The following is a 72,089-nucleotide window of genomic DNA, read 5'->3' on the forward strand; positions in this document are numbered from 1 at the left end:
CGACCCCGGCGCTGTCCACCAGTCAGTGTTTAACGGTGACGGGAAGGTACAGAATTATCGCGCCGCTGGTCCTTCCCCGGGGACCGGTGGATCGTAACACTGGATGTCCCGGACTGGGACTGTTGTTGGGGAACGGCTCAGACTCAATGGGCCGGAGAACAGAAAGATCCCACATTAAACCCAGCGGGTCCAAGATCATTACAGCGCGGTGGTGAGATGTATGAAACATCGACAGGATTTATTTCAGTTAGTTACACTCTGCAGCCCAAACAGTACTGTACTTGCGTTTATTGTTTAAATGTCGCCACTTTATATTACAACAATTCCCATCTCCACTTTCAGCCGCTCTAACACTGAGGGTGCATCAGGACAGAGTGAATGGAACCGCCGGCCAGTCCGTGCTCCTGCCCGTCTCTTACACAGACCCGGACCCACACGGGTATCTGCGGATCACATGGACCAGAGGCGGGAACGCTAGTGTATGTGTGGAATATACCTGCTTCTCGGGGCAAGAATGTCACCTCAATGACGGTAGATCGCTCATCACTGTCTCCGAACCGTATAAACACCGGGCGCTGCTTTTCCCGGAGAACGCTTCACTGTTACTGAGAGACCTGCAGATCAACGACAGTGGGATTTATGAATTATCCATCAGCGACTCTACGGGGACAGAGAAGGGAAGCTTGGTGTTAACAGGTCGATCTGATGGAACAACTTCCCAGGGTCAGATCGTTCGTTCGTTCGTTATGTGCCGTGCTCTCTCGCGGCCTTGTTTATTCGACCATGTTTGTTCATGGCAATATTTTCAACAGAAGGGGTTTGCCATTGCCATCTTCTGGGCAGTGTCTTTACAAGAGGGTGACCCCAGCCATTATCAGTACTCTTCAGAGATTGTCTGCCTGGCGTCAGTGGTCGCATAACCAGGGCTTGTGATATGCACCGTCTGCTCGTACGACCACCCACCACCTGCTCCCGTGGCTCCACATGTCCCTGATCCGGGGTGAAGCAGGTGCTACACTTTGCCCAAGGGTGACCTGCAGGCGAGCGGGGGTAAGGAGCGCCTTACACCTCCTCTGGTAGAGACGTATCTCCACCCCGCCACCCTCAGGTTTTTAAAACTCCGGGTAACATCCCTCCTATTGCATCAACATTTCTATCAAAATCAGCAATTTTGAGCTGAAACTTCAGAACAGTTTAATGACCCTGACTGAGCTCTTCTCCTTGTGCACAAGTAAATAAAGTGTGATTGACAATCGAGTGTAAGTTGTAAAATAACTGTCCAATAGCCCGTGTGCGGATGTCTGAATGAATTTGACATGGGATGTGTAATCATACAATCATTCATTATTTTTTACTCCTCACTGTGAATATTACATGCTATTTGTAAATCAATGAGATATTTTATCATTGTGTTTATTTCCTGTTTCACTGTTTATCTTTTTGCCAAAATAAATGTAATGCTTCTGGCCAATTCAATCAAAACATTGCACTTTTGTAGCAAGACCACCCTAATTTTGTATTCCATCCTTCTTTCTTATGAAACAGGTAGCAATAGTTTTGCTTTTCTAATTGTTGTATTTGAAAATTCGCCTTGTGTTTTATTTCTGAGGGGGTCTGATCTCCCTAATCCTGAATATTCATCAGCCTCACTCTGTTATAAATTCCAGTGTGACTATTCAATGGTTCAAAGGTTGAACCATTCCATTTAATACCAGAGAATGTGTAACAATATATGTACAACCTGAAATTCTTACTCTCCACAGACATCCTCGAAACAGAAGAGAAATCCCAAAGAATGAATGACAGAAATAACATAAGAACCCCAAAGCCCCCACCCCTCCTGTGCACAAGAAGCAGAGTCAGCCCACCCCCTCCCCTCACTTATTCTAGAAAAGCATCAGCATTCACACCACCCAGCATGCAAGCAACAGGAAAGCCCCAGAGAGAGACCATGGTCTACAGTCCATCAGAAATTACTATTCATCCCAAAAGTTTTGCATCCCTCAGGCTAGCTCTCTCTTTCACTAACAAGGAGAGAGAGATATCACTCCTTCCACAGTGACATGGTCACTGTTTCCATGTTACACTCTGTCTGTCATGCTGCTTTTATTTTGACTTCCCCCCAACTCGAGAATCGTCAGCAAACTCTCACTCACCATCCAGAGAGAGAGCATGATCACTCGAGTGCAGGAGCCTCCGACAGCCGTACTTGCTGTCTTGATGTTCTGACTCCCTGTGACATTTCAGTTCACAACACCAGTGAGGAATAAGGTCCACAGGGCCATGCTAGGCTGCACCCCAAACACGCCCATCTTCAGGCTGCACATGGAGATACTGAAAACATGAACCATCGGCGAGCTCCAAAACCAGGAACTTGCTGCCACGCAGAACCACAGTTTTGGTGCAGCTGTAGGTCACGAACTGTGACAGGACCCCTGCCCTTTGAAAAGGAAAACAGAGACATTAGAAGAACATAAACTGTTTCGCTGATGGTCTGGGAGAGGTTGCCTCACACTATTGTTGACCGTTCATCAACCGAACAAGGTTAGGGAACTCACTACACAACTTGTAATTAATCGAAGCTCGCAGCTTATTGTCTCTCACAAAGCAGCAATGTAACTATATTGACCCCAGGCTAAAACATGAATTCTACTGTTTCCTCTGCACCAATTCTCACTCAAACAACCTTTCCAATTTTATAACACCGAAATAAGGGATCTCTGTTGTCTAGATATTTGATCCTTCCTTCTCCTAGGCCTGGTATGGAGATTCTTCCTCATGATAGTTATTCTTTGGAGTTATTGCTGATAGCGCAGTTGAAGTGTCCATTTTCATATTCATTCCTTATCAATTCAAATGCAGCATTCCAGTATCATTGGGCTATGGCCACACAGGACCGGATAAATCCATAACCGAAGCTTTTTCTCTTTGTTTTGACCCTCCGTCCACACTGAAATGGCGTTTTCCTCCCCAGAAAATGGAGCTTTTCTAAAACGCTCTCCAGAGTGTGTAAATCTGAAAACGCCGGCTGGGCGGTGTAGTGTGTATGGGGTAACCAGAGGTTTTTAAAAACACTGTCGTGACGTGCCGGAACAGATGGGGGCAGCAGCGCGGCATTTCATTGTTTTCTTGAATGCAACCTCCAACACCACAGCAACAATGGGGGACGGATTCACGTTGTCCACTGATTTGCTGACTTTGTAGTTGTTTGCAACTTGCAGAAGGAGCTCAACTTCATCGTTTGTCCAAACGAAGAAGTCCGGTCTGCTTTTTCCAGCGGAGGTTTTCGTTGTATTCCTCGAAGACATTGTTGAAAACTTTCTTTCGCTGTGGTTGTAGGTACTCTAGTTTCTGACCAATGGAAATAGCACAACGCCACCACAGTAATGGAAATAGTATACCGTTTCCTCTTTGCTTGTTTTATGTAGATGTGTCCTGTGCATGCCCAGTAGGAGCAGATTCACCCAAATACCTGTTTTAATGTGGACAGAGGTATTTTCAAAAATGCCTGGTGTGGACATCTATCATTTTTACGCGAAACCGGCGTTTTCAAAATTATCTGGTCTAGTGTGGACATAGCCTCAGTCATGTCTAACCTTTTTATTGGCTCTGCTCCAGGCCAGCATCAATTAATGCCCTCTTCCCAGCAAGTGACAATGGTAATTCGTGGCTCTTCGTTCTCAATCAGCAGGGAGCTTGATTCACGCAAAATAGAAACTGACTCCAACAGTCAAAAACCTGCATGTTGTATCCAACCAAAGAGCAACTCACAAATAACTTCTCATTTGGAAATGACCTCTAGTCCAGCAGATTTCCTGAAGCATCATGATATCTTCTTTAAAACGCTGACCAAACCAAGTGACTGCTGCAAACTGGAGGATGTAAAACAATTCCACAAAATGACAGGGTCCATCTCCAAGCACAAGGCAGGAGCAAAGACATTAGATCTGTCAGCTGCATCTGTCCCCGATGCATTCGTGTTTGATATTTCCTTCTGCATTTCAAATCCACCATGGCCAACATCTCCCCTTGTTGATCCACAGAAAACTCTGGGGATCACACTACTGTTTATATGTCTGAGTGAATACAGGACAAAAGGACACCAGCACTCATGACATCAAATAATACAGATAAAGATTTAAAAGCATGAGGAAACACAATAAAAAGTTACCCACATTCATACCATATATCAAGGCACTTAACAGCAATCAATGGTACTTAAACACGACTTCATGGTATGAAGACAAACAAAATCACCAAAAAGAGATTCAGAATGGCATGTGGAAGGCAAACACTTAGGTTATTAAAGTTGCCATTAAAAAGACTATAAGAACTTGTGAAGCAGTACGTATCCAAGGGTGCATCCAATAACATTTAAACACCAGTTCCAAACTTCACTCCCAAATGGGACAGATTCTGCTAAACATCATTAGCTAAACCCACATGATCTTTAATAGTCCTGGATAACTCATTGAATTGTTTAATAACAGCTTCATTATGGTAAATAACTCAATCCCACTCTGCGGTATAATGAAATATTTAGTTATTGACAGATTAAATAGATAGAGAATAATCATAAGAAATAAACCCACTGTCTGTAAACTCATTTTTAATTAAACTTTCCAAATAAACCCAATATTCTCCTTTTCAATAACAAGCACAAAATTTACGCTCTTTATAGGTCGGAACCTCATCGCATGAAACGATAGCAACAGTTGGCATTGTGATGGTTGTGGTATCAGTTGTTGTCATACACAGAATGGAGTGAGGTCTATATGGAAAATCTCAGAGCTCCAGATCCACTGGGATTGAGTTACCTGGGGCACATGATAATCCATAATCTTATTTCTGATTTGTGTCCACATCAGCAATACCATTATGTTCACAATAAAACATGGTGTCCCACTGTTATCCTCGTACTCTCATCTTTTCCCCACATTACCATTATTCAACCACAAATGTCAACAGACTGTCAGTCTCATTTACTTGGCAATAAGTACTCTTGTTTGAGTACTGTTGGGGGGAACAGCCTATGTGGGGGAAGCAACAGCAGTCGTGCCTCTGGCACAGAGTCCAGCACTGTGGCTCAGAAGGGTAGGGAAAGGAAGAGGAAGGCAGTAGTGATAGTGGACTCTATAGTCAGGGGGTCAGACAGGCAATTCTGTGGACACAGGAAAGAAACTCAGATGGTAGTTTACCTCCCAGTTGGCAGGGTCTGGGAACAAAGCGGATGAGCTTAGAGTGTGGATCAGTTCTTGGAGTTATGATGTGGATATCCATTACAGAGACTTGGATGGCTCAGGCACAGGAATGGTTACTTCAAGAGCCGGGTTTTAGATGTTTCAGAAAGGACAGGGAGGGAGGCAAAAGAGGTGGGGACGTGGCACAGTTGATCAGAGATAGTGTCACGGCTGCAGAAAAGGTGGATGTCATGGAGGGATTGTCTACAGAGTCTCTGTGGGTGGAGGTTAGGAACAGGAAGGGGTCAATAACTCTTCTGGGTGTTAGTTATAGGCTGCCCAATCATAACAGGGATATTGTGGAGCAGATAGGGAAACAGATCCTTGAAAAGTATAATAATAACAAAGTTGACATGATGGGAGATTTTAATTTCCCGAATATCGATTGGCCTCTCCCTAAAGCAAGGTGTTTAGATGGTGTGGAGTTTGCTAGGTGTGTTCAGGAAGGTTTTGTGACACAATATGTAGATAAGCCTACAAGAGGAGAGGCTGTATTTGATTTGCTATTGGGAAATGAACCTGGTCAGATGTCAGATCTCTCAGTGGGAGAGCATTTTGGAGGTAGTAATGATAATTCTGTCTCCTTTACAATAGCATTGGAGAGAGATAGGGACAAGTTATAAAAGCATTTAATCGGAGTAAGGGGAATTATGAGGCTATCAGGCAGGAAATTGGAAGCTTAAATTGGGAACAGATGTTCTCAAGGAAAAGTATGGAAGAAATGTGGCAAATGTTCAGTGGATATTTTTGTGGAATTCTGCATAGGTACGTTCCAATGAGACAAGCAAAGAAAAACTTACAAAACGGTCAGAGAGTTAGATAATGATAGAGATCTAGAAGATTATAAGACTAACAGGAAGGAGCTTAAAAAGGAAATTAGGAGAGCCAGAAGGGGCCATGAGAAGACCCTGGCAGGCAAGATTAAGGAAAACCCCAAGGCATTCTATAAGTCTGTGAATAGTATGAGGATAAGACGTGAAAGAATAGGACCTATTAAGTGTGACAGTTGGAAAGTGTGTATGGAACCGGAGGAAATAGCAGAGGTACTTAATAAATACTTCAGTACTCACTATAGAAAAGGATCTTGGTGATTGTAGTGATGACTTACAGTGGATTGAGAAACTTGAGCTTCTAGATATTAAGAAAGAGGATGTGCTGGAGATTTTGGAAAACATCAAGTTGGATAAGTCATCAAGACCGGACGAGATGTACCACAGACTACTGTGGGAGGCGAGGGAGGAGATTGCTGAGTCTCTGGCGATGATCTTTGCATCATCAAAGGGGATGGAAGAGGTTCTGGAGGATTGGAGGGTTGTGAATGTTCCTTTATTCAAGAAAGGGAGTAGAGACAGCCCAAGAAATTATAGACTAGTGAGTCTTACTTCAGTGGTTGGTAATTTGATGGAGAAGATCCTGAGAGGCAGGATTTATGAACATTTGGAGAGGTATAATATGATTAGGAATAGTCAGCATGGCTTTGTCAAGGTCAGGTTGTGCCTTATGAGACTGATTGGATTTTTTGAGGATGTGGTTAAACACATTGATGAAGGAAGAACAGTAGATGTAGTGTATATGGATTTCAGCAAGGCATTTGATAAGGTACCTCATGCAAGTCTTATTGAGAAAGTAAGGAGGCATGGGATCCAAGGTGACTTTGCTTTGTGGATCCAAAACTGGCTTGCCCACAGAAGGCAAAGAGTAGTTGTAGACGGGTCATATTCTGCATGGAGGTTGGTGACCAGTGGTGTGCCTCAAGAATATGTTCTGGGACCCTTACTCTTTGTGATTTTTATAAATGACCTGGATGAGTATGCGCAGGGATGGGTTAGTAAGTTTGCTGATGATACTCAGGTTGGAGGTGTTGTGGATAGTGTGGAGGGCTGTCAGAGGTTACAGCGAAACATTGATAGGATGCAAAACTAGGCTGAGAAGTGGCAGATGGAGTTGAACCCAGATTAGTGTGAAGTGGCTCATTTTGGTAGGTCAAATATGATGGCAGAATATAGTATTAATGGTAAGACTCTTGGTAGTGTGGAGTATCAGAGGGCTCTTGGGGTCCAAGTCCATAGGACGCTTAAAGCAGCTCTGCAGGTTGACTCTGTGGTTAAGAAGGCGTATGGTGTATTGGCCTTCATCAATCGTGGAATTGAATTTAGGAGCCGAGAGGTAATGTTGCATCTATATAGGACCCTGGTCAGACCCCACTTGGAGTACTGTGCTCAGTTCTGGTCACCTCACTACAGGAAGGATGTAGAAGCCATAGAAAGGGTGCAGAGGAGATTTACAAGGACGTGGCCTGGATTGGGGAGCATGCCTTATGAAAACAGACTGAGTGAACTCGGCCTTTTCTCCTTGGAGTGACAGAGGATGAGAAGTGATCTGATAGAGGTGTATAAGATGATGAGAGGTATTGATCGTGTGGATAGTCAGAGGCTTTTTCCCAGGGCTGAAATGGTTGCCACAAGAGGACACAGGTTTAAGGTGCTGGGGTGTAGGTACAGAGGAGATGTCAGGGGTAAGTTTTTTACTCAGAGAGTGGTGAGTGCATGGAATGGGCTGCTGGCAACGGTGGTGGAGGCGGATATGATAGGGTCCTTTAAGAGACTTTTGGATAGGTACATGGACCTCAGAAAAATAGAGGGCTATGGGTAAGCCTAGTAATTTCTAAGGTAGGGACATGTTCGGCACAACTTTGTGGGCCAAAGGGCCTGTATTATGCTGTAGGTTTTCTATGTTTCTAATCTCATCCCAGTCCTTCACGAATTCATTCCTAGTACCTGCAATCTTCAATAGAGCCTTCAACCATAATGAAGCCACTCATTAGTAGTATTCCAACACCAACCATTCCTGAACACCTGTAAGTAAAAACACCGAGAGTTTCTGTAGTTATGTAATTATCTGATATCTCCTTTAAATTCAAGGTTTCTAGCCCCTGTTGCATTTCCAGTGTATCTGAGGATGAACACAGTCCTCCACCTGCTTCTCTCCTCCATTGTCTTTGCTTTGGTTAAGGCGATTGTAAAGATTGCTTTGCCTTAACCTTCCCTTCTTGATACTGAGTATGAAGTGGACTACCTTAACCTCCGGGTACAAACAGAAGTGGTCGCCAAACTCACTGAGGGTGCAACTCCTCCATCCTCATCATCGTCTATTGCATGAAAAATAAACCTACGAGTATCATCATCTCTGCCCAGAGCATCCCATTGACAATCTGCCTTATGGGCCTCAGTTACTAGAGAGCATTGACCATCCTCAAGTGATTTGAATTGGTTAATATGTGTTATGTGTGAAGCCAAGCAGAGCCGCAGAACGGATGCTGCTAAATAAGAGAGAGGTAAAAGAGAGCCATCCAAAGTGCTAATGAGAAAGAGATCACGAGAGAGAGAGAGAGAGAGAGATAAGGGAGAGCCATTCAAAATGCTGATGAGAGAGAGATACCGAGAGAGAGACACATAATTCAGTATTTTGCTTCTGCAGTGATACTGATGAACTGCTCGGTGACACTCCTGCTGAGACGAAAGGAAGTGGTGAAGTTTGATGGACAGGTGATACCCCATCGGGGGGTGGGGATAAAATAGCGAGTTTGCTAAGACACAGGGAGACACGCCACGAGACCTTGAAGAGAGCATTGTGTCCCCACAAGTTGGTGGGAGTTTGGAGGACCGATTTGCGGGAATCAGCCAGAGGCTCACAGGGTGTAAAGGTACAACCGGTGGGGACTGTTGTGTGTCCACCCTTGGCTGGGTGACAGGTTCACCACGGAAGAACGGTCGCATCTGGAACGGGGGGTCACAGTCGGTGACCACAACGGGACACGAAGACAACGGAAGGTTTGCTGAAATTTCGTGTCTCTCTCTCTCTCTCTCTCTCTCTCTCTCTCTCTCTCTCTCTCTCTCTCTCTCTCTCTCTCTCTCTCTCTCTCTCTCCCTCTCTCTCTCTCTCCCCTCCCTCTCCCTCTTTTCCTCTCTCCCTCCCCAACAGTACCACAACAACTATCTCGAACTACACTAAACTGAACTGAACTCTGCTTCACTGGAAGACTGATCATTTACTCCTAGACTGCGATAGAGCTTGGCAGATTCCTATTCCCATATTTCTGTGTATACATGTATATTATCATTGTTAACCTGTTACATTTATATCCTTGCATTTAGTGTACTGTATTACTTAATTTACTAATAAACTTTATTAGTTTCTAGTAATTACAGACTCCAACGAGTGTTCAATTTCTGCTGGTTTGACAACCCAGTTACGGGGTACGTAACATATGATATCAACCTAACTTACTTGGAGCAGTCTGGATTTGATAAACTGACGGGCTCTGTCAATGACATTGTACGGTCCCACAAATCTCGAAGTTGTAAAAGGGCCTGGTTGATGTACTGAGATCATAACCTTCTGTCCCATCTCCAACTCCCTCAGTTTTGTTCACACATCAAAATAAGCTTTACTCTGCTGTTTCGTCTGTCCCATGTTATGAGCTGCAACATAATGGGCTTCCTTTATAGTGTCGGTGAATTGCTGAACCCGCTTGTCCTTTACAATACTATCACACTCAGGTTCCGATAAATCTAGCCCAACCAGGAATTCTAACCCTCTCAGTTCTCTCCCGCTCTTCAACTTCAAAGGTGTAAAACCAGTAGAAGAAGCTTCGGTGGTACGGATTACCACAAGGACTTAGGGTAGACAGTGACCCATGTGGCCCTGCGTTGCTTTGCCATTTTAGCTAACATTCTCTTTAAAGTTCTATTCATCCGTTCAACAATTCCACTGATTGGGGTTGATAAGGGATAAGAAACCTCTACTTTATCCCAAACAGTCTCATCAGATTTTGCATCACTTTTACAGTGAACTGAGTCCCTTGATCTGATTCTAAACTCCTTGGCAGTCCCCAATGAGTAAAGACTCTCTCGAACAAAATCCTAGCTGTAACTTTGTGTTATTTTTCATTGGAAAAGCCTCTACCCACTTGGTGAATGTATCTACTATCATTCGGATATATTTCAGTCCTCCAGGGGATGGAGATAAAGTTCCTACAAAATCATTCTGCAAGTTAACCCATGTCCTTCTGCATTGTTTTCAAGTGTGTCTTGAAACTGCTTTTAGCCATTTTATCTGGGTTATACTGGGCAAAATTCAAACAATTCTCACGATAATGTTCTCCATCTCCTCACATCTTCAGCCACCAACACAGATTCTCCAACTGTCCCACAGTTCTATCTAATGCCCAGAAAGTCATGGTACCAATACATCATCTAGTTTCTTTCACTTTCTGGCACCACAAATCTACCAATATCAAGTGCAATCCCATTCTTTACCTGTATTCCTGGGTATTTCCCATCCTCTTCAGAATTTTCCCCTCCCTGCACCTTTGCTAACTCCTGTTGCTGTACCTTAGCTAGGAATTCTGTTTGTTATTTCTGTGTCATCATTCCTTCTAGATCCGGATTCCATTTCACCCCACATCTTGCTCCTCTTGGCTAACTCAGCCTTCCTGTACCTCTGCTTTAAATATTCCCATTGACGTAGCCTCAGCAGCTGCCTGTAGCAATGAATTCTACAGATTCACCAATCTCTGTTTAAAGAGATTCTTCTCATCTCTGTTCTAAAGGGATGTCCTTCTATTCTGAGGCTGTGCCCTGTGGTTCTAGGTTGTCCCACCACAGAGAATGTTCTTTCCACATCCATTCTAACTTCAGGAGGACATTAGGACACAGAGGAAAAGAGAATGGGCAAATATCTAGCAGATGGAGTATAAAGTAGGTGAACGTGAAATTGTCTTTATCAGGGAGCAGAAAAAGAACATATTGTCTGTTTTGAAGGAGATTCCACTGAGCTAAGGGACAGTGTGCAAATGGTAAATAGGATGTTGAAGGATCGATCCTCAGGGAGTTTGAGTTATCATTGGGCAGGAATGGGAGGAGAGGACACTGAAGATGATTTTCCATCGATTACATAACAAATAGAATGGAACCCAGCAAGGTGAGACACTTCCATCTGGAGAACAAAGAAAATCCTAATTCAATGATTCAATAAGGTTAAAGATGCAAGTTAATCAATGAGGAAAACACTTTTGATGTAGTGTACATAGATCTTAGTGAGGAATAAAATTTGAAATCCTGATGTGGTCTGATACTGTCGTGTGGTCGGGTTGGAAAGTGATAGATTTGAACATCAGATTAAGGGAAAATTGAAAAACAATAAGGATTTTGGAGTAGAAAGAGAATGATGATGGGAGCAGAAATTTGCAAAGACAGTGGTTATCTTTTGGCTTGGTTTCATACAGTGGGGTGAAAATGGAGATTCAATAGCAGGTATGACAATACCCGAAGGAGAAACTATTAAAAATGTCAGTAAACATTGAGACAGAAAGGGAAATAGGTAGAATCAAATGAGTAGAGAGGGCAGCGGTAGGTGTATGTGTGTGTGTGTTCTGTGTTTGTAAATGATATACAGAGAGTTTTTTAATGTTGCACTTGGAAAGGAAGTAATACAGAATCCCCACCATTGACCACATCGACACAGAGCGCTGTCACAGGAAAGCAGCATCCATCATCAAGGACTTCCACCACCCAGGCCGTGCTCTCCTCTCACTGCTGTCATCAGGTAGAAGGTACAGGAGCTTCAGGACCCACACCACCAGGTTCAGGAGCATTTATTACACTTCAGCTATCAGACTCTTAAACCAGAGGGGATAACTTAACATGAAAAATTCTGCAGATGCTGGAAATTCAAGACAACACACAAAATGCTGGAGGAACCCAACAGGTCAGTGCCTTCTGCACCCACACTGAGCTCATCGACTTCATCAACTTTGCCTCCAACTTCCACCCTGTCCTCAAATGTATTTGGTCTATTTCCGACATCTCTCCCCGCTTTCGCAATCTCTCTGTCTCTATCTCTGGATACAGTCTATCCTTCAAGACCATTTATAAGTGGTGGATCCGTGGAATGCGCTGCCAGTGACAGTGGTGGAGGTGAATACAATAGGGTCCTTTAAGAGACTCTTAGAAAGGTACATGGAACTTAGAAAAGTAGAGGGCTATGCGGTAGGGAAATTCTGGGCAATTTCTAGAGTAGGTCACATGGTCGGCACAACATTGTGGGCTGAAGGGCCTGTAATGCGCTGTAAATTTCTATGTTCTATAATATCACTGATACACACAGCTCCCTGCACTATAGCTCTTCCCACTCTGTCACGTAAAAATTGTCGTCCACTTGTCTCCGTTCTTCCATCTCCACAGCATCTGCTCTCAGGATGAGGCTTTTCATTTCAGAACTAATGAGATGTCAGCCTTCTTCAAAGAAAGGGGCTTTCCTTCCTCCACCATCAATGTTGCCCTCACCCACATCACTTTCATTTTGTACACGTCTGCCCTCACCCCATCCTCCCACCACAATACCAGGGATAGGGCCTGTTGTCCTCACTTACTCTCCATCAGTACATTGTTGGCTGTTTTTTCTGGAACAACTACACCAACATGCTTTGGTTCAGTGTAGCAGTTTATGAAAGATCAGATTGTGTATTGGAACATAAAAGGCATTTGATAAATCCATTGTAAGTTCAATTTCACAAAATGGAAGACATTGATAATTGGGTCAGTGCATGAACAAACAGGTCACTCGCAGGAGGCGGAGGATAAGGATAACTTGCAAAGATGTAAGTAATAGTGTCCTGCAAGGAATTCTGGGTCTGCAACTTTTCACATGCTGACACAGCTGAGTAGATAGAGTCAAAGAAGCAAGTTTTCCAAAGATGATATTCAACAGGATGGATGGTAATGTTACATCAGAGAGACTAAAAGGTGACGTAGGCTTAGAAAATGTAGAATCCTCAAGTAGAGTTAAGAAACTTCAAAGGCAAAAAATACATAGATAGGAGATAAATACAGGCCTCTGAACAGCAGTCAGGATGTAGGGTACAAATTACAGAGGGAACGAGCAAAGACATGTAAAAAATTTCATGACCTTGGGCATGGGGAATTTCAATATCTAGATAGGTAGGGAAAGTCAGATTGGTGCTGAATCCATAGAGAAGGAATTTGGAGAATCCCTGTGAGATCCAAGTTTAAATTTAATTATCATTCAACCATACATGAACACGTATGAATACAGCCAAACAAAACAGTGTTATTCAGGGTCAATATTCAAAACACAGTACCAACAGTCACACACAGCACAAGCCACATATAGCACATAGAATATAACTGTAAGATACAGTCCATAGAACCATAGAACATTACAGCACGGAAACAGGCCTTTTGGTCCTTCTTAGCTGTGCTGAACCATTTTTCTGCCTAGTCCCACTGACCTGCACCTGGCCTATATCCCTCCATACACCTCTCATCCATGTACCTGTCCAAGTTTTTCTTAAATGTTAAAAATGAGCCTGCATTTACCATTTCATCTGGCAGCTCATTCTACACTCTCACCACTCTCTGTGTGAAGAAGCCCCCCCACTGTTCCCTTTAAACTTTTCCCCCTTCACCCTTAACCCACATGCTCTGGTTTTTTTCTTCCCTAGCCTCAGTGGAAAAAGCCTGCTTGCATTCACTCTATCTATACCCATCATAATTTTATATTAATTTTACATACCCTATCAAGTCTCCCCTCATTCTTCTACGTTCCAGGGAATAAAGTTCTAATGTATTCAACCTTTCTCTGTAACTCAGTTTGTCAAGTCCCGGCAACATACTTGTAAACCTTCTCTGCACTCTTTCAACCTTATTAATATCCTTCCTGTAATTCGGTGACCAAAACAGCACACAATACTCCATTCAACCTCACCATAACATTCCAATACTTATACATGTACTCAATACTTTGATTTATAAAGGCCAATGTACCAAAAACTTTCTTTACTACCATATCTACCTGTGACGCCACTTTTAGGGAATTTTGTATCTGTATTCCTAGATCCCTCAGTTCTACTGCACTCCACAGTGTCTTACCATTTACCTTTTATGTTCTACCTTGGTTTTTCCTTCCAAAGTGAAATTCCTCACACTTGTCTATATTAAACTCCATCTGCCATTTTTTAGCCCATTTTTCCAGCTGGTCCAAATCCCTCTGCAAGCTTTGAAAACCTCCCTCACTGTCCACTACATCTCCAATCTTTGTATCATCAGCAAATTTGCTGATCCAATTTGCCACATTATCATCCAGATCATTGATATAGATGACAAATAACAATGGACCCAGCACTGATCGCTGTGGCACACCACTGGTCACAGGCCTCCAGTCAGAGAAGCAATCCTCCACTACCACTCTCTGGCTTCTTCCATTGAGCCAATGTCTAATCCAATTTACTACCTCTTCATGTATACCTAGCGACTGAATCTTCCTAACTAACCTCCCATGCAGGACCTTGTCAAAGGCCTTACTGAAGTCCATGTATACAACATCCACTGCCTTCCCTTCATCCACTTTCCTGGTAACCTCCTCGAAAAACTCTAATAGATTTGTTAAACATGACACTCAAAAAAAAATGCATAGTACCAAGTCCCTGAGTCCATAAATGTGCAGCAGACTGCGGTTGAACACAATACAGCTTGTCTTCACCCAGCAATCACTAGAGCTGTACCATACCAATGTACCATACCAACTCCGATGCCTCTCTCCTGGATGGCTTAAGGCCTGGTTCTCACTACAACTGAGGTCACACAGCTTCCCCACAAATAAACCAGTGAACCGGACTTGCAGCAATTATGTTTATGTTTAATATATTTTCTCCTTGTGAACACTGCTTATATTATGTATCAGAGTTGACGCTGCAAGTTGAATGGGTGGGAGCTCAGAGTGTGGGTGAAGATATGAAACAGCAAATGGCTGAAAGCATTGATAAGGACATGAGAAAGCAGGAGCTGTAAAGGACAGAAAAAAAATAATAGGAACTGTAGTTGGCCATCCAGCCCGTGAAACTTACCATCATTTAATCTGACCATGGCTGATAAGCCCCAGGCTTCATCTGACATTTTGCATATTCTTTAATTCCCTAATCATCCAGAAAATCATCTATTTCCTCTTTAAAAGGCAGAGTCTCCATTACCCTTTGGGGTCAAGTATTCCAGTGAGTCTCTGCCTTCTCTGAGAGGAAATTCCTGTGTACATCAGTTTTAAATCAGTGGCCCCTAAACTGCCTGGCCTGCTGAGTTCCTCCAGCATTTTGTGTGTGTTGCTTGGATTTCCAGCATCTGCAGATTTTCTCTTGTTTGTGATTTTAACAGTGTCACTCTGAGATTCTGTCACTACAGGAAATATCTTAACATCTTCCTTGACATGCCCAGTTCTTCTACCTGCAAAGAATATATATGCTCTGTCCACAACTGGTAGGAATTCTGGATGGCCAGCCATTTTAATTCCACTCCCCATTCCCATTCTGACATGTCAGTCCGAGGCCTCCTGTACTGCCATGATGAGGTCACTCTCCGGTTGGAGGAGCAATATACCTTGGGGCAGCACGATAGAGCAGTGGCTAGCACAATGTTTTACAGTACAGGTGACACAGGTTCAATTCCTGCCACTGCCTGTAAGGAGTCTGTACATTCTACCCATGACTACATGGGGTTCCTCTGGGTCCTCTGGTTTCCTCCCACAGTCCACAGATGTGTTGGTTGGTAGATTAATTGGTCATTGTAAATTGTCCTGTGATTGGACTAGGATTAAATCAGGGGATTGCTGGGTAGTGTGCCTCGAAGAGCCAATTCCACGTTATAGCTCATTAAATAAGTAAATAAACCCTTTGGGTTTTGGTAACATGTATTAATCAGACTTCCAATATAACTCGGAGTCCTGCCATGTGCAGAAGTTCGCTGATGACACGGCCATAGTGGGGTGTGTCAGGAATGGACAGGAGGAGGAGTATAGGAAACTGATACAGGACTTTGTGATATGGTGCAACTCAAACTACCTGCGTCTCAATATCACCAAGACCAAGGAGATGGTGGTGGACTTTAGGAGATCTAGGCCCCATATGGAGCCAGTGATCATTAATGGAGAATGTGTGGAGCAGGTTAAGACCTACAAGTATCTGGGAGTACAGTTAGACGAGAAGCTAGACTGGACTGCCAACACAGATGCCTTGTGCAGGAAGGCACAGAGTCGACTGTACTTCCTTAGAAGGTTGGCGTCATTCAATGTCTGTAGTGAGATGCTGAAGATGTTCTATAGGTCAGTTGTGGAGAGCGCCCTCTTCTTTGTGGTGGCGTGTTGGGGAGGAAGCATTAAGAAGAGGGACGCCTCACGTCTTAATAAGCTGGTAAGGAAGGCGGGCTCTGTCGTGGGCAAAGTACTGGAGAGTTTAACATCGGTAGCTGAGCGAAGGGCGCTGAGTAGGCTACGGTCAATTATGGAAAACTCTGAACATCCTCTACATAGCACCATCCAGAGACAGAGAAGCAGTTTCAGCGACAGGTTACTATCGATGCAATGCTCCTCAGACAGGATGAAGAGGTCAATACTCCCCAATGCCATTAGGCTTTACAATTCTACCGCCAGGACTTAAGAACTTTTTAAAAGCTATTATTAATGCTTTTTGAGATAGTGATTTAGATGCATATCATATTTTTTACTGAGTTAAGTATTGTATGTAATTAGTTTTGCTACAACAAGTGTATGGGACATTGGAAAAAAAGTTGAATTTTCCCATGGGGATGAATAAAGTATCTATCTATCTATCTATATATCTATCTAATTATATAGAATCCTGCAGGCCAGAAGCCTTGAAAGTTTTGTAGTTCATGTCAGAGAAAGCCTGGATCACCTTTTTGGTTCAGAATGTTGGAAGTTTAAGGTTTACGGGACAAACACAGGCAAGTTGTATTAGCTTCAGATCGGCAACGTCTGGAGATGGGCCAATATGGAGGATGGGTTTTTGTTAGGTAGACAAGATTGTTTATGAACTTAAAGCATTTCCGTCAATCTTCACAGAGATTACAAGAAGCCAAGGGAGTGAATCACTGAATGGAATTTGTATTAATAAATAAAAACAGACTGGAAATGTAGAAATAGCAGTCACAGTAAAGAACTGGTACTGGCAAAACTAATGGGATTGAAACGTGATAAATCCTAAGACTCGATAACCTAAATTCAATAGTTTGAGAAAGGTAATTATGAAAAAGGTGGATTGTGTTTCTGGTTTTCCAGACTTCCATGAATTCTGGATGGCTCCTGTGGATTGGAGGGTGGCAAATGTGAACACACTAAGAAAGACGGGAGACAGAAAGCAGGAAACGATAGAGGTGTTGACATCAGGAGCAAGAAAATGTTGGAATTTGTGACAAAGGATGTGAACCATTTGGTAAAGAACAAAAACAGAGAATGTTGGTAACATATGAGACCAAGTAGGTTAATGGGACAGTTAAAGCAGATTATGCCTCTCTGTCTGTGTTATGTGTCACTAATCACAGGGCTAAGGCATATCATGACCACCTGATCAGGCTGTTCCAAAGGAGAGAAAAACAGAGCCAAATCATAGATGGATGACTGGTAGAAATGGCCAGTTCTGATACAGTCAGGAACAAGTTACCAAACGTTGGGGAATTCAATACTGAGTCCGGAAGGTCGCACTATGTAACACTGTTGATTCATTGTAACAGGGCAGGAGGCTGTATACATTGAGGTCAAAGTGGATGAAGTACTGAAGTGGCAGGCAATAGAGAATGGCTGCTCTCTGTGGATTGAACACCGGGGATCCTAAAGGGATCACACAATGTGCTTTTGATTTTCCCAGTGTCGAGCGCTGAATGCAGTCACTCGATTGGGGGAGGTGCAAGTGAATCACTGATCACCTGAAAGACTGCTTGTGCCTCTGAATGATGGGGATGGAAGTGGGGAAAATATACACTGCATACCCTGAGGGTGCAGAAGAAAATGCCACAAGATGGCAAGTGGTTGGTGAGATAAAAAAGCAGAAAATGCTTGAAATACTCAGCAAGTCAGGCAGCATCTCCAACAAGAGAAAGTTACAACTTGAAGACTGATAATTTCAAACATTTTTTAAATATTTCCAGTATCCGCAGTACTTTATTCTTGAAATGTTTAGTGTGGACAGAGATAAACCAAGGAGTCAGAGAGGGACCAATATTTCTGAACTGCTGAAAGGGGGAAGGGAGGATGTGCCTGATGGGATTTTGCTGGAGCTGGTGGGAATTGTGAAGGATGTGGAGACCAGTGGGGCAGAAGATGAGGAGCAGGATAGTTTCAGTAGCTGCTGTCTTCATGGGTCAAGTAATATTACACAAAGACCCAATTGTTTTCAGGCCAGGGATGATTATAGACAGTTAGTTACTCCATGTGTGATGGCAGAGGGATTTTGAATAGGGAAATGCTTGCAGATTTTTAAGATTAGTGTGGGATCATCCTTTACTGCTGCCAGTCCTGATAAAGGGGAGTAGTAAAAGAAACATAGAAAACCTACAGCACAGTACAGGCCCTTCGGCCCACAAAGTTGCGCCAGACATGTCCCTATCTTAGAAATTACTAGGCTTACCCATAGCCCTCTATTTTTCGAAGCTCCATGTACCTATCCAAAAGTCTCTTAAAAGACCCTATTGTATCCACCTCCACCACCGTCACCAGCTGCCCATTCCACGCACTCACCCACTCTCTGCGTAAAAAACTTACCCCTGACATCTCCTCTGTACCTACTCCCCAGCACCTTAAACCTGTGTCCTCTTGTGGCAACCATTTCAGCCCTGGGAAAAAGCCTCTGACTATCCACACAATCAATGCCTCTCATCATCTTATACATCTCTATCAGGTCACTTCTCATCCTCCATCGCTCCAAGGAGAAAAGGCCAAGTTCACTCAACCTATTCTCATAAGACATGCTCCCCAATCCAGACAACATCCTTGTAAATCTCCTCTGCACCTTTTCTATGGCTTCCACATCCTTTCTGTAGTGAGGTGACCAGAACTGAGCACAGTACTCCAAGTGGGTTCTGACCAGTGTCCTATATAGCTGCAACATTACCTCTCTGCTCCTAAATTCAATTCCACGATTGATGAAGGCCAATACACTATATGCCTGCTTAACCACAAAGTCAACCTCAGCAGCTGCTTTGAGCGTCTTATGGACTCGGACCCAAAGATCCCTCTGATCCTCCACACTACCAAGAGTCTTACCATTAATGCTATATTCTGCACACTCCTCCCTCTCTGATAGTGATTGGAAGTGTGGGGGTGGGGAAATCATGCTGTTGGTATCACAGGCTCTCCTTGGTGTTATGTTAGAGGGAAATCTTCTGAGGGAAGTTCCTCATCATAACCATATTGAGTTGTCTTATCTGCTAAATCATTCCAATCCATATCTCCACAACCTCAGGATGTGCTGGGGCAGCCCACAAGCGTCCCCACACATTCCGGAGCCAACACGGCAGGTCCACGATGTCCAGCAGAACTACACAAGCAACAACAACAACATCAAACCAAAACTACAACAACAAAACAAGCCCCTTCCCCCTTCCCACCCACTCACACTCACCGGACAGGCTGGGCCTGGGTTTCCAATCTCCAGTCCCTGTTCTGTACTCACAGACACACAGTCTATGAGTGTGTGAAAGAGAGTAAACTGTGCAAATACAAACAAAATAAATAATAATAAATAAGCAATAACCATTGAGAACCTGAGATGAAGAGTCCTTGAAAGTGAGTCTATTGGTTATGAGAGCATCTCAAAAGACAGGGCAAGTAAAGTTGAGTAAAGTTATTCCCTTGGTTCAAGAGCCTGATGGCTGAGGGATAGTAACTGTTTCTGAAACTGGAGGTGTGAGTCCTGAGGCTCCTGTGCCGCCTTTCTGATGGCATCAGCAAGAAGAGAGCCTGTCCTGGGAGGTGGAGGACCCTGATGGTGGATGCTGCTTCAGTGGTAAATTGAGCAGATGGCACTTGCCCATTAGGTGTTCAGGGTTGGGGGAACACGGGTTTGACAAAACCGCCACATCGGAGCACCAGCAACAGTTTATCATGAATCGCTCACCTTCACCTTTGGCTTTTCCAAATCAACGGTTCAGTCCTTATGGAAAATCAAGAAGCCTTTCTGTTTGATCGTTGTATCTGGCATGCTGGGAGAAAGCCAAGTCTCACTCAGACATAGAACACAACAGTCCCTCATTTCCCTCCGAGACAGCAATCTTGTCGTCAGGTTCTCAGTTTTGTTCTCCAGTGACTGCACGTTTACAAACAAGATGCTGGGTAGTGGAGACCTCACCCCTTTGTTTTTCAGCCTTGCTTGGAGACCCCCCCCCCCCACCAACCCGCCTCATTTCTGGCTGTACTGATGAACCCTCATCCGCTTAAAGGTGCCCGACCTGCCTGGTCTGCCAAGACCTTCAAATTGCACCCACGACTTTACACCCATGTCTGTGCTGCCACACACAGCTCCAATCTGTTGATCAAATGACAGGACATTGATCGGCCTTATTTCTAGGGTGACAAGACAGCCTACAGAGGAGGGGTTAACACCCTGACACAGTGGTGCCAAGAATACAACCCCTCCCTCAATGTCCAAAACACAAAAGAGCTGATTGTGGATTTCAGGAGGAATGGAGACAGGCTCTCACTGATCAACATCAATGGGACTGCAGTTGACAGGGTGAGTAGTTTCAAATTCCTCAGTGTACACATCACTGAAGATCTCACCTGGGCTGTACACACCGACTTTGTGGCAAAAAAGCACAATAGCATCTCTTCCACCTCAGGTGACTGAAGACGTTCAGCGTGAGCCCCCAAATCCTCATGATCTTCTACAGGGGCACCATTGAGAGCATCCTGACTGGCTGTATCACCGCCTGGTACAGGAACTGCACCAACCTCAATCGCTGGGCACTGCAGAGAGTTGTACAGACAGCCCAGTGCATCTGTGGATGTGAACTTCCCTCCATTGAGAAAACTTACAGCAGCAGGTGCATAAAGAAGGGCTGAAAGATCATCGTGGACACCAGTCACCACAACCATAAACTGTTCCAGCTGCTTCCATCTGGCAGATGGTACCACAGTGTTAACGCAGGACCAACAGGCTATGGGACAGCTTCTTTCTGGAAATCATTAGACATATAAATTCACATCTGTACATTACAATGGAGTCATAACACAAAGAGATCTTTGTGTTACAAAGATCTTTGTTAAAGATTTACTCCCTCATGCTGTGGGATGGGTATAAGATTTTAAATAAATTCAAATTCAAATTCAAATCTGTAGATCATTAGGTTGATTTAAATTTACATTGCTTAGAGGGAAGTTACATGTTGTAGCTTGCCATTCTGTTATAAAGTTATCAATCCATGTTGTTAACTGTTTGTTTCTATGTACAGACATTGCCTGATCTCCTGGGCGTTTCCAATATTTTCCACTACATCCCTCTCTCTTCGTCTCCCCTCTCTGTCTCTGTCTCTTCCCATCTCCCACCCCCTTATTCTTTCAGCCTTCCTCTTTCCCATTTCTTTCTGCCCCGTAATCTCCCTGTCTTGTTCCCTCTATCCCTCTCTCTCTCTCAGAATCTATCTGCACTTCTGCTGTTCCTCTCTGTGCATCTCTCTCTCTCTCTCTCTCAATCAATCTGTGTCCCCTCCATCACTCTCTGTCTCCCACCACCTCCCTCCTCACATTCCCCTCACCCTGCCATCCCCTGGAGCAGCTCAATCTCTGAGTACTGGAACTGATGTAACTGTAAGAACATCGGGAGGAACAGTGGGAGCAGGAGTAGGCCACTCGGTCTCACAAGTCTACCCCTCCATTCAATACAATCTGCCCCAGGCATCAGCTCCTCGTCTGTGTCTTTTGACACCAGTTGAACACTCAAGTCTGTCATTGATTCTGTTGTGATTATTATTCTCTGGATTTATTGGGTATGCCTACAAGAAAATAAATCCCAGGGTTGTACATGGTGACACATTGGTAATTTAATAATAAATTTACTTTGAACTTTAACTTTATAACGGAACTGGCCAGTTTAAGAGAAGTTTTGATAGGAATGTTGACAGTAAGGACATGGATTGTCATGGTCCTGGTGCAGGTCGATGGGAGCGGGCAGTTTAAATTGTGTTAACATGGACTAGATGGGCTGAAGAGCCTGTTTCTGCATTGTACTCCTCTATGACTCTAAACGTAGACAGTGTATTAGCTGAAGCTGTTGAAACTAAGCCCTGACAGTTTCAACGTGACTCAAATGGTTGGAACTCCTGTATCAGTGTGTCCGTAAGTTAAAGGCCTGATTTCTCATTGTCTGTGTGTCTGTGAGTCCAGAACAGGGACTGGGGGTAGGAAACCCAGACACAGCCTGTGCCATGTGTGTGAGTGAATGGGAAGATGGAAAGGGGAAGTTTTGTTGTTGCTGTTGTTGTTGTTGCTCGTGTTGTTCTGCTGGACATCGTGGACCTGCCGTGTTGGCTCCGGAATGTGTGGCGACGCTTGTGGGCTGCCCAGAACTTCCTGAGGTTGTGTTGGTTGTGATCGCAGCCAAATACATTTCACTAACGAGAAAATCCGAGCAACACACACAAAATGCTGGAGCAACTCAGCAGGCCAGGCAGCATCGAGGAAAAGAGTACAGTCGACGTTTCGGGCCGAAACCCTTCAGCAGGACCCTTTGGTCCGAACAGCGAAGAGCAAGAAATAGATGCCAGCTTGGACCAGAGCCAATAAGAAGGTGGTGACGGTCAGTCAGATGACCCGTAGCCAATAACACTGTAATGTAACATTAGAATTGTTCAGGAATGAATAGAAAAGCAGATGCTTCAAGCGCACTGGCAGCGAAAACTCTCCCCAGAGACCCAGGGAGAAAGTTCGTCACACTGGCGCTGAAGGGAAAACCACTGGCGAAGCACTTTTCAACGTCGCTCAGGGTAAAGTTTCGGACAGGAATTTAACTGATCACAAATGCCTGTAGCAGTTGTCTGTCTGACTGAGGATTTGATAGAAAGTCGGCACAAATGTGACGCCGAGTGAGATATATCAGAACGGGAAATCTAAAGGCTTTGTGAGGAGGTGGAAAACATTAAAGAAAAGCTGACGTAGAGATGCAGAGAGGTATGGATGGTGAGAATGAACCAGTTTCAGATGAAGTGTGAGAAACTGGTTAAAGAAAAGAGTAAACAGGAGGAAGTTGACCAGGGAGCTAAGAGCCAGGTGGAGGAATTAAAGAAACAGTGGAGTGATATAAAAGCAGCTAAAAATGTGATAGAGAAATCAGTAGGTGAAAAGAAAAGCGACAGCGGGGATCGTGCAAAGTGTTTAAAGCAAATACAAAAGCTGCAGGGCCAAATTGCTGCCCAGAGAGGAATAGTGTGTGTGTTTCGATCTGAAAGCGGGGAGCTGGATGATTATGCTACACCGCTCGGGGTACAGCAGCTTAGGGATATAACATACACTACACCGCTCAGGGTACAGCAGCTGAGGGATATTGCTGAGGATATAACATACACTACACCGCTCGGGGTACAGCAGCTGAGGGATATTGCTGAGGATATAACATACACTACACCGCTCGGGGTACAGCAGCTGAGGGATATTACTGAGGATATAACATACACTACACCGCTCGGGGTACAGCAGCTGAGGGATATTGCTGAGGATATAACAGACACTACACCGCTCGGGGTACAGCAGCTGAGGGATATTGCTGAGGATATAACATACACTACACCGCTCGGGGTACAGCAGCTGAGGGATATTGCTGAGGATATAACAGACACTACACCGCTCGGGGTACAGCAGCTGAGGGATATTGCTGAGGATATAACAGACACTACACCGCTCGGGGTACAGCAGCTGAGGGATATAACATACACTACACCGCTCGGGGTACAGCAGCTGAGGGATATTGCTGAGGATATAACAGACACTACACCGCTCGGGGTACAGCAGCTGAGGGATATTGCTGAGGATATAACAGACACTACACCGCTCGGGGTACAGCAGCTGAGGGATATAACATACACTACACCGCTCGGGGTACAGCAGCTGAGGGATATTGCTGAGGATATAACAGACACTACACCGCTCGGGGTACAGCAGCTGAGGGATATAACATACACTACACCGCTCGGGGTACAGCAGCTGAGGGATATTGCTGAGGATATAACAGACACTACACCGCTCGGGGTACAGCAGCTGAGGGATATAACATACACTACACCGCTCGGGGTACAGCAGCTGAGGGATATTGCTGAGGATATAACAGACACTACACCGCTCGGGGTACAGCAGCTGAGGGATATAACATACACTACACCACTCGGGGTACAGCAGCTGAGGGATATTGCTGAGGATATAACAGACACTACACCGCTCGGGGTACAGCAGCTGAGGGATATTGCTGAGGATATAACATACACTACACCGCTCGGGGTACAGCAGCTGAGGGATATTGCTGAGGGATATAACATACACTACACGGCTCGGGGTACAGCAGCTGAGGGATATTGCTGAGGATATAACATACACTACACCGCTCGGGGTACAGCAGCTGAGGGATATTGCTGAGGATATAACATACACTACACCGCTCGGGGTACAGCAGCTGAGGGATATTGCTGAGGATATAACATACACTACACCGCTCGGGGTACAGCAGCTGAGGGATATTACTGAGGATATAACATACACTACACCGCTCGGGGTACAGCAGCTGAGGGATATAACATACACTACACCGCTCGGGGTACAGCAGCTGAGGGATATTGCTGAGGATATAACATACACTACACCGCTCGGGGTACAGCAGCTGAGGGATATAACATACACTACACCGCTCGGGGTACAGCAGCTGAGGGATATTGCTCAGGATATAACATACACTACACCGCTCGGGGTACAGCAGCAGAGGGATATTGCTGAGGATATAACATACACTACATCACTCGAAATACAGCAGCTGAGGGATATTGCTGAGGATATAACATACACTACACCACTCGGGGTACAGCAGCTGAGGGATATTGCTGAGGATATAACATACACTACACCTCTCGGGGTACAGCAGCTGAGTGATATTACTGAGGATATAACATACACTACACCGCTTGGGGTACAGCAGCTGAGGGATATTGCTGAGGATATAACATACACTACACCGCTCGGGGTACAGCAGCTGAGGGATATTGCTGAGGAGATAACATACACTACACCGCTCGGGGTACAGCAGCTGAGGGATATTGCTGAGGATATAACATACACTACACCGCTCGGGGTACAGAAGCTGAGGGATATTGCTGAGGATATAACATACACTACACCACTCGGGGTACAGCAGCTGAGGAATATAACAGACACTACACCGCTCGGGGTACAACAGCTGAGGGATATAACATACACTATACCGCTAGGGGTACAGCAGCTGAGGGATATAACATACACTACAGCGCTCGGGATACAGCAGCTGAGGATATAACATACACTACAGCGCTCGGGATACAGCAGCTGAGGGATATAACATACAATACAACGCTCGGGGTACAGCAGCTGAGGGTTATTGCTGAGGGATATAACACACACTAATCCCCTTGGGGTACAGCAGCTGAGTGATATTACTGAGGATATAACATACACTACACCGCTCGGGGTACAGCAGCTGAGGGATATTGCTGAGGATATAACATACACTACACCGCTCGGGGTACAGCAGCTGAGGGTTATTGCTGAGGGATATAACACACACTAATCCCCTTGGGGTACAGCAGCTGAGTGATATTACTGAGGATATAACATACACTACACCGCTCGGGGTACAGCAGCTGAGGGATATTGCTGAGGATATAACATACACTACACCGCTCGGGGTAGAGCAGCTGAGGGTTATTGCTGAGGGATATAACATACACTAAACCACTTGGGGTACAGCAGCTGAGTGATATTACTGAGGATATAACATACACTACACCGCTCGGGGTACAGCAGCTGAGGGATATAACAGACACTACACCGTTCGGGGTACAGCAGCTGAGGGATATAACAGACACTACACAACTCGGGGTACAGCAGCTGAGGGTATAACAGACACTACACCGATCAGGGTACAGTAGCTGAGGGATATTGCTGAGGATATAACATACACCACACCGCTCGGGGTACAGCAGCTGAGGGACCTTCCTGAGGATATAACATACACTACACCGCTCGGGGTACAGCAGCTGAGGGACATTCCTGAGGATATAACATACACTACACCGCTCGGGGTACAGCAGCTGAGGGACATTCCTGAGGATATAACATACACTACACCGCTCGGGGTACAGCAGCTGAGGGACATTCCTGAGGATATAACATACACTACACCGCTCGGGGTACAGCAGCTGAGGGACATTCCTGAGGATATAACATACACTACACCGCTCGGGGTACAGCAGCTGAGGGACCTTCCTGAGGATATAACATACACTACACCGCTCGGGGTACAGCAGCTGAGGGACCTTCCTGAGGATATAACATACACTACACCGCTCGGGGTACAGCAGCTGAGGGACATTCCTGAGGATATAACATACACTACACCACTTGGGGTACAGCAGCTGAGTGATATTACTGAGGATATAACATACACTACACCGCTCAGGTTACAGCAGCTGAGGGATATTGCTGAGGATATAACATACACTACATCGCTCGGGTTACAGCAGCTGAGGGATATTGCTGAGGGATATAACATACACTACACCGCTCGGGGTATAGCAGCTGAGGGTTATTGCTGAGGGATATAACATACACTACACCGCTCGGGGTACAGCAGCTGAGGGTTATTGCTGAGGGATATAACATACACTACACCGCTCGGGGTACAGCAGCTGAGGGATATTGCTGAGGATATAACATACACTACACCGCTCGGGGTACAGCAGCTGAGAGATATTGCTGAGGATATAACATACACTACAGTGCTCGGGGTACCGCCGCTGAGGGATATTGCTGAGGATATAACATACACTACACCGCTCGGGGTACAGCAGCTGAGCGATATAACATACACTACACCACTCGGGGTTCAGCAGCTGAGGGATATTGCTGTGGATATAACATACAGTACACCGCTCGGGGTACAGCAGCTGAGGGATATTACTGAGGATATAACATACACTACACTGCTCGGGGTACAGCAGCTGAGGGATATTGCTGTGGATATAACATACACTACACTGCTCGGGGTACAGCAGCTGAGGGATATTGCTGTGGATATAACATACACTACACTGCTCGGGGTACAGCAGCTGAGGGATATTACTGAGGATATAACATACACTACACTGCTCGGGGTACAGCAGCTGAGGGATATTGCTGAGGATATAACATACACTACACCACTCGGGGTACAGCAGCTGAGGGATATTACATACACTACACCGCTCGGGGTTCAGCAGCTGAGGGATATAACATACACTACACCGCTCGGGGTACAGCAGCTGAGGATATAACATACACTACTCCGCTCGGGGTACAGCAGATGAGGGATAGTGCTGAGGATATAACATACACTACTCCGCTCGGGGTACAGCAGATGAGGGATATTGCTGAGGATATAACATACACTACACCGCTCGGGGTACAGCAGCTGAGGGATATAACAGACACAACACCGCTCGGGGTACAGAAGTTGAGGGATATAACAGACCCTACACCGCTCGGGGTACAGCAGCTGAGGGATATTGCTGAGGATATAACATACACTACACCGCTCGGGATACAGCAGCTGAGGGATATAACAGACACAACACCGCTCGGGGTACAGCAGCTGAGGGGTATTCCTGAGGGTATAACATACACTACACCGCTCGGGGTACAGCAGCTGAGGGATATTGCTGAGGGATATAACATACACTACACCACTCGGGATACAGCAGCTGAGGGATATTGCTGAGGATATAACATACACAACACAGCTCGGGGTACAGCAGCTGAGGGATATTGCTGAGGGATATAACATACACTACACCGCTCGGGGTACAGCAGCTGAGGGATATTGCTGAGGATATAACATACACTACACCGCTCGGGGTACAGCAGCTGAGGGATATTGCTGAGGATATAACAGACACTACACCGCTCGGGGTACAGCAGCTGAGGGATATTGCTGAGGATATAACATACACTACACCGCTCGGGGTACAGCAGCTGAGGGATATTGCTGAGGATATAACAGACACTACACCGCTCGGGGTACAGCAGCTGAGGGATATTGCTGAGGATATAACAGACACTACACCGCTCGGGGTACAGCAGCTGAGGGATATAACATACACTACACCGCTCGGGGTACAGCAGCTGAGGGATATTGCTGAGGATATAACAGACACTACACCGCTCGGGGTACAGCAGCTGAGGGATATTGCTGAGGATATAACAGACACTACACCGCTCGGGGTACAGCAGCTGAGGGATATAACATACACTACACCGCTCGGGGTACAGCAGCTGAGGGATATTGCTGAGGATATAACAGACACTACACCGCTCGGGGTACAGCAGCTGAGGGATATAACATACACTACACCGCTCGGGGTACAGCAGCTGAGGGATATTGCTGAGGATATAACAGACACTACACCGCTCGGGGTACAGCAGCTGAGGGATATAACATACACTACACCGCTCGGGGTACAGCAGCTGAGGGATATTGCTGAGGATATAACAGACACTACACCGCTCGGGGTACAGCAGCTGAGGGATATAACATACACTACACCACTCGGGGTACAGCAGCTGAGGGATATTGCTGAGGATATAACAGACACTACACCGCTCGGGGTACAGCAGCTGAGGGATATTGCTGAGGATATAACATACACTACACCGCTCGGGGTACAGCAGCTGAGGGATATTGCTGAGGGATATAACATACACTACACGGCTCGGGGTACAGCAGCTGAGGGATATTGCTGAGGATATAACATACACTACACCGCTCGGGGTACAGCAGCTGAGGGATATTGCTGAGGATATAACATACACTACACCGCTCGGGGTACAGCAGCTGAGGGATATTGCTGAGGATATAACATACACTACACCGCTCGGGGTACAGCAGCTGAGGGATATTACTGAGGATATAACATACACTACACCGCTCGGGGTACAGCAGCTGAGGGATATAACATACACTACACCGCTCGGGGTACAGCAGCTGAGGGATATTGCTGAGGATATAACATACACTACACCGCTCGGGGTACAGCAGCTGAGGGATATAACATACACTACACCGCTCGGGGTACAGCAGCTGAGGGATATTGCTCAGGATATAACATACACTACACCGCTCGGGGTACAGCAGCAGAGGGATATTGCTGAGGATATAACATACACTACATCACTCGAAATACAGCAGCTGAGGGATATTGCTGAGGATATAACATACACTACACCACTCGGGGTACAGCAGCTGAGGGATATTGCTGAGGATATAACATACACTACACCTCTCGGGGTACAGCAGCTGAGTGATATTACTGAGGATATAACATACACTACACCGCTTGGGGTACAGCAGCTGAGGGATATTGCTGAGGATATAACATACACTACACCGCTCGGGGTACAGCAGCTGAGGGATATTGCTGAGGAGATAACATACACTACACCGCTCGGGGTACAGCAGCTGAGGGATATTGCTGAGGATATAACATACACTACACCGCTCGGGGTACAGAAGCTGAGGGATATTGCTGAGGATATAACATACACTACACCACTCGGGGTACAGCAGCTGAGGAATATAACAGACACTACACCGCTCGGGGTACAACAGCTGAGGGATATAACATACACTATACCGCTAGGGGTACAGCAGCTGAGGGATATAACATACACTACAGCGCTCGGGATACAGCAGCTGAGGATATAACATACACTACAGCGCTCGGGATACAGCAGCTGAGGGATATAACATACAATACAACGCTCGGGGTACAGCAGCTGAGGGTTATTGCTGAGGGATATAACACACACTAATCCCCTTGGGGTACAGCAGCTGAGTGATATTACTGAGGATATAACATACACTACACCGCTCGGGGTACAGCAGCTGAGGGATATTGCTGAGGATATAACATACACTACACCGCTCGGGGTACAGCAGCTGAGGGTTATTGCTGAGGGATATAACACACACTAATCCCCTTGGGGTACAGCAGCTGAGTGATATTACTGAGGATATAACATACACTACACCGCTCGGGGTACAGCAGCTGAGGGATATTGCTGAGGATATAACATACACTACACCGCTCGGGGTAGAGCAGCTGAGGGTTATTGCTGAGGGATATAACATACACTAAACCACTTGGGGTACAGCAGCTGAGTGATATTACTGAGGATATAACATACACTACACCGCTCGGGGTACAGCAGCTGAGGGATATAACAGACACTACACCGTTCGGGGTACAGCAGCTGAGCAATATAACAGACACTACACAACTCGGGGTACAGCAGCTGAGGGTATAACAGACACTACACCGATCAGGGTACAGTAGCTGAGGGATATTGCTGAGGATATAACATACACCACACCGCTCGGGGTACAGCAGCTGAGGGACCTTCCTGAGGATATAACATACACTACACCGCTCGGGGTACAGCAGCTGAGGGACATTCCTGAGGATATAACATACACTACACCGCTCGGGGTACAGCAGCTGAGGGACATTCCTGAGGATATAACATACACTACACCGCTCGGGGTACAGCAGCTGAGGGACATTCCTGAGGATATAACATACACTACACCGCTCGGAGTACAGCAGCTGAGGGACATTCCTGAGGATATAACATACACTACACCGCTCGGGGTACAGCAGCTGAGGGACCTTCCTGAGGATATAACATACACTACACCGCTCGGGGTACAGCAGCTGAGGGACCTTCCTGAGGATATAACATACACTACACCGCTCGGGGTACAGCAGCTGAGGGACATTCCTGAGGATATAACATACACTACACCACTTGGGGTACAGCAGCTGAGTGATATTACTGAGGATATAACATACACTACACCGCTCAGGTTACAGCAGCTGAGGGATATTGCTGAGGATATAACATACACTACATCGCTCGGGTTACAGCAGCTGAGGGATATTGCTGAGGGATATAACATACACTACACCGCTCGGGGTATAGCAGCTGAGGGTTATTGCTGAGGGATATAACATACACTACACCGCTCGGGGTACAGCAGCTGAGGGTTATTGCTGAGGGATATAACATACACTACACCGCTCGGGGTACAGCAGCTGAGGGATATTGCTGAGGATATAACATACACTACACCGCTCGGGGTACAGCAGCTGAGAGATATTGCTGAGGATATAACATACACTACAGTGCTCGGGGTACCGCCGCTGAGGGATATTGCTGAGGATATAACATACACTACACCGCTCGGGGTACAGCAGCTGAGCGATATAACATACACTACACCACTCGGGGTTCAGCAGCTGAGGGATATTGCTGTGGATATAACATACAGTACACCGCTCGGGGTACAGCAGCTGAGGGATATTACTGAGGATATAACATACACTACACTGCTCGGGGTACAGCAGCTGAGGGATATTGCTGTGGATATAACATACACTACACTGCTCGGGGTACAGCAGCTGAGGGATATTGCTGTGGATATAACATACACTACACTGCTCGGGGTACAGCAGCTGAGGGATATTACTGAGGATATAACATACACTACACTGCTCGGGGTACAGCAGCTGAGGGATATTGCTGAGGATATAACATACACTACACCACTCGGGGTACAGCAGCTGAGGGATATTACATACACTACACCGCTCGGGGTTCAGCAGCTGAGGGATATAACATACACTACACCGCTCGGGGTACAGCAGCTGAGGATATAACATACACTACTCCGCTCGGGGTACAGCAGATGAGGGATAGTGCTGAGGATATAACATACACTACTCCGCTCGGGGTACAGCAGATGAGGGATATTGCTGAGGATATAACATACACTACACCGCTCGGGGTACAGCAGCTGAGGGATATAACAGACACAACACCGCTCGGGGTACAGAAGTTGAGGGATATAACAGACCCTACACCGCTCGGGGTACAGCAGCTGAGGGATATTGCTGAGGATATAACATACACTACACCGCTCGGGATACAGCAGCTGAGGGATATAACAGACACAACACCGCTCGGGGTACAGCAGCTGAGGGGTATTCCTGAGGGTATAACATACACTACACCGCTCGGGGTACAGCAGCTGAGGGATATTGCTGAGGGATATAACATACACTACACCACTCGGGATACAGCAGCTGAGGGATATTGCTGAGGATATAACATACACAACACAGCTCGGGGTACAGCAGCTGAGGGATATTGCTGAGGGATATAACATACACTACACCGCTCGGGGTACAGCAGCTGAGGGATATTGCTGAGGATATAACATACACTACACCGCTCGGGGTACAGCAGCTGAGGGATATTGCTGAGGATATAACATACACTACACGGCTCTGGGTACAGCAGCTGAGGGATATTGCTGAGGATATAACATACACTACACCACTCGGGATACAGCAGCTGAGGGATATTGCTGAGGATATAACATACACTACACCGCTCGGGGTACAGCAGCTGAGGGATATTGCTGAGGATATAACATACACTACACCGCTCGGGGTACAGCAGCTGAGGGATATTGCTGAGGATATAACATACACTACACGGCTCTGGGTACAGCAGCTGAGGGATATTGCTGAGGGATATAACATACACTACACCACTCGGGATACAGCAGCTGAGGGATATTGCTGAGGATATAACATACACAACACCGCTTGGGGTATAGCAGCTGAGGGATATTGCTGAGGGATATAACATACACTACACCGCTCGGGGTACAGCAGCTGAGGGATATTGCTGAGGATATAACATACACTACACCGCTCGGGGTACAGCAGCTGAGGGATATTGCTGAGGATATAGCATACACTACACGGCTCTGGGTACAGCAGCTGAGAGATATTGCTGAGGATATAACATACACTACACCGCTCGGGGTACAGTAGCTGAGGGATATTACTGAGGATATAACAGACACTACACCACTCGGGGTACAGCAGCTGAGCGATATAACATACACTACACTGCTCGGGGTTCAGCAGCTGAGGGATATTGCTGTGGATATAACATACACTACACTGCTCGGGGTACAGCAGCTGAGGGATATTGCTGAGGATATAACATACACTACATCGCTCGGGGTACAGCAGCTGAGGGATATTACTGAGGATATAACATACACTACACCGCTCGGGGTACAGCAGCTGAGGGATATTGCTGAGGATATAACATACACTACACCGCTCGGGGTACAGCAGCTGAGGGATATAACAGAAACTACACGGCTCGGGGTACAGCAGCTGAGGGATATTGCTGAGGATATAACATACACTACACCTCTCAGGGTACTGCAGCTGAGGGATATTGCTGAGAATATAAGATACACTACACCGCTCGGGGTAAAGCAGCTGAGGGATATTGCTGAGGATATAACATACACTACACCGCTCGCGGTACAGCAGCTGAGGGATATTGCTGAGGATATAACATACACTACAACGCTCGGGGTACAGCAGCTGAGGGATATAACATACACTACACCGCTCGGGGTACATCAGCTGATGGATATAACAGACACTACACCGCTCGGGGTACAGCAGCTGAGGGATATTGCTGAGGATATAACAGACACTACACCGCTCGGGGTACAGCAGCTGAGGGATATTGCTGAGGATATAACATACACTACACCGCTCGGGGTACAGCAGCTGAGGGATATTGCTGAGGATATAACAGACACTACACCGCTCGGGGTACAGCAGCTGAGGGATATTGCTGAGGATATAACAGACACTACACCGCTCGGGGTACAGCAGCTGAGGGATATAACATACACTACACCGCTCGGGGTACAGCAGCTGAGGGATATTGCTGAGGATATAACAGACACTACACCGCTCGGGGTACAGCAGCTGAGGGATATTGCTGAGGATATAACAGACACTACACCGCTCGGGGTACAGCAGCTGAGGGATATAACATACACTACACTGCTCGGGGTACAGCAGCTGAGGGATATTGCTGAGGATATAACAGACACTACACCGCTCGGGGTACAGCAGCTGAGGGATATAACATACACTACACCGCTCGGGGTACAGCAGCTGAGGGATATTGCTGAGGATATAACAGTCACTACACCGCTCGGGGTACAGCAGCTGAGGGATATAACATACACTACACCGCTCGGGGTACAGCAGCTGAGGGATATTGCTGAGGATATAACAGACACTACACCGCTCAGGGTACAGCAGCTGAGGGATATTGCTGAGGATATAACAGACACTGCACCGCTCGGGGTACAGCAGCTGAGGGATATTGCTGAGGATATAACAGACACTACACCGCTCGGGGTACAGCAGCTGAGGGATATAACATACACTACACCGCTCGGGGTACAGCAGCTGAGGGATATTGCTGAGGATATAACATACACTACACCGCTCGGGGTACAGCAGCAGAGGGATATTACTGAGGATATAACATACACTACACCGCTCGGGGTACAGCTGCTGAGGGATATAACATACACTACACCGCTAGGGGTACAGCAGCTGAGGGATATAACATACACTACACCGCTTGGGGTACAGCAGCTGAGGGATATTGCTGAGGATATAACATACACTACACCGCTCGGGGTACAGCAGCTGAGGGATATTGCTGAGGATATAACATACACTACACCGCTCGGGGTACAGCAGCTGAGGGATATTGCTGAGGATATAACATACACTTTACCACTCGGGGTACAGCAGCTGAGGGATATAACATACACTACATCACTCGAAATACAGCAGCTGAGGGATATTGCTGAGGATATAACATACACTACACCGCTTGGGGTACAGCAGCTGAGGGATATTGCGGAGGATATAACATACACTACACCGCTCGGGGTACAGCAGCTGAGGGATATTGCTGAGGAGATAACATACACTACACCGCTCGGGGTACAGCAGCTGAGGGATATTGCTGAGGATATAACATACACTACACCGCTCGGGGTACAGAAGCTGAGGGATATTGCTGAGGATATAACATACACTACACCACTCGGGGTACAGTAGCTGAGGGATATTGCTGAGGATATAACATACACTACACCGCTCGGGGTACAGCAGCTGAGGAATATAACAGAAACTACACCGCTCGGGGTACAACAGCTGAGGGATATAACATACACTATACCGCTAGGGGTACAGCAGCTGAGGGATATAACATACACTACAGCGCTCGGGATACAGCAGCTGAGGGATATAACATACAATACAACGCTCGGGGTACAGCAGCTGAGGGTTATTGCTGAGGGATATAACACACACTAAACCACTTGGGGTACAGCAGCTGAGTGATATTACTGAGGATATAACATACACTACACCGCTCGGGGTACAGCAGCTGAGGGATATTGCTGAGGATATAACATACACTACACCGCTCGGGGTAGAGCAGCTGAGGGTTATTGCTGAGGGATATAACATACACTAAACCACTTGGGGTACAGCAGCTGAGTGATATTACTGAGGATATAACATACACTACACCGCTCGGGGTACAGCAGCTGAGGGATATAACAGACACTACACCGTTCGGGGTACAGCAGCTGAGGGATATAACAGACACTACACAACTCGGGGTACAGCAGCTGAGGGTATAACAGACACTACACCGATCAGGGTACAGTAGCTGAGGGATATTGCTGAGGATATAACATACACCACACCGCTCGGGGTACAGCAGCTGAGGGACCTTCCTGAGGATATAACATACACTACACCGCTCGGGGTACAGCAGCTGAGGGACATTCCTGAGGATATAACATACACTAAACCACTTGGGGTACAGCAGCTGAGTGATATTACTGAGGATATAACATACACTACACCGCTCGGGTTACAGCAGCTGAGGGATATTGCTGAGGATATAACATACACTACATCGCTCGGGTTACAGCAGCTGAGGGATATTGCTGAGGGATATAACATACACTACACCGCTCGGGGTATAGCAGCTGAGGGTTATTGCTGAGGGATATAACATACACTACACCGCTCGGGGTACAGCAGCTGAGGGTTATTGCTGAGGGATATAACATACACTACACCGCTCGGGGTACAGCAGCTGAGAGATATTGCTGAGGATATAACATACACTACAGCGCTCGGGGTACCGCCGCTGAGGGATATTGCTGAGGATATAACATACACTACACCGCTCGGGGTACAGCAGCTGAGCGATATAACATATACTACACCACTCGGGGTTCAGCAGCTGAGGGATATTGCTGTGGATATAACATACACTACACCGCTCGGGGTACAGCAGCTGAGGGATATTGCTGAGTATATAACATACACTGCACCGCTCGGGGTACAGCAGCTGAGGGATATTACTGAGGATATAACATACACTACACCGCTCGGGGTACAGCAGCTGAGGGATATTGCTGAGGATATAACATACACTACACCACTCGGGGTACAGCAGCTGAGGGATATTACATACACTACACCGCTCGGGGTACAGCAGCTGAGGGATATTACATACACTACACCGCTCGGGGTACAGCAGCTGAGGGATATAACATACACTACACCGCTCGGGGTACAGCAGCTGAGGATATAACATACACTACTCCGCTCGGGGTACAGCAGATGAGGGATATTGCTGAGGATATAACATACACTACACCGCTCGGGGTACAGCAGCTGGGGGATATTGCTGAGGATATAACATACACTACACCGCTCGGGGTACAGCAGCTGAGGGATATTGCTGAGGATATAACATGCACTACACGGCTCTGGGTACAGCAGCTGAGGGATATTGCTGAGGATATAACATACACTACAGCGCTCGGGGTACAGTAGCTGAGGGATATTGCTGAGGATATAACAGACACTACACCACTCGGGGTACAGCAGCTGAGCGATATAACATACACTACACCGCTCGGGGTTCAGCAGCTGAGGGATATTGCTGTGGATATAACATACACTACACTGCTCGGGGTACAGCAGCTGAGGGATATTGCTGAGGATATAACATACACTACATCGCTCGGGGTACAGCAGCTGAGGGATATTACTGAGGATATAACATACACTACACCGCTCGGGGTACAGCAGCTGAGGGATATTGCTGAGGATATAACATACACTACACCGCTCGGCGTACAGCAGCTGAGGGACCTTCCTGAGGATATAACATACACTACACCGCTCGGGGTACAGCAGCTGAGGGACATTCCTGAGGATATAACATACACTACACCACTTGGGGTACAGCAGCTGAGTGATATTACTGAGGATATAACATACACTACACCGCTCGGGTTACAGCAGCTGAGGGATATTGCTGAGGATATAACATACACTACACCGCTCGGGTTACAGCAGCTGAGGGATATTGCTGAGGGATATAACATACACTACACCGCTCGGGGTATAGCAGCTGAGGGTTATTGCTGAGGGATATAACATACACTACACCGCTCGGGGTACAGCAGCTGAGGGTTATTGCTGAGGGATATAACATACACTACACCGCTCGGGGTACCGCCGCTGAGGGATATTGCTGAGGATATAACATACACTACACCGCTCGGGGTACAGCAGCTGAGCGATATAACATACACTATACCACTCGGGGTTCAGCAGCTGAGGGATATTGCTGTGGATATAACATACACTGCACCGCTCGGGGTACAGCAGCTGAGGGATATTACTGAGGATATAACATACACTACACCGCTCGGGGTACAGCAGCTGAGGGATATTGCTGAGGATATAACATACACTACACCGCTCGGGGTACAGCAGCTGAGGGATAGTACATACACTACACCGCTCGGGGTACAGCAGCTGAGGGATATAACATACACTACACCGCTCGGGGTATAGCAGCTGAGGGATATAACATACACTACACCGCTCGGGGTACAGCAGCTGAGGATATAACATACACTTCTCCGCTCGGGGTACAGCAGATGAGGGGTATTGCTGAGGATATAACATACACTACACCGCTCGGGGTACAGCAGCTGAGGGATATAACAGACACAACACCGCTCGGGGTACAGAAGTTGAGGGATATAACAGACCCTACAACGCTCGGGTACAGCAGCTGAGGGATATTGCTGAGGATATAACATACACTACATCGCTCGGTGTACAGCAGCTGAGCGATATTGCTGAGGATATAATATACACTACACCGCTCGGGGTACAGCAGCTGAGGGATATTACTGAGGATATAACATACACTACACCGCTCGGGGTACAGCAGCTGAGGGATATTACTGAGGATATAACATACACTACACCGCTCGGGGTACAGCAGCTGAGGGATATTGCTGAGGATATAACATACACTACACCGCTCGGGATACAGCAGCTTAAGGATATTGCTGAGGATATAACATACACTACACCGCTCGGGGTACAGCAGCTGAGGGATATAACAGACACTACACCGCTCGGGGTACAGCATCTGATGGATATTGCTGAGGATATAACATACACTACACCGTTCGGCGTACAGCAGCTGAGGGACATTCCTGAGGATATAACATACACTACACCGCTCGGGTTACAGCAGCTGAGGGACATTCCTGAGGATATAACATACACTACACTACTTGGGGTACAGCAGCTGAGTGATATTACTGAGGATATAACATACACTACACCGCTTGGGGTACAGCAGCTGAGGGATATTACTGAGGATATAACATACACTACACCGCTCGGGGTACAGCAGCTGAGGGACATTCCTGAGGATATAACATACACTACACTACTTGGGGTACAGCAGCTGAGTGATATTACTGAGGATATAACATACACTACACCGCTCGGGGTACAGCAGCTGAGTGATATTACTGAGGATATAACATACACTACACCGCTCGGGGTACAGCAGCTGAGGGATATTGCTGAGGATATAACATACACTACACCGCTCGGGGTACAGCAGCTGATGGATATAACAGACACTACAGCACTTGGGGTACAGCAGCTAAGGGATATTGCTGAGAATATAACATAAACTACACCGCTCGGGGTACAGCAGCTGAGGGATATAACAGACACTACACAACTCGGGGTACAGCAGCTGAGGGTATAACAGACACTACACCGATCAGGGTACAGTAGCTGAGGGATATTGCTGAGGATATATCATACACCACACCGCTTGGGGAACAGCAGCTGAGGGACCTTCCTGAGGATATAACATACACTACACCGCTCGGGGTACAGCAGCTGAGGGACATTCCTGAGGATATAACATACACTACACCGCTCGGGTTACAGCAGCTGAGGGATATTGCTGAGGGATATAACATACACTACACCGCTCGGGATACAGCAGCTGAGGGTTATTGCTGAGGGATATAACATACAATACACCGCTCGGGGTACAGCAGCTGAGGGTTATTACTGAGGATATAACATACACTACACCGCTCAGGGTACAGCCGCTGAGGGATATTGCTGAGGATATAATATACACTACACAGCTCGGGGTACAGCAGCTGAGCGATATAACATACACTACACCACTCGGGGTTCAGCAGCTGAGGGATATTGCTGTGGATATAACATACAGTACACCGCTCGGGGTACAGCAGCTGAGGGATATTGCTGAGTATATAACATACACTACACCGCTCGGCGTACAGCAGCTGAGTGATATTACTGAGGATATAACATACACTACACCGCTCGGGGTACAGCAGCTGAGGGATATAACAGACACTACACCGTTCGGGGTACAGCAGCTGAGGGATATAACAGACACTACACAACTCGGGGTACAGCAGCTGAGGGTATAACAGACACTACACCGATCAGGGTACAGTAGCTGAGGGATATTGCTGAGGATATAACATACACCACACCGCTCGGGGTACAGCAGCTGAGGGACCTTCCTGAGGATATAACATACACTACACCGCTCGGGGTACAGCAGCTGAGGGACATTCCTGAGGATATAACATACACTACACCACTTGGGGTACAGCAGCTGAGTGATATTACTGAGGATATAACATACACTACACCGCTCGGGTTACAGCAGCTGAGGGATATTGCTGAGGATATAACATACACTACATCGCTCGGGGTACAGCAGCTGAGAGATATTGCTGAGGATATAACATACACTACAGCGCTCGGGGTACCGCCGCTGAGGGATATTGCTGAGGATATAACATACACTACACCGCTCGGGGTACAGCAGCTGAGCGATATAACATACACTACACCACTCGGGGTTCAGCAGCTGAGAGATATTGCTGTGGATATAACATACACTACACCGCTCGGGGTACAGCAGCTGAGGGATATTGCTGAGTATATAACATACACTGCACCGCTCGGGGTACAGAAGCTGAGGGATATTACTGAGGATATAACATACACTACACCGCTCGGGGTACAGCAGCTGAGGTATATTGCTGAGGATATAACATACACTACACCGCTCGGGGTACAGCAGCTGAGGGATATTACATACACTACACCGCTCGGGGTACAGCAGCTGAGGGATATTACATACACTACACCGCTCGGGGTACATCAGCTGAGGGATATAACATACACTACACCGCTCGGGGTACAGCAGCTGAGGATATAACATACACTACTCCGCTCGGGGTACAGCAGATGAGGGATATTGCTGAGGATATAACATACACTACACCGCTCGGGGTACAGCAGCTGAGGGATATAACAGACACAACACCGCTCGGGGTACAGAAGTTGAGGGATATAACAGACCCTACACCGCTCGGGGTACAGCAGCTGAGGGATATTGCTGAGGGATATAACATACACTACACCGCTCGGGATACAGCAGCTGAGGGATATTGCTGAGGATATAACATACACAACACCGCTCGGGATACAGCAGCTAAGGGATATTGCTGAGGGATATAACATACACTACACCGCTCGGGGTACAGCAGCTGAGGGATATTGCTGAGGATATAACATACACTACACCGCTCGGGGTACAGCAGCTGAGGGATATTGCTGAGGATATAACATACACTACACAGCTCTGGGTACAGCAGCTGAGGGATATTGCTGAGGATATAACATACACTACACCGCTCGGGGTACAGCAGCTGAGGGATATTGCTGAGTATTTAACATACACTGCACCGCTCGGGGTACAGCAGCTGAGGGATATTACTGAGGATATAACATACACTACACCGCTCGGGGTACAGCAGCTGAGGGATATTGCTGAGGATATAACATACACTACACCGCTCGGGGCACAGCAGCTGAGGGATATTACATACACTACACCGCTCGGGGTACAGCAGCTGAGGGATATAACATACACTACACCGCTCGGGGTACAGCAGCTGAGGATATAACATACACTACACCGCTCGGGTACAGCAGCTGAGGGATATTACTGAGGATATAACATACACTACACCGCTCGGGGTACAGCAGCTGAGGGATATTGCTGAGTATATAACATACACTGCACCGCTCGGGGTACAGCAGCTGAGGGATATTACTGAGGATATAACATACACTACACCGCTCGGGATACAGCAGCTAAGGGATATTGCTGAGGGATATAACATACACTACACCGCTCGGGGTACAGCAGCTGAGGGATATTGCTGAGGATATAACATACACTACACCGCTCGGGGTACAGCAGCTGAGGGATATTGCTGAGGATATAACATACACTACACAGCTCTGGGTACAGCAGCTGAGGGATATTGCTGAGGATATAACATACACTACACCGCTCGGGGTACAGCAGCTGAGGGATATTGCTGAGTATATAACATACACTGCACCGCTCGGGGTACAGCAGCTGAGGGATATTACTGAGGATATAACATACACTACACCGCTCGGGGTACAGCAGCTGAGGGATATTGCTGAGGATATAACATACACTACACCGCTCGGGGCACAGCAGCTGAGGGATATTACATACACTACACCGCTCGGGGTACAGCAGCTGAGGGATATAACATACACTACACCGCTCGGGGTACAGCAGCTGAGGATATAACATACACTACACCGCTCGGGTACATCAGCTGAGGGATATTGCTGAGGATATAACATACACTACATCGCTCGGTGTACAGCAGCTGAGCGACATTGCTGAGGATATAATATACACTACACCGCTCGGGGTACAGCAGCTGAGGGATATAACCGAGGATATAACATACACTACACCGCTCGGGGTACAGCAGCTTAAGGATATTGCTGAGGATATAACAGACACTACACCGCTCGGGGTACAGCAGCTGAGGGATATTGCTGAGGGATATAACATACACTACAATGCTCGGGATACAGCAGCTGAGGGATATTGCTGAGGGATATAACATACACTACACCGCTTGGGGTACAGCAGCTGAGGGATATTGCTGAGGATATAACATACACTACACGGCTCTGGTACAGCAGCTGAGGGATATAACAGACACAACACCGCTCGGGGTACAGAAGTTGAGGGATATAACAGACCCTACAACGCTCGGGTACAGCAGCTGAGGGATATTGCTGAGGATATAACATACACTACATCGCTCGGTGTACAGCAGCTGAGCGATATTGCTGAGGATATAATATACACTACACCGCTCGGGGTACAGCAGCTGAGGGATATTACTGAGGATATAACATACACTACACCGCTCGGGGTACAGCAGCTGAGGGATATTACTGAGGATATAACATACACTACACCGCTCGGGGTACAGCAGCTGAGGGATATTGCTGAGGATATAACATACACTACACCGCTCGGGATACAGCAGCTTAAGGATATTGCTGAGGATATAACATACACTACACCGCTCGGGGTACAGCAGCTGAGGGATATAACAGACACTACACCGCTCGGGGTACAGCATCTGATGGATATTGCTGAGGATATAACATACACTACACCGTTCGGCGTACAGCAGCTGAGGGACATTCCTGAGGATATAACATACACTACACCGCTCGGGTTACAGCAGCTGAGGGACATTCCTGAGGATATAACATACACTACACTACTTGGGGTACAGCAGCTGAGTGATATTACTGAGGATATAACATACACTACACCGCTTGGGGTACAGCAGCTGAGGGATATTACTGAGGATATAACATACACTACACCGCTCGGGGTACAGCAGCTGAGGGACATTCCTGAGGATATAACATACACTACACTACTTGGGGTACAGCAGCTGAGTGATATTACTGAGGATATAACATACACTACACCGCTCGGGGTACAGCAGCTGAGTGATATTACTGAGGATATAACATACACTACACCGCTCGGGGTACAGCAGCTGAGGGATATTGCTGAGGATATAACATACACTACACCGCTCGGGGTACAGCAGCTGATGGATATAACAGACACTACAGCACTTGGGGTACAGCAGCTAAGGGATATTGCTGAGAATATAACATAAACTACACCGCTCGGGGTACAGCAGCTGAGGGATATAACAGACACTACACAACTCGGGGTACAGCAGCTGAGGGTATAACAGACACTACACCGATCAGGGTACAGTAGCTGAGGGATATTGCTGAGGATATATCATACACCACACCGCTTGGGGAACAGCAGCTGAGGGACCTTCCTGAGGATATAACATACACTACACCGCTCGGGGTACAGCAGCTGAGGGACATTCCTGAGGATATAACATACACTACACCGCTCGGGTTACAGCAGCTGAGGGATATTGCTGAGGGATATAACATACACTACACCGCTCGGGATACAGCAGCTGAGGGTTATTGCTGAGGGATATAACATACAATACACCGCTCGGGGTACAGCAGCTGAGGGTTATTACTGAGGATATAACATACACTACACCGCTCAGGGTACAGCCGCTGAGGGATATTGCTGAGGATATAATATACACTACACAGCTCGGGGTACAGCAGCTGAGCGATATAACATACACTACACCACTCGGGGTTCAGCAGCTGAGGGATATTGCTGTGGATATAACATACAGTACACCGCTCGGGGTACAGCAGCTGAGGGATATTGCTGAGTATATAACATACACTACACCGCTCGGCGTACAGCAGCTGAGTGATATTACTGAGGATATAACATACACTACACCGCTCGGGGTACAGCAGCTGAGGGATATAACAGACACTACACCGTTCGGGGTACAGCAGCTGAGGGATATAACAGACACTACACAACTCGGGGTACAGCAGCTGAGGGTATAACAGACACTACACCGATCAGGGTACAGTAGCTGAGGGATATTGCTGAGGATATAACATACACCACACCGCTCGGGGTACAGCAGCTGAGGGACCTTCCTGAGGATATAACATACACTACACCGCTCGGGGTACAGCAGCTGAGGGACATTCCTGAGGATATAACATACACTACACCACTTGGGGTACAGCAGCTGAGTGATATTACTGAGGATATAACATACACTACACCGCTCGGGTTACAGCAGCTGAGGGATATTGCTGAGGATATAACATACACTACATCGCTCGGGGTACAGCAGCTGAGAGATATTGCTGAGGATATAACATACACTACAGCGCTCGGGGTACCGCCGCTGAGGGATATTGCTGAGGATATAACATACACTACACCGCTCGGGGTACAGCAGCTGAGCGATATAACATACACTACACCACTCGGGGTTCAGCAGCTGAGAGATATTGCTGTGGATATAACATACACTACACCGCTCGGGGTACAGCAGCTGAGGGATATTGCTGAGTATATAACATACACTGCACCGCTCGGGGTACAGAAGCTGAGGGATATTACTGAGGATATAACATACACTACACCGCTCGGGGTACAGCAGCTGAGGTATATTGCTGAGGATATAACATACACTACACCGCTCGGGGTACAGCAGCTGAGGGATATTACATACACTACACCGCTCGGGGTACAGCAGCTGAGGGATATTACATACACTACACCGCTCGGGGTACATCAGCTGAGGGATATAACATACACTACACCGCTCGGGGTACAGCAGCTGAGGATATAACATACACTACTCCGCTCGGGGTACAGCAGATGAGGGATATTGCTGAGGATATAACATACACTACACCGCTCGGGGTACAGCAGCTGAGGGATATAACAGACACAACACCGCTCGGGGTACAGAAGTTGAGGGATATAACAGACCCTACACCGCTCGGGGTACAGCAGCTGAGGGATATTGCTGAGGGATATAACATACACTACACCGCTCGGGATACAGCAGCTGAGGGATATTGCTGAGGATATAACATACACAACACCGCTCGGGATACAGCAGCTAAGGGATATTGCTGAGGGATATAACATACACTACACCGCTCGGGGTACAGCAGCTGAGGGATATTGCTGAGGATATAACATACACTACACCGCTCGGGGTACAGCAGCTGAGGGATATTGCTGAGGATATAACATACACTACACAGCTCTGGGTACAGCAGCTGAGGGATATTGCTGAGGATATAACATACACTACACCGCTCGGGGTACAGCAGCTGAGGGATATTGCTGAGTATTTAACATACACTGCACCGCTCGGGGTACAGCAGCTGAGGGATATTACTGAGGATATAACATACACTACACCGCTCGGGGTACAGCAGCTGAGGGATATTGCTGAGGATATAACATACACTACACCGCTCGGGGCACAGCAGCTGAGGGATATTACATACACTACACCGCTCGGGGTACAGCAGCTGAGGGATATAACATACACTACACCGCTCGGGGTACAGCAGCTGAGGATATAACATACACTACACCGCTCGGGTACAGCAGCTGAGGGATATTACTGAGGATATAACATACACTACACCGCTCGGGGTACAGCAGCTGAGGGATATTGCTGAGTATATAACATACACTGCACCGCTCGGGGTACAGCAGCTGAGGGATATTACTGAGGATATAACATACACTACACCGCTCGGGATACAGCAGCTAAGGGATATTGCTGAGGGATATAACATACACTACACCGCTCGGGGTACAGCAGCTGAGGGATATTGCTGAGGATATAACATACACTACACCGCTCGGGGTACAGCAGCTGAGGGATATTGCTGAGGATATAACATACACTACACAGCTCTGGGTACAGCAGCTGAGGGATATTGCTGAGGATATAACATACACTACACCGCTCGGGGTACAGCAGCTGAGGGATATTGCTGAGTATATAACATACACTGCACCGCTCGGGGTACAGCAGCTGAGGGATATTACTGAGGATATAACATACACTACACCGCTCGGGGTACAGCAGCTGAGGGATATTGCTGAGGATATAACATACACTACACCGCTCGGGGCACAGCAGCTGAGGGATATTACATACACTACACCGCTCGGGGTACAGCAGCTGAGGGATATAACATACACTACACCGCTCGGGGTACAGCAGCTGAGGATATAACATACACTACACCGCTCGGGTACATCAGCTGAGGGATATTGCTGAGGATATAACATACACTACATCGCTCGGTGTACAGCAGCTGAGCGACATTGCTGAGGATATAATATACACTACACCGCTCGGGGTACAGCAGCTGAGGGATATAACCGAGGATATAACATACACTACACCGCTCGGGGTACAGCAGCTTAAGGATATTGCTGAGGATATAACAGACACTACACCGCTCGGGGTACAGCAGCTGAGGGATATTGCTGAGGGATATAACATACACTACAATGCTCGGGATACAGCAGCTGAGGGATATTGCTGAGGGATATAACATACACTACACCGCTTGGGGTACAGCAGCTGAGGGATATTGCTGAGGATATAACATACACTACACGGCTCTGGTACAGCAGCTGAGGGATATTGCTGAGGATATAACAGACACTACAACGCTCTGGGTACAGCAGCTGAGGGATATTACTGAGGACATAACATACACTACACCGCTCGGGGTACAGCAGCTGAGCGATATAACATACACTACACCACTCGGGGTTCAGCAGCTGAGGGATATAACATACACTACATCGCTCGGGGTACAGCAGCTGAGGGATATTGATGAGTATATAACATACACTGCACCGCTCGGGGTACAGCAGCTGAGGGATATTACTGAGGATATAACATACACTACACCGCTCGGGGTACAGCAGCTGAGGGATATTGCTGAGGATATAACATACACTACACCGCTCGGGGTACAGCAGCTGAGGGATATTACATACACTACACCGCTCGGGGTACAGCAGCTGAGGGATATAACATACACTACACCGCTCGGGGTACAGCAGCTGAGGGATATTACTGAGGATATAACATACACTACACCGCTCGGGGTACAGCAGCTGAGGATATAACATACACTACTCCGCTCGGGGTACAGCAGATGAGGGATAGTGCTGAGGATATAACATACACTACACCGCTCGGGGTACAGCAGCTGAGGGATATAACAGACACAACACCACTCGGGGTACAGAAGTTGAGGGATATAACAGACCCTACACCGCTCGGGGACAGCAGCTGAGGGATATTGCTGAGGATATAATATACACTACACCGCTCGGGGTACAGCAGCTGAGGGATATTACTGAGGATATAACATACACTACACCGCTCGGGGTACAGCAGCTTAAGGATATTGCTGAGGATATAACATACACTACACCGCTCGGTGTACAGCAGCTGAGCGATATGGCTGAGGATATAATATACACTACACCGCTCGGGGTACAGCAGCTGAGGGATATTACTGAGGATATAACATACACTACACCGCTCGGGGTACAGCAGCTTAAGGATATTGCTGAGGATATAACATACACTACACCGCTCGGGGTACAGCAGCTGAGGGATATAACAGACACTACACCGCTCGGGGTACAGCAGCTGAGGGATATTGCTGAGGGATATAACATACACTACACCGCTCGGGATACAGCAGCTGAGGGATATTGCTGAGGATATAACATAGACAACACCGCTCGGGGTACAGCAGCTGAGGGATATTGCTGAGGGATATAACATACACTACACCGCTCGGGGTACAGCAGCTGAGGGATATTGCTGAGGATATAACATACACTACACGGCTCTGGGTACAGCAGCTGAGCGATATAACATACACTACACCGATCGGGTTTCAGCAGCTGAGGGCTATTGCTGAGGATATAACAAACACTACACCGCTCGGGTTTCAGCAGCTGAGGGCTATTGCTGAGGATATAACATACACTACACCGCTCGGGTTTCAGCAGCTGAGGGCTATTGCTGAGGATATAACATACACTACACCGCTCGGGGTACAGCAGCTGAGGATATAACATACACAACACCGCTCGGGGTACAGCAGCTGAGGGATATTGCTGAGGATATAACATACACTACACCGCTCGGGGTACAGCAGCTGAGGGATATTGCTGAGGATATAACATACACTACACCGCTCGGGGTACAGCAGCTGAGGGATATTGCTGAGGATATAACATACACTACACCGCTCGGGGTAAAGCAGCTGAGGGATATTGCTGAGGATATAACATACACTACACCGCTCAGGGTACAGCAGCTGAGGGATATTGCTGAGGATATAATATACACTACACCGCTCAGGGTACAGCAGCTGAGGGATATTGCTGAGGATATAACATACACTACACCGCTCGGGGTACAGCAGCTGAGGGATATAACATACACTACACCGCTCGGGGTACAGCAGCTGATGGATATAACAGACACTACACCACTTGGGGTACAGCAGCTAAGGGATATTGCTGAGGATATAACATAAACTACACTGCTCGGGGTACAGCAGCTGAGGGATATAACAGACACTACACCGATCAGGGTACAGCAGCTGAGGGATATTGCTGAGGATATAACATATACTACACCGCTCGGGGTACAGCAGATGAGGGATATAACAGACACTACACCGATCAGGGTACAGCAGCTGAGGGATATTGCTGAGGATATAACATACACTACACTGCTTGGGGTACAGCATCTGATGTATATTGCTGAGGATATAACATACACTACACCGCTCGGCGTACAGCAGCTGAGGGACATTCCTGAGGATATAACATACACTACACCGCTCGGGTTACAGCATCTGAGGGACATTCCTGAGGATATAACATACACTACACCGCTCGGCGTACAGCAGCTGAGGGACATTCCTGAGGATATAACATACACTACACCACTTGGGGTACAGCAGCTGAGTGATATTACTGAGGATATAACATACACTACACCGCTCGGGGTACAGCAGCTGAGGGATATAACATACACTACACCGCTCGGGGTACAGCAGCTGAGGGATACTGCTGAGGATATAACATACACTACACCGCTCGGGGTACAGCAGCTGAGGGATATTGCTGAGGATATAACATACACTACACCGCTCGGGGTACAGCAGCTGATGGATATAACAGACACTACAGCACTTGGGGTACAGCAGCTAAGGGATATTGCTGAGGATATAACATAATCTACACCGCTCGGGGTACAGCAGCTGAGGGATATAACAGACACTACACAACTCGGGGTACAGCAGCTGAGGGTATAACAGACACTACACCGATCAGGGTACAGCAGCTGAGGGACCTTCCTGAGGATATAACATACACTACACCGCTCGGGGTACAGCAGCTGAGGGACATTCCTGAGGATATAACATACACTACACCACTTGGGGTACAGCAGCTGAGGGATATTGCTGAGGATATAACATACACTACACCGCACGGGTTACAGCAGCTGAGGGATATTGCTGAGGGATATAACATACACTACACCGCTTGTGGTATAGCAGCTGAGGATTATTGTTGAGGGATATAACATACACTACACCGCTCGGGGTACAGCATCTGAGGGTTATTGCTGAGGGATATAACATACACTACACCGCTCGGGGTACAGCAGCTGAGGGTTATTGCTGAGGATATAACATACACTACACCGCTCGGGGTACAGCCGCTGAGGGATATTGCTGAGGATATAACATACACTACTCCGCTCGGGTTACAGCAGCTGAGGGATATTGCTGAGGATATAACATACACTACACCGCTCGGGTTACAGCAGCTGAGGGATATAACAGACACTACAGCACTTGGGGTACAGCAGCTAAGGGATATTGCTGAGGATATAACATAATCTACACCGCTCGGGGTACAGCAGCTGAGGGATATAACAGACACTACACAACTCGGGGTACAGCAGCTGAGGGTATAACAGACACTACACCACTCGGGGTACAGCAGCTGAGGGATATAACATACACTACACCGCTCGGGGTACAGCAGCTGAGGGATATAACATACACTACACCGCTCGGGGTACAGCAGCTGAGGATATAACATACACTACTCCGCTCGGGTTACAGCAGCTGAGGGATATTGCTGAGGATATAACATACACTACACCGCTCGGGTTACAGCAGCTGAGGGATATTGCTGTGGATATAACATACAGTACACCGCTCGGGGTACAGCAGCTGAGGGATATTGCTGAGTATATAACATACACTGCACCGCTCGGGGTACAGCAGCTGAGGGATATTACTGAGGATATAACATACACTACACCGCTCGGTGTACAGCAGCTGAGGGATATTGCTGAGGATATAACATACACTACACCGCTCGGGGTACAGCAGCTGAGTGATATTACATACACTACACCGCTCGGGCTACAGCAGCTGAGGGATATAACATACACTACACCGCTCGGGGTACAGCAGCTGAGGGATATAACATACACTACACCGCTCGGGGTACAGCAGCTGAGGATATAACATACACTACTCCGCTCGGGGTACAGCAGATGAGGGATATTGCTGAGGATATAACATACACTACACCGCTCGGGGTACAGCAGCTGAGTGATATTACATACACTACACCGCTCGGGGTACAGCAGCTGAGGGATATAACATACACTACAACGCTCGGGGTACAGCAGCTGAGGGATATAACATACACTACACCGCTCGGGGTACAGCAGGTGAGGATATAACATACACTACTCCGCTCGGGTCACAGAAGCTGAGGGATATTGCTGAGGATATAACATACACTACACCGCTCGGGTTACAGCAGCTGAGGGATATTGCTGAGGTATATAACATACACTACACCGCTTGGGGTATAGCAGCTGAGGGTTATTGCTGAGGGATATAACATACACTACACCGCTCGGGGTACAGCAGCTGAGGATATAACATACACTACACCACTCGGGGTTCAGCAGCTGAGGTATATTGCTGTGGATATTACATACACTACACCGCTCGGGGTACAGCAGCTGAGGGATATTGCTGAGTATATAACATACACTGCACCGCTGGGGGTACAGCAGCTGAGGGATATTACTGAGGATATAACATACACTACACCGCTCGGGGTACAGCAGCTGAGGCATATTGCTGAGGATATAACATACACTACACCGCTCGGGGTACAGCAGCTGAGGGATATTACATACACTACACCGCTCGGGGTACAGCAGCTGAGGGATATAACATACACTACACCGCTTGGGGTACAGCAGCTGAGGGATATAACATACACTACACCGCTCGGGGTACAGCAGCTGAGGATATAACATACACTACTCCGCTCGGGGTACAGCAGATGAGGGATATTGCTGAGGATATAACATACACTACACCGCTCGGGGTACAGCAGCTGAGGGATATAACATACACTACACCGCTCGGGGTACAGCAGCTGAGGGATATAACATACACTACACCGCTCGGGGTACAGCAGCTGAGGGATATTACTGAGGATATAACATACCCTACACCGCTCGGGGACAGCAGCTGAGGGATATTGCTGAGGATATAACATACACTACATCGCTCGGTGTACAGCAGCTGAGCGATATTGCTGAGGATATAATATACACTACACCGCTCGGGGGAAAGCAGCTGAGGGATATTACCGAGGATATAACATACACTACACCGCTCGGGGTACAGCAGCTGAGGGATATTGCTGAGGATATAACATACTCTACACCGCTCGGGGTACAGCAGCTTAAGGATATTGCTGAGGATATAACATACACTACACCGCTCGGGGTACAGCAGCTGAGGATATAACATACACTACTCCGCTCGGGGTACAGCAGATGAGGGATATTGCTGAGGATATAACATACACTACACCGCTCGGGGTACAGCAGCTGAGGGATATTACATACACTACACCGCTCGGGGTACAGCAGCTGAGGGATATAACATACACTACACCGCTTGGGGTACAGCAGCTGAGGGATATAACATACACTACACCGCTCGGGGTACAGCAGGTGAGGATATAACATACACTACTCCGCTCGGGTCACAGCAGCTGAGGGATATTGCTGAGGATATAACATACACTACACCGCTCGGGTTACAGCAGCTGAGGGATATTGCTGAGGTATATAACATACACTACACCGCTTGGGGTATAGCAGCTGAGGGTTATTGCTGAGGGATATAACATACACTACACCGCTCGGGGTACAGCAGCTGAGCGATATAACATACACTACACCGCTCGGGGTACAGCAGCTGAGGGATATTGCTGAGTATATAACATACACTGCACCGCTCGGGGTACAGCAGCTGAGGGATATTACTGAGGATATAACATACACTACACCGCTCGGGGTACAGCAGCTGAGGCATATTGCTGAGGATATAACATACACTACACCGCTCGGGGTACAGCAGCTGAGGGATATTACATACACTACACCGCTCGGGGAACAGCAGCTGAGGGATATAACATACACTACACCGCTTGGGGTACAGCAGCTGAGGGATATAACATACACTACACCGCTCGGGGTACAGCAGCTGAGGATATAACATACACTACTCCGCTCGGGGTACAGCAGATGAGGGATATTGCTGAGGATATAACATACACTACACCGCTCGGGGTACAGCAGCTGAGGGATATAACAGACACAACACCGCTCGGGGTACAGAAGTTGAGGGATATAACAGACCCTACACCGCTCGGGGACAGCAGCTGAGGGATATTGCTGAGGATATAACATACACTACATCGCTCGGTGTACAGAAGCTGAGCGATATTGCTGAGGATATAATATACAGTACACCGCTCGGGGTACAGCAGCTGAGGGATATTACCGAGGATATAACATACACTACACCGCTCGGGGTACAGCAGCTGAGGGATATTGCTGAGGATATAACATACTCTACACCGCTCGGGGTACAGCAGCTTAAGGATATTGCTGAGGATATAACATACACTACACCGCTCGGGGTACAGCAGCTGAGGGATATAACAGACACTACACCGCTCGGGGTACAGCAGCTGAGGGATATTGCTGAGGGATATAACATACACTACAACGCTCGGGATACAGCAGCTGAGGGATACTGCTGAGGATATAACATACACTACACCGCTCGGGGTACAGCAGCTGAGGGATATTGCTGAGGATATAACATACACTACACCGCTCGGGGTACAGGAGCTGATGGATATAACAGACACTACAGCACTTGGGGTACAGCAGCTAAGGGATATTGCTGAGGATATAACATAAACTACACCGCTCGGGGTACAGCAGCTGAGGGATATAACAGACACTACACAACTCGGGGTACAGCAGCTGAGGGTATAACAGACACTACACCGACCAGGGTACAGTAGCTGAGGGATATTGCTGAGGATATAACATACACCACACCGCTCGGGGTACAGCAGCTGAGGGACCTTCCTGAGGATATAACATACACTACACCGCTCGGGGTACAGCAGCTGAGGGACATTCCTGAGGATATAACATACACTACACCACTTGGGGTACAGCAGCTGAGGGATATTGCTGAGGATATAACATACACTACACCGCACGGGTTACAGCAGCTGAGGGATATTGCTGAGGGATATAACATACACTACACCGCTTGGGGTATAGCAGCTGAGGATTATTGCTGAGGGATATAACATACACTACACCGCTCGGGGTACAGCATCTGAGGGTTATTGCTGAGGGATATAACATACACTACACCGCTCGGGGTACAGCAGCTGAGGTTTATTGCTGAGGATATAACATACACTACACCGCTCGGGGTACAGCCGCTGAGGGATATTGCTGAGGATATAACATACACTACACAGCTCGGGGTACAGCAGCTGAGCGATATAACATTCACTACACCACTCGGGGTTCAGCAGCTGAGGGATATTGCTGTGGATATAACATACACTACACCGCTCGGGGTACAGCAGCTGAGGGATATTGCTGTGTATATAACATACACTACACCGCTCGGGGTACAGCAGCTGAGGGATATTACTGAGGATATAACATACACTACACCGCTCGGGGTACAGCAGCTGAGTGATATTACATACACTACACCGCTCGGGGTACAGCAGCTGAGGGATATAACATACACTACACCGCTCGGGGTACAGCAGCTGAGGGATATAACATACACTACACCGCTCGGGGTACAGCAGCTGAGGATATAACATACACAACTCCGCTCGGGGTACAGCAGATGAGGGATATTGCTGAGGATATAACATACACTACACCGCTCGGGGTACAGCAGCTGAGTGATATTACATACACTACACCGCTCGGGGTACAGCAGCTGAGGGATATAACATACACTACACCGCTCGGGGTACAGCAGCTGAGGGATATAACATACACTACACTGCTCGGGGTACAGCAGCTGAGGATATAACATACACTACTCCGCTCGGGTTACAGCAGCTGAGGGATATTGCTGAGGATATAACATACACTACACCGCTCGGGTTACAGCAGCTGAGGGATATTGCTGTGGATATAACATACAGTACACCGCTCGGGGTACAGCAGCTGAGGGATATTGCTGAGTATATAACATACACTGCACCGCTCGGGGTACAGCAGCTGAGGGATATTACTGAGGATATAACATACACTACACCGCTCGGGGTACAGCAGCTGAGGGATATTGCTGAGGATATAACATACACTACACCGCTCGGGGTACAGCAGCTGAGTGATATTGCTGAGGATATAACATACAGTACACCGCTCGGGGTACAGCAGCTGAGGGATATTACTGAGGATATAACATACACTACACCGCTCGGGGTACAGCAGCTGAGGGATATTGCTGAGGATATAACATACACTACACCGCTCGGGTTACAGCAGCTGAGGGATATTGCTGTGGATATAACATACAGTACACCGCTCGGGGTACAGCAGCTGAGGGATATTGCTGAGTATATAACATACACTGCACCACTCGGGGTACAGCAGCTGAGGGATATTACTGAGGATATAACATACACTACACCGCTCGGGGTACAGCAGCTGAGGGATATTGCTGAGGATATAACATACACTACACCGCTCGGGGTACAGCAGCTGAGTGATATTACATACACTACACCGCTCGGGCTACAGCAGCTGTGGGATATAACATACTCTACACCGCTCGGGGTACAGCAGCAGAGGGATATAACATACACTACACCGCTCGGGGTACAGCAGCTGATGATATAACATACACTACTCCGCTCGGGGTAGAGCAGATGAGGGATATTGCTGAGGATATAACATACACTACACCGCTCGGGGTACAGCAGCTGAGTGATATTACATACACTACACCGCTCGGGGTACAGCAGCAGAGGGATATAACATACACTACAACGCTCGGGGTACAGCAGCTGAGGGATATAACATACACTACACCGCTCGGGGTACAGCAGGTGAGGATATAACATACACTACTCCGCTCGGGTCACAGCAGCTGAGGGATATTGCTGAGGATATAACATACACTACACCGCTCGGGTTACAGCAGCTGAGGGATATTGCTGAGGTATATAACATACACTACACCGCTTGGGGTATAGCAGCTGAGGTTTATTGCTGAGGGATATAACATACACTACACCACTCGGGGTACAGCAGCTGAGGGATATAACATACACTACACCGCTCGGGGTACAGCAGCTGAGGGATATTGCTGAGGATATAACATACACTACACCGCTTGGGGTATAGCAGCTGAGGGTTATTGCTGAGGGATATAACATACACTACACCGCTCGGGGTACAGCAGCTGAGCGATATAACATACACTACACCACTCGGGGTTCAGCAGCTGAGGTATATTGCTGTGGATATAACATACACTACACCGCTCGGGGTACAGCAGCTGAGGGATATTGCTGAGTATATAACATACACTGCACCGCTCGGGGTACAGCAGCTGAGGGATATTACTGAGGATATAACATACACTACACCGCTCGGGGTACAGCAGCTGAGGCATATTGCTGAGGATATAACATACACTACACCGCTCGGGGTACAGCAGCTGAGGGATATTACATACACTACACCGCTCGGGGTACAGCAGCTGAGGGATATAACATACACTACACCGCTTGGGGTACAGCAGCTGAGGGATATAACATACACTACACCGCTCGGGGTACAGCAGCTGAGGATATAACATACACTACTCCGCTCGGGGTACAGCAGATGAGGGATATTGCTGAGGATATAACAGACACTACACCGTTCGGGGTACAGCAGCTGAGGGATATAACAGACACAACACCGCTCGGGGTACAGAAGTTGAGGGATATAACAGACCCTACACCGCTCGGGGACAGCAGCTGAGGGATATTGCTGAGGATATAACATACACTACATCGCTCGGTGTACAGCAGCTGAGCGATATTGCTGAGGATATAATATACAGTACACCGCTCGGGGTACAGCAGCTGAGGGATATTACCGAGGATATAACATACACTACACCGCTCGGGGTACAGCAGCTGAGGGATATTGCTGAGGATATAACATACTCTACACCGCTCGGGGTACAGCAGCTTAAGGATATTGCTGAGGATATAACATACACTACACCGCTCGGGGTACAGCAGCTGAGGGATATAACAGACACTACACCGCTCGGGGTACAGCAGCTGAGGGATATTGCTGAGGGATATAACATACACTACAACGCTCGGGATACAGCAGCTGAGGGATACTGCTGAGGATATAACATACACTACACCGCTCGGGGTACAGCAGCTGAGGGATATTGCTGAGGATATAACATACACTACACCGCTCGGGGTACAGCAGCTGATGGACATAACAGACACTACAGCAGTTGGGGTACAGCAGCTAAGGGATATTGCTGAGGATATAACATAAACTACACCGCTCGGGGTACAGCAGCTGAGGGATATAACAGACACTACACAACTCGGGGTACAGCAGCTGAGGGTATAACAGACATTACACCGACCAGGGTACAGTAGCTGAGGGATATTGCTGAGGATATAACATACACCACACCGCTCGGGGTACAGCAGCTGAGGGACCTTCCTGAGGATATAACATACACTACACCGCTCGGGGTACAGCAGCTGAGGGACATTCCTGAGGATATAACATACACTACACCACTTGGGGTACAGCAGCTGAGGGATATTGCTGAGGATATAACATACACTACACCGCACGGGTTACAGCAGCTGAGGGATATTGCTGAGGGATATAACATACACTACACCGCTTGGGGTATAGCAGCTGAGGATTATTGCTGAGGGATATAACATACACTACACCGCTCGGGGTACAGCATCTGAGGGTTATTGCTGAGGGATATAACATACACTACACCGCTCGGGGTACAGCAGCTGAGGGTTATTGCTGAGGGATATAACATACACTACACCGCTCGGGGTACAGCATCTGAGGGTTATTGCTGAGGGATATAACATACACTACACAGCTCGGGGTACAGCAGCTGAGTGATATAACATACACTACACCGCTCGGGGTACAGCAGCTGAGGGATATAACATACACTACACCGCTCGGGGTACAGCAGCTGAGGGATATTGCTGAGGATATAACATACACTGCAGTGCTCGGGGTACAGCAGCTGAGGGATATTACTGAGGATATAACATACACTACACCGCTCGGTGTACAGCAGCTGAGGGATATTACTGAGGGATATAACATACACTACACCGCTCGGGGTACAGCAGCTGAGGGATATTACTGAGGATATAACATACACTACACCGCTCGGGGTACAGCAGCTGAGTGATATTACATACACTACACCGCTCGGGGTACAGCAGCTGAGGGATATAACATACACTACACCGCTCGGGGTACAGCAGCTGAGGGATATAACATACACTACACCGCTCCGGGTACAGCAGCTGAGGATATAACATACACAACTCCGCTCGGTGTACAGCAGATGAGGGATATTGCTGAGGATATAACATACACTACACCGCTCGGGGTACAGCAGCTGAGTGATATTACATACACTGCACCGCTCGGGGTACAGCAGCTGAGGGATATAACATACACTACACCGCTCGGGGTACAGCAGCTGAGGGATATAACATACACTACACCGCTCGGGGTACAGCAGCTGAGGATATAACATACACTACTCCGCTCGGGTTACAGCAGCTGAGGGATATTGCTGAGGATATAACATACACTACACCGCTCGGGTTACAGCAGCTGAGGGATATTGCTGTGGATATAACATACAGTACACCGCTCGGGGTACAGCAGCTGAGGGATATTGCTGAGTATATAACATACACTGCACCGCTCGGGGTACAGCAGCTGAGGGATATTACTGAGGATATAACATACACTACACCGCTCGGGGTACAGCAGCTGAGGGATATTGCTGAGGATATAACATACACTACACCGCTCGGGGTACAGCAGCTGAGTGATATTACATACACTACACCGCTCGGGCTACAGCAGCTGTGGGATATAACATACACTACACCGCTCGGGGTACAGCAGCTGAGGGATATAACATACACTACACCGCTCGGGGTACAGCAGCTGAGGGATATTGCTGTGGATATAACAGACACTACACCGCTCGGGGTACAGCAGCTGAGGGATATTGCTGAGGATATAACATACACTACACCGCTCGGGGTACAGCAGCTGATGATATAACATACACTACTCCGCTCGGGGTACAGCAGATGAGGGATATTGCTGAGGATATAACATACACTACACCGCTCGGGGTACAGCAGCTGAGTGACATTACATTCACTACACCGCTCGGGGTACAGCAGGTGAGGATATAACATACACTACTCCGCTCGGGTTACAGCAGCTGAGGGATATTGCTGAGGATATAACATACACTACACCGCTCGGGTTACAGCAGCTGAGGGATATTGCTGAGGTATATAACATACACTACACCGCTTGGGGTATAGCAGCTGAGGGTTATTGCAGAGGGATAAAACATACACTACACCGCTCGGGGTACAGCAGCTGAGCGATATAACATACACTACACCACTCGGGGTTCAGCAGCTGAGGTATATTGCTGTGGATATAACATACACTACACCGCTCGGGGTACAGCAGCTGAGGGATATTGCTGAGTATATAACATACACTGCACCGCTCGGGGAACAGCAGCTGAGGGATATTACTGAGGATATAACATACACTACACCACTCGGGGTTCAGCAGCTGAGGTATATTGCTGTGGATATAACATACACTACACCGCTCGGGGTACAGCAGCTGAGGGATATTGCTGAGTATATAACATACACTGCACCGCTCGGGGTACAGCAGCTGAGGGATATTACTGAGGATATAACATACACTACACCGCTCGGGGTACAGCAGCTGAGGCATATTGCTGAGGATATAACATACACTACACCGCTCGGGGTACAGCAGCTGAGGGATATTACATACACTACACCGCTCGGGGTACAGCAGCTGAGGGATATAACATACACTACACCGCTTGGGGTACAGCAGCTGAGGGATATAACATACACTACACCGCTCGGGGTACAGCAGCTGAGGATATAACATACACTACTCCGCTCGGGGTACAGCAGATGAGGGATATTGCTGAGGATATAACATACACTACACCGCTCGGGGTACAGCAGCTGAGGGATATAACAGACACAACACCGCTCGGGGTACAGAAGTTGAGGGATATAACAGACCCTACACCGCCTGGGGTACAGCAGCTGAGCGATATTGCTGAGGATATAATATACACTACACCGCTCGGGGTACAGCAGCTGAGGGATATTACCGAGGATATAACATACACTACACCGCTCGGGGTACAGCAGCTGAGGGATATTGCTGAGGATATAACATACACTACACCGCTCGGGGTACAGCAGCTTAAGGATATTGCTGAGGATATAACATACACTACACCGCTCGGGGTACAGCAGCTGAGGGATATAACAGACACTACACCGCTCGGGGTACAGCAGCTGAGGGATATTGCTGAGGGATATAACATACACTACAACGCTCGGGATACAGCAGCTGAGGGATATTGCTGAGGATATAACATACACAACACCGCTCGGGGTACAGCAGCTGAGGGATATTGCTGAGGGATATAACATACACTACACCGCTTGGGGTACAGCAGCTGAGGGATATTGCTGAGGATATAACATACACTACACGGCTCTGGTACAGCAGCTGAGGGATATTGCTGAGGATATAACATACACTACACAGCTCGGGGTACAGTAGCTGAGGGATATTGCTGAGGATATAACAGACACTACACTGCTCTGGGTACAGCAGCTGAGGGATATTACTGAGGACATAACATACACTACACCGCTCGGGGTACAGCAGCTGAGCGATATAACATACACTACACCACTCGGGGTTCAGCAGCTGAGGGATATTGCTGTGGATATAACATACACTACACGGCTCGGGGTACAGCAGCTGAGGGATATTGCTGAGTATATAACATACACTGCACCGCTCGGGGTACAGCAGCTGAGGGATATTACTGAGGATATAACATACACTACACCGCTCGGGGTACAGCAGCTGAGGGATATAGCTGAGGATATAACATACACTACACCGCTCGGGGTACAGCAGCTGAGGGATATTACATACACTACACCGCTCGGGGTACAGCAGCTGAGGGATATAACATACACCACACCGCTCGGGGTACAGCAGCTGAGGGATATAACATACACTACTCCGCTCGGGGTACAGCAGATGAGGGATATTGCTGAGGATATAACATACACTACACCGCTCGGGGTACAGCAGCTGAGGGATATAACAGACACAACACCGCTCGGGGTACAGAAGTTGAGGGATATAACAGACCCTACACCGCTCGGGTACAGCAGCTGAGGGATATTGCTGAGTATATAACATACACTACACCGCTCGGGGTACAGCAGCTGAGCGATATTGCTGAGGATATAATATACACTACACCGCTCGGGGTACGGCAGCTGAGGGATATTACTGAGGATATAACATACACTACACCGCTCGGGGTACAGCAGCTTAAGGATATTGCTGAGGATATAACATACACTACACCGCTCGGGGTACAGCAGCTGAGGGATATAACAGACACTACACCGCTCGGGGTACAGCAGCTGAGGGATATTGCTGAGGGATATAACATACACTACACCGCTCGGGATACAGCAGCTGAGGGATATTGCTGAGGATATAACATACACAACACCGCTCGGGGTACAGTAGCTGAGGGATATTGCTGAGGGATATAACATACACTACACCGCTCGGGGTACAGCAGCTGAGGGATATTGCTAAGGATATAACATACACTACACGGCTCTGGGTACAGCAGCTGAGCGATATAACATACACTACACCGCTCGGGTTTCAGCAGCTGAGGGCTATTGCTGAGGATATAACATACACTACAGCGCTCGGGGTACAGCAGCTGAGGGATATTACTGAGGATATAACATACACTACACCGCTCGGGGTACAGCAGCTGAGGGATATTGCTGAGGATATAACATACACTACACCGCTCGCGGTACAGCAGCTGAGGGATATAACAGACACTACACCGCTCGGGGTACAGCAGCTGAGGGATATTGCTGAGGATATAACATACACTACACCGCTCGGGGTACTGCAGCTGAGGGATATTGCTGAGGATATAACATAAACTACACCGCTCGGGGTAAAGCAGCTGAGGGATATTGCTGAGGATATAACATACACTACACCGCTCGGGGTACAGCAGCTGAGGGATATTGCTGAGGATATAACATACACTACACCGCTCGGGGTACAGCAGCTGAGGGATATAACATACACTACACCGCTCGGGGTACAGCAGCTGATGGATATAACAGACACTACACCACTTGGGGTACAGCAGCTAAGGGATATTGCTGAGGATATAACATAAACTACACTGCTCGGGGTACAGCAGCTGAGGGATATAACAGACACTACACAACTCGGGGTACAGCAGCTGAGGGTATAACAGACACTACACCGATCAGGGTACAGCAGCTGAGGGATATTGCTGAGGATATAACATATACTACACCGCTCGGGGTACAGCAGAGGAGGATATAACATACACTACACCGCTCGGGGTACAGCATCTGATGGATATTGCTGAGGATATAACATACACTACACCGCTCGGCGTACAGCAGCTGAGGGACATTCCTGAGGATATAACATACACTACACCGCTCGGGTTACAGCAGCTGAGGGACATTCCTGAGGATATAACATACACTACACCGCTCGGCGTACAGCAGCTGAGGGACATTCCTGAGGATATAACATACACTACACCACTTGGGGTACAGCAGCTGAGTGATATTACTGAGGATATAACATACACTACACCGCTCGGGGTACAGCAGCTGAGGGATATAACATACACTACACCGCTCGGGGTACAGCAGCTGAGGGATACTGCTGAGGATATAACATACACTACACAGCTCGGGGTACAGCAGCTGAGGGATATTGCTGAGGATATAACATACACTACACCGCTCGGGGTACAGCAGCTGATGGATATAACAGACACTACAGCACTTGGGGTACAGCAGCTAAGGGATATTGCTGAGGATATAACATAAACTACACCACTCGGGGTACAGCAGCTGAGGGATATAACAGACACTACACAACTCGGGGTACAGCAGCTGAGGGTATAACAGACACTACACCGATCAGGGTACAGTAGCTGAGGGATATTGCTGAGGATATAACATACACTACACCGCTCGGGGTACAGCAGCTGAGGGACATTCCTGAGGATATAACATACACTACACCACTTGGGGTACAGCAGCTGAGGGATATTGCTGAGGATATAACATACACTACACCGCACGGGTTACAGCAGCTGAGGGATATTGCTGAGGGATATAACATACACTACACCGCTTGGGGTATAGCAGCTGAGGGTTATTGCTGAGGGATATAACATACACTACACCGCTCGGGGTACAGCATCTGAGGGTTATTGCTGAGGGATATAACATACACTACACCGCTCGGGGTACAGCAGCTGAGGGTTATTGCTGAGGATATAACATACACTACACCGCTCGGGGTACAGCCGCTGAGGGATATTGCTGAGGATATAACATACACTACACAGCTCGGGGTACAGCAGCTGAGCGATATAACATACACTACACCACTCGGGGTTCAGCAGCTGAGGGATATTGCTGTGGATATAACATACACTACACCGCTCGGGGTACAGCAGCTGAGGGATATTGCTGAGTATATAACATACACTACACCGCTCGGGGTACAGCAGCTGAGGGATATTGCTGAGGATATAACATACACTACACCGCTCGGGGTACAGCAGCTGAGGGATATTGCTGAGGATATAACATACACTACACCGCTCGGGGTACAGCAGCTGAGGGATATTGCTGAGGATATAACATACACTACACCGCTCGGGGTACAGCAGCTGAGGGATATTGCTGAGGATATAACATACACTGCAGCGCTCGGGGTACAGCAGCTGAGGGATATTACTGAGGATATTACATACACTACACCGCTCGGGGTACAGCAGCTGAGTGATATTACATACACTACACCGCTCGGGGTACAGCAGCTGAGGGATATAACATACACTACACCGCTCGGGGTACAGCAGCTGAGGATATAACATACACTACTCCGCTCGGGGTACAGCAGATGAGGGATATTGCTGAGGATATAACATACACTACACCGCTCGGGGTACAGCAGCTGAGTGATATTACATACACTACACCGCTCGGGGTACAGCAGCTGAGGGATATAACATACACTACACCGCTCGGGGTACAGCAGCTGAGGATATAACATACACTACTCCGCTCGGGGTACAGCAGATGAGGGATATTGCTGAGGATATAACATACACTACACCGCTCGGGGTACAGCAGCTGAGTGATATTACATACACTACACCGCTCGGGGTACAGCAGCTGAGGGATATAACATACACTACACCGCTCGGGGTACAGCAGCTGAGGGATATAACATACACTACACCGCTCGGGGTACAGCAGCTGAGGATATAACATACACTACTCCGCTCGGGTTACAGCAGCTGAGGGATATTGCTGAGGGATATAACAAACACTACACCGCTTGGGGTATACCAGCTGAGGGTTATTGCTGAGGGATATAACATACACTACACCGCTCGGGGTACAGCAGCTGAGGATATAACATACACTACTCCGCTCGGGGTACAGCAGATGAGGGATATTGCTGAGGATATAACATACACTACACCGTTCGGGGTACAGCAGCTGAGGGATATAACAGACACAACACCGCTCGGGGTACAGCAGCTGAGGGATATAACATACACTACACCGCTCAGGGTACAGCAGCTGAGGGATATAACAGACCCTACACCGCTCGGGGTACAGCAGCTGAGGGATATTGCTGAGGATATAACATACACTACACCGCTCAGGGTACAGCAGCTGAGGGATATTGCTGAGGATATAACATACACTACATCGCTCGGTGTACAGCAGCTGAGCGATATTGCTGAGGATATAACATACACTACACTGCTCGGGGTACAGCAGCTGAGGGATAATGCTGAGGATATAACATACACTACACCACTCGGGTACAGCAGCTGAGGGATATTGCTGAGGATATAACATACACTACATCGCTCGGTGTACAGCAGCTGAGCGATATTGCTGAGGATATAACATACACTACATCGCTCGGGGTACAGCAGCTGAGGGATATAACAGACACTACACAACTCGGGGTACAGCAGCTGAGGGTATAACAGACACTACACCGATCAGGGTACAGTAGCTGAGGGATATTGCTGAGGATATAACATACACCACACCGCTCGGGGTACAGCAGCTGAGGGACCTTCCTGAGGATATAACATACACTACACCGCTCGGGGTACAGCAGCTGAGGGACATTCCTGAGGATATAACATACACTACACCACTTGGGGTACAGCAGCTGAGGGATATTGCTGAGGATATAACATACACTACACCGCACGGGTTACAGCCGCTGAGGGATATTGCTGAGGGATATAACATACACTACACCGCTTGGGGTATAGCAGCTGAGGGTTATTGCTGAGGGATATAACATACACTACACCGTTCGGGGTACAGCATCTGAGGGATATTGCTGAGGATATAACATACACTACACAGCTCGGGGTACAGCAGCTGAGCGATATAACATACACTACACCACTCGGGGTTCAGCAGCTGAGGGATATTGCTGAGTATATAACATACACTGCAGCGCTCGGGGTACAGCAGCTGAGGGATATTACTGAGGATATAACATACACTACACTGCTCGGGGTACAGCAGCTGAGTGATATTACATACACTACACCGCTCGGGGTACAGCAGCTGAGGGATATAACATACACTACACCGCTCGGGGTACAGCAGCTGAGGGATATAACATACACTACACCGCTCGGGGTACAGCAGCTGAGGATATAACATACACTACTCCGCTCTGGGTACAGCAGATGAGGGATATTGCTGAGGATATAACATACACTACACCGCTCGGGGTACAGCAGCTGAGTGATATTACATACACTACACCGCTCGGGGTACAGCAGCTGAGGGATATAACATACACTACACCGCTCGGGGTACAGCAGCTGAGGGATATAACATACACTACACCGCTCGGGGTACAGCAGCTGAGGATATAACATACACTACTCCGCTCGGGTTACAGCAGCTGAGGGATATTGCTGAGGATATAACATACACTGCACCGCTCGGGTTACAGCAGCTGAGGGATATTGCTGAGGGATATAACATACACTACACCGCTTGGTGTATACCAGCTGAGGGTTATTGCTGAGGTGTATAACATACACTACACCGCTCGGGGTACAGCAGCTGAGGGTTATTGCTGAGGATATAACATACACTACACCGATCGGGGTACAGCAGCTGAGCGATATAACATACACTACACCACTCGGGGTTCAGCAGCTGAGGGATATTGCTGTGGATATTACATACACTACACCGCTCGGGGTACAGCAGATGAGGATGTAACATACACCACACCGCTCGGGGTACAGCATCTGTTGTATATTGCTGAGGATATAACATACACTACACCGCTCGGGGTACAGCAGCCGAGGGACATTCCTGAGGATATAACATACACTACACCGCTCGGGGTACAGCAGCTGAGGGACATTCCTGAGGATATAACATAAACTACACCACTTTGGGTACAGCAGCTGAGTGATATTACTGAGGATATAAAATACACTACACCGCTCGGGGTACAGCAGCTGAGGGATATTGCTGAGGATATAACATACACTACACCGCTCGGGGTACAGCAGCTGAGGGATATTACTGAGGATATAACATACACTACACCGCTCGGGGTACAGCAGATGAGGGATATTGCTGAGGATATAACAGACACTACACCGCTCGGGGTACAGCAGCTGAGGGATATTGCTGAGGATATAACATACACTACACCGCTCGGGGTACAGCAGCTGAGGGATATTGCTGAGGATATAACATACACTACACCGCTCGGGGTACAGCAGCTGAGGGATATAACAGACACTACACCGCTCGGGGTACTGCAGCTGAGGATATAACAGACACTACACCGATCGGGGTACAGCAGCTGCGGGATATTGCTGAGGATATAACATATACTACACCGCTCGGCGTACAGCAGATAAGGATATAACATACACTACACCGCTCGGGGTACAGCATCTGATGGATATTGCTGAGGATATAACATACACTTCACCGCTCGGGGTACAGCAGCTGAGGGATATTGCTGAGGATATAACATATACGACACAGCTCAGGGTACAGCAGCAGAGTGATATTGCTGAGGAAATAACATACACTACACCGCTCGGGGTACAGCAGCTGAGGGATATTGCTGAGGATATAACATAAACTACACCGCTCGGGGTACAGCAGCTGAGGGATATAACAGACACTACACAACTCGGGGTACAGCAGCTGAGGGTATAACAGACACTACACCGATCAGGGTACAGTAGCTGAGGGATATTGCTGAGGATATAACATATACCACACCGCTCGGGGTACAGCAGCTGAGGGACCTTCCTGAGGATATAACATACACTACACCGCTCGGGGTACAGCAGCTGAGGGACATTCCTGAGGATATAACATACACTACACCACTTGGGGTACAGCAGCTGAGGGATATTGCTGAGGATATAACATACACTGCACCGCTCGGGTTACAGCAGCTGAGGGATATTGCTGAGGGATATAACATACACTACACCGCTTGGGGTATACCAGCTGAGGGTTATTGCTGAGGGATATAACATACACTACACCGCTCGGGGTACAGCAGCTGAGGGTTATTGCTGAGGATATAACATACACTACACCGATCGGGGTACAGCAGCTGAGCGATATAACATACACTACACCACTCGGGGTTCAGCAGCTGAGGGATATTGCTGTGGATATTACATACACTACACCGCTCGGGGTACAGCAGATGAGGATGTAACATACACCACACCGCTCGGGGTACAGCATCTGATGTATATTGCTGAGGATATAACATACACTACACCGCTCGGGGTACAGCAGCCGAGGGACATTCCTGAGGATATAACATACACTACACCGCTCGGGTTACAGCAGCTGAGGGATATTGCTGAGGATATAACATACACTACACCGCTTGGGGTACAGCAGCTGAGGGATATTGCTGAGTATATAACATACACTGCAGCGCTCGGGGTACAGCAGCTGAGGGATGTTACTGAGGATATAACATACACTACACCGCTCGGGGTACAGCAGCTGAGTGATATTACATACACTACACCGCTCGGGGTACAGCAGCTGAGGGATATAACATACACTACACCGCTCGGGGTACAGCAGCTGAGGGATATAACATACACTACACCGCTCGGGGTACAGCAGCTGAGGATATAACATACACTACTCCGCTCGGGGTACAGCAGCTGAGCGATATAACATACACTACACCACTCGGGGTTCAGCAGCTGAGGGATATTGCTGAGGATATAACATACACCACACCGCTCGGGGTACAGCAGCTGAGGGACCTTCCTGAGGATATAACATACACTACACCGCTTGGGGTATAGCAGCTGAGGGTTATTGCTGAGGGATATAACATACACTACACTGCTCGGGGTACAGCATCTGAGGGTTATTGCTGAGGGATATAACATACACTACACCGCTCGGGGTACAGCAGCTGAGGGTTATTGCTGAGGATATAACATACACTACACCGCTCGGGGTACAGCAGCTGAGCGATATAACATACACTACACCACTCGGGGTTCAGCAGCTGAGGGATATTGCTGTGGATATAACATACACTACACCGCTCGGGGTACAGCAGCTGAGGGATATTGCTGAGGATATAACATACACTACACCGCTCGGGGTACAGCAGCTGAGGGATATAACATACACTACACCGCTCGGGGTACAGCAGCTGAGGGATATTGCTGAGTATATAACATACACTGCAGCGCTCGGGGTACAGCAGCTGAGGGATATTACTGAGGATATAACATACACTACACCGCTCGGGGTACAGCAGCTGAGTGATATTACATACACTACACCGCTCGGGGTACAGCAGCTGAGGGATATAACATACACTACACCGCTCGGGGTACAGCAGCTGAGGATATAACATACACTACTCCGCTCGGGGTACAGCAGATGAGGGATATTGCTGAGGATATAACATACACTACTCCGCTCGGGGTACAGCAGCTGAGTGATATTACATACACTACACCGCTCGGGGTACAGCAGCTGAGGGATATAACATACACTACACCGCTCGGGGTACAGCAGCTGAGGATATAACATACACTACTCCGCTCGGGGTACAGCAGATGAGGGATATTGCTGAGGATATAACATACACTACACCGCTCGGGGTACAGCAGCTGAGTGATATTACATACACTACTCCGCTCGGGGTACAGCAGCTGAGGGATATAACATACACTACACCGCTCGGGGTACAGCAGCTGAGGGATATAACATACACTACACCGCTCGGGGTACAGCAGCTGAGGATATAACATACACTACTCCGCTCGGGGTACAGCAGATGAGGGATATTGCTGAGGATATAACATACACTACACCGTTCGGGGTACAGCAGCTGAGGGATATAACATACACTACACCGCTCGGGGTACAGCAGCTGAGGATATAACATACACTACTCCGCTCTGGGTACAGCAGATGAGGGATATTGCTGAGGATATAACATACACTACACCGCTCGGGGTACAGCAGCTGAGTGATATTACATACACTACACCGCTCGGGGTACAGCAGCTGAGGGATATAACATACACTACACCGTTCGGGGTACAGCAGCTGAGGGATATAACATACACTACACCGCTCGGGGTACAGCAGCTGAGGATATAACATACACTACTCCGCTCGGGTTACAGCAGCTGAGGGATATTGCTGAGGATATAACATACACTGCACCGCTCGGGTTACAGCAGCTGAGGGATATTGCTGAGGGATATAACATACACTACACCGCTTGGGGTATACCAGCTGAGGGTTATTGCTGAGGGATATAACATACACTACACCGCTCGGGGTACAGCAGCTGAGGGTTATTGCTGAGGATATAACATACACTACACCGATCGGGGTACAGCAGCTGAGCGATATAACATACACTACACCACTCGGGGTTCAGCAGCTGAGGGATATTGCTGTGGATATTACATACACTACACCGCTCGGGGTACAGCAGATGAGGATGTAACATACACCACACCGCTCGGGGTACAGCATCTGATGTATATTGCTGAGGATATAACATACACTACACCGCTCGGGGTACAGCAGCCGAGGGACATTCCTGAGGATATAACATACACTACACCGCTCGGGTTACAGCAGCTGAGGGATATTGCTGAGGATATAACATACACTACACCGCTTGGGGTACAGCAGCTGAGGGATATTGCTGAGTATATAACATACACTGCAGCGCTCGGGGTACAGCAGCTGAGGGATATTACTGAGGATATAACATACACTACACCGCTCGGGGTACAGCAGCTGAGTGATATTACATACACTACACCGCTCGGGGTACAGCAGCTGAGGGATATAACATACACTACACCGCTCGGGGTACAGCAGCTGAGGGATATAACATACACTACACCGCTCGGGGTACAGCAGCTGAGGATATAACATACACTACTCCGCTCGGGGTACAGCAGCTGAGCGATATAACATACACTACACCACTCGGGGTTCAGCAGCTGAGGGATATTGCTGAGGATATAACATACACCACACCGCTCGGGGTACAGCAGCTGAGGGACCTTCCTGAGGATATAACATACACTACACCGCTCAGGGTACAGCAGCTGAGGGACATTCCTGAGGATATAACATACACTACACCACTTGGGGTACAGCAGCTGAGGGATATTGCTGAGGATATAACATACACTACACCGCACGGGTTACAGCCGCTGAGGGATATTGCTGAGGGATATAACATACACTACACCGCTTGGGGTATAGCAGCTGAGGGTTATTGCTGAGGGATATAACATACACTACACCGTTCGGGGTACAGCATCTGAGGGTTATTGCTGAGGGATATAACATACACTACACCGCTCGGGGTACAGCAGCTGAGGGTTATTGCTGAGGATATAACATACACTACACCGCTCGGGGTACAGCCGCTGAGGGATATTGCTGAGGATATAACATACACTACACAGCTCGGGGTACAGCAGCTGAGCGATATAACATACACTACACCACTCGGGGTTCAGCAGCTGAGGGATATTGCTGAGTATATAACATACACTGCAGCGCTCGGGGTTCAGCAGCTGAGGGATATTACTGAGGATATAACATACACTACACCGCTCGGGGTACAGCAGCTGAGTGATATTACATACACTACACCGCTCGGGGTACAGCAGCTGAGGGATATAACATACACTACACCGCTCGGGGTACAGCAGCTGAGGGATATAACATACACTACACCGCTCGGGGTACAGCAGCTGAGGATATAACATACACTACTCCGCTCTGGGTACAGCAGATGAGGGATATTGCGGAGGATATAACATACACTACACCGCTCGGGGTACAGCAGCTGAGTGATATTACATACACTACACCGCTCGGGGTACAGCAGCTGAGGGATATAACATACACTACACCGCTCGGGGTACAGCAGCTGAGGGATATAACATACACTACACCGCTCGGGGTACAGCAGCTGAGGATATA

The sequence above is a fragment of the Hemitrygon akajei genome, chromosome 2 (genome assembly GCF_048418815.1).
Source record: "Hemitrygon akajei chromosome 2, sHemAka1.3, whole genome shotgun sequence".
In the NCBI taxonomy this organism is placed as follows: Eukaryota; Metazoa; Chordata; class Chondrichthyes; order Myliobatiformes; family Dasyatidae; genus Hemitrygon; species Hemitrygon akajei.